Source organism: Lissotriton vulgaris, chromosome 1_1 (assembly GCF_964263255.1).
Source record: "Lissotriton vulgaris chromosome 1_1, aLisVul1.2, whole genome shotgun sequence".
NCBI lineage: Eukaryota > Metazoa > Chordata > Amphibia > Caudata > Salamandridae > Lissotriton > Lissotriton vulgaris.
The window spans coordinates 491,947,205-492,019,293 of NC_141685.1; the positions used below are offsets into that span (position 1 = coordinate 491,947,205).

The 72,089-nt window shown below is 44.1% G+C and overlaps 1 long non-coding RNA gene across 1 annotated transcript; it reads left to right on the forward strand.

The window, feature by feature from the left end:
* Positions 1–3,081: 3,081 nt before the first annotated feature.
* Positions 3,082–53,579, forward strand: LOC147747392 (uncharacterized). Its single transcript, XR_015299468.1, has 6 exons — positions 3,082–3,149; positions 3,234–3,275; positions 3,351–3,411; positions 25,226–25,341; positions 39,488–39,572; positions 53,071–53,579. It is a non-coding gene; the product is annotated as an uncharacterized LOC147747392 (long non-coding RNA).
* Positions 53,580–72,089: the final 18,510 nt, after the last annotated feature.

Here is a 72,089-nt window from a genome sequence, read left to right on the forward strand (position 1 = left end):
TGCCTGTTGTGCATTGCATGTCTGGCTCTGGATTAAAGGGACTGGGGAGGTGCAGTGTCTCCAAAGGGGCTGGGTGAGTTAGCGCTAGGCTGAATAGGCCGATCTGCATTTGGAGTAGTGGGAGGAGTAGCACCTGACTCTGAATAGGACTGTGCCTACCTTCCACAATGCTGTCTCCACCCCCATGTGGTGTATCTGGGACCAGAGCCTTCACTGACAATGGGAATTATTGTGCACTTGTCAAGTGTCCCACAGAACTGGTTTGGACTAGGTCCAAGGCCCTGTACCAGGGCACAACAAAGACTAGCAGTGGTAAAAAATATTAGGGCTGTGACCCTATGTAAAGGTGTGCTGTGTGCTCACTTGTTGGCAGGCTGTCGGATTGCCAGAAGGAACCGCTGCTGGAGACTGACCTGCTGCCCTGCTTGGCAGCTGAAGGGTCTGTTGCTCTGTCTAGGACACCCAGGGTGCTGGCCTGCCTGTGTCAGCTCTGCCTTTGCCCTTTCCTTGAGGAAAAGCGCTACTTGCTCCCTAATGGTATCTGGAAGTGGGAGACAGACAAAGTTCTGCACGTTTTGCTGGAGTCCCTGGACCCGGGCCGGAAGCGCTCTAAGTGGAGTGGTTAGGAGCTCTGGTGAGTACATTCCCTTTCTACTAAGGCAGAGAAGAAGCAGCATGGAGAATGCCCCAGGATTGTTGTGCCCTGGAGACGTTGCGCTCTGGCAGAGGCTCGTGGGGCATGATTGCCCAGCAGGCAGAGATCGAGCAGTCCCGCCGGTTCTCCAGAATTGACGGACAATTTGCTCCATAATTAACTGTGGGCTAGAAGTCAGGTGGAGACTCTGCCTGCCTCTGTGGGAGGGCTCATGCAGCAAAATCAGAGGCTGAGGGCTGCACATGCCCGTCACCGGAAGTCAGGCTTTGCCTGGTTAGTGGGAAAGGCATTCAGAGAGTGGACCGCACAGCTGAAGAGGCACTTGTGTCTTCCCTGCGGGAGTCTGAAAACATCGGTCTTGTAGAACACGAAGGATCCCAGATGCGTCATAACATTGAGGGCAGGAGCATTTTGGTTGCTCCACACTGGGGGAAGCAGCACTACCCCCTGTTCAAAAGAAAGAGATGAAAGAAGGTGAGGAGCTGAGTCAGCATCATGGCATGTGGCCAGGGTGGCAAGCTGCCTGAGTGACCCTTGGCCCCACAGCCCTACTTTTGGGAGAAAAGGCCTTTCTGTAGTTCTTGGAATCTCAGGGTGGTACTTTAGGATGTATGCCTAATGTGTTCATGCCAAGTGTAATGTTACCAATAGTGACTGGTTGTTTCCTATAACCATACATTGGGAGTTATGATGGTTCTGGCAGTGGCCCGATCGGCACCCTTGGCAAGAGCTCCTGGAGATGGAATAAGGGTCAGATATGCTTGATAAAGGTGAGGCTGAGACCAAGCCTGGCTAGTAAAGGAAAGAGGAATTCTATTCCAGTGAATCAATTGTCTTTGTGGCCTCTAAAGATGTGGGGGGCATTGGAGCAAATATGCTGTGTAGATTGTGCGATGTAGAATGCCCAGGGATTAAACCCGACGAGTCGGGCGTAACGATTAGTGGGAGACGTGGTTACAGTCTGTTCGGTAGAAGTTTGATGTATATTTTGTTGTCTACATTTATTAATGACAACTGGAGATATGAGTCACAGAAATTGGCACATGTTCCTGGTTTTAGAAGATTACTTTCGTGAAGCACAAGTACTCAGCTCTAAATTAAAGGCAAGAGGTTATCCCCGGAAACTTATCCGGACTCTCTCAAAAGAGCCTGGTACTGTCCCAGGGAAATTCTTCTTGAACCTAAATCTAAAACCACTGAAAACCGATTGGTTTGTGTTACAACTTTTTCTCCTGTATCAAATTCTATCACCAAAAGTGTCAAAAAAACACTAGCCTGTAGTTTTTTACAAACCACTGTTTGCTTTTAAGAAATCCTAGAATATCAGAGATCATCTGGTGCGGTCTACTCTACCCTCCTTAGACCCCATTGAAACATTGGATGACGTATGGGGACTTCCCCGCTTGACAGGCCATGCAAAATGTGGTAATTGCTCTATGTGTGATACCACGATCGAGGGCAAAGAATTTGTCTATGTGGATACCAAGCTTACACGTAGATATTTTATCGACTGCAATAGCTCAAATGTTATCTATGCTATCTTTTGTCCATGCAAAAAGATCTATATTGGTCAAACTAGGCAAAAAGCAAGAATCAGGATGTGTCAACATAGTAGCAGAATAAGCTGTAAGAGGCCTAATGCACCATTGGTGGATCATTTTACTGAACTGGCGCATACTGAAGTGGATTTTAAATGGACAATTATTTTTACAATCAAAATACCTCCTAGAGGGGAAAATGTACAGCAGCTTCTCAACAAAGAAGAACTCCATTGGATACTCAAGACTCGGAGTATTAATAATGGGCTCAACCGTGCTGAAGATTGGACTTCACTATTGTAACTGCTTGCTCCCTCACAGTTCTTCTTATGTTTAAAATTGGGACCCAGATGACGATTACGTAATTGTAACAATGGCTCTGTAATCCTAAAACAATTGCTAGAGTGGCAAGCCTGGTCTGTACAACCGTATTCTTACTGCTGTCCTTTTACTTGACTGTGGTTATTGTCGTAACTGCCAATGTTTTTATTGTTCGTCAGATGGTTTATAATTATGTTCTAACAATTGACTGGGTCTGTCTATTAATGACGTGCACTTTCTTGCTATCACCACTGTGTATGCCCTATATTGCTCGCTTTACTGAAATGGTTTTTGAATGTAACATTTCAATCTGGTCTGCCAACCTTAGCATAGAATAGACAAAATTGTCATGTCACGTCGTGTTTCCTATTGTGGATGTGCATGCTCTTTTCATTTCTAGAATTAATATTATCACCACTATAATATGGCCGATGCAAGTGCTCACTACCTTATTCCTTCACTTCACTAATCCTTACTGTTCCAAAATGGCCGCCCTAACTGTTCGGGTTCTGATTGGGCCGTAGTATACCACGTGGTTTTTACTCGGTTTACTTCCTGGTTAATGCCCCCGTTTCGATTGTGTGTATTGTCACCAGAACGAGGACCGCATTGACGACCCGTCTCCCTTATTACCGGTAAGACCCCTGTTTGTTACCAGCACAATACTGATTAGTTCCAACCTTATGGTTATCTGATACCGTCCCCTTCTTTTATTACAGAATCACACGTATTACGTGGTTTGCTGTCAGGCTATTCAACCGGTAAGCGCTCGTGCCCTATGTATTAAATGTTTTGTATTCTGAGGCTGGGTATTAATATTCCCTATATCTTTCCAGATTTAGGCCTGTTTGACACGGTATCTACTACTGCCACCGGGACCTTTCACCAGTCCCGCAGGTACGCCCCTTATGATCACTTACCTGCCGAATTGCACAATGATCTGTAACCGCTGGTTCTTGTCGAATTCGCCACTCTATTTTGCACTCGGCTGCATGGTTATTTGGTTTACTTAATTTCCTTTGGTTGGTATTATAACTCGCTCACAATCTATATTCGCTCCTGTGTTTTTGGAAGTCCTGTACTAATCACCTATGGGTTTAATTAAAATGTGCATAAGAGCTCCAAATGTGGTTCTTTTTGAAAAAAATGCCCTAATCATGTTTTGTATTCTTTTTCTCTTGTTTCTCCCCTTGCCTTTGTACTAATATAGGTTTTGGCAAATGGTTTCTACAATGTGGGCTGTACCAAAAATGTATTTATTAACTTTTTACAAAAAAGGCATGTATTGTTTGTCCTGAAGATGAACTCTGAATTTATATAGGGTTCGAAACGTCATCGACCTAGTCACACTATATGCATATTTATCATACTAATGTTCGCAAGCAATAGTGTGTTGTTTGTACTGTCGGATTGTGAATTATGATACACAGACTACCTCAATTGCCTGTATTTCCTTGTTTGTCCTTCTTGTGTGTTAGTTGGGCATCGACTGGTGTCCTGCTTGTATCACACCATATTACCTATGAATTCTCTTTATCAAAAATTAAATACTGTCCGGCTGGACAATGAATATAGTTGCTATTTAGTCTATATTTATTCTTTGTAAATAATTCAATTGTCTAGGGACCCTTGTCTGTGAAAAAACGTAGCTACCTAAGGTCCCTAGCCTATCGCGTCCTTGGGTTATACCTGGTTTTAACAACATTATGATGGCAGCATTCCGCATTGAAGGTGGCAGAGTTCTGGTGTCTAGTGATTCTTGATATACAGTCAGGAGATGTGGAGCAAGTATGGAAACATAGTCTTTGTATAAGGTGGAGGTTATCCCATCAAGCCCTGGAGCTTTATCTCCTGGTAGGCTTTCATGACCTGAATGATCTTTTCAGTGGTGAATGGTTCATATAGGTAGGTTTGGTGTGCTTGGTCTAGCCAAAATAATTGAAGCGAGTCAGAATATTCTGTCAGCTCCATCTCTGAGGGCTGTGTGGTAGAGGAGTACAGCTGAGCATGGAATGCAGTCATTGTGTCAAGCAAGGCAGACGGGGAATGATTCGGATTAGAATCTGGATCATGTTGTTCAGTGATGTGTGACGTTGTTTTTGGGGGTCGCAGCAGGTTAGCCAGTGTTTTACTAGAGCAATCGCCCACCCGTACTGCCTGGCTTGGCCATGGTAGTATAAGACCCGCATCTCCCGGATGGCCGGCTCCTGGAATGCAGAGAGTTCCTCCCTGATGTAAGCTAGGAGTACTGAGTCTTTGGATTGAAAGTATTGTTCCTCCAGATTCTGAAGATCCCTCTCCAGACTATCCAGAGAGCGCCTTATAGTCTTCAGCTTAGCAATACATTCACCTCTAATTACTACTTTGAAAGCCTCCCACATTGTTGTGGGTGATTGCAAAGAGTGGGTGTTGAATTCCATATGCTCTAGTATTCCCCTACAAATGTGTTGCCTAAATACTACATCTAAAAATTTCTCTGGCGGCAGCTACCATAGGAAGGAACTGGGGAAGTCAGTGGAATTTGTAATGTGATCATAACTGGGCTGTGATCTGAGCGTGTACAGGGTAAATGCCTCATTGATGTGGTTAAAGTTTGAATATCCCGAAATACTAATCAAAAGTCCAGTCTGGACCAGAGATTATGCTGTGTTGCTATGCGGGTGGCCTCTCTAGCAGTAGGATGCATCTGTCTCCAAGCGTCTAATAAATAATTGTCGGATGTGCTTGCTTTGAGCATTATCATTGCCTGGGGATGATGGCAACAGCAGTTACCCACCCTCTCCAATTGTTCTTCCATAATTGCATTAAAGGCTACACCCCAGAGCTTGTGATGTCTTCCATGGGATTCCCCTGCAAATTAGCACTGCAACCCCCCTGACATATTTAGAACAAGCTGGTAGTTTTCTCCCCGGCTCACTGACAGAATATCGACAGTCAGAATATCGAGGTACAAAAATATTGACACACAAATATCAATGTCCAGAATATCAAAGTCTTATCTACATAATGGTAAGTACCAAAAAATTTAGAAAAAACATTTTGTTGCTAAAAATATAATTTTTAATGTTTAAAAAAATAATGTAAAATAAAGTAAATAATACATATAATTAAAACATATATACATTTCAAAATATAAGAAAATGTTCAAAATAATAAGTAATACATATAATGTAAAAATTAATTGAACATATACATGTATAAAATATAATATACATACTTGCCTAATAATAGTTATTGTTAGAACCGGGGGTCTCTTGTTGGTAGAGGTAGGTACCTTTGTCCAAATAGGGACCCTTGCTTCTAGTCATGGCAAGGGGGATACGCACTTTAGATAACCCCTGCTCACCCCCTTGGTAGCTTGGCACAAGTAGACAGCCTTATCCCAAAGGCAATGTGTAAAGTATTTGTACCAACACTCACATTAACATAGTGAAAACACCACAAAGGGACACCACACCAGTTTAGAAAAATAAAATATCTGTATCCAAACTAAACAAGACCAAAAACACGAAAATCCAGCATACAGCTACTCAGTGGAAGGTCTTTAAAAAGGGTTGTTGCAAAAATAAACTTGTAGTTGGTAAATGCAACACGTTTCTATCAAAGTACCTTCGATGCATAACATAGAACAAACAAAAGTGTCGTAGAGAATGCAATGTGTCGACTCTTCCTGCGCTCCTGTTGCGATGCGACAATATGGCACCTACATGGATTGCGACAATCCGGTGTGATGCAAGAAAATGGCGTCTCTGATGCGATGCGACAAAGTGGATGCGATGCGTACATCACCGGCGGCCATGCTGTGAAATCGGTGGTTTCTTGAGCCCTACGACACACTTCTCCAGTGATGCAATGGCAATCACCGCCGACGAGCAAGTCAGAACTTCCAGCAAAGAAGTCAGGGTAGCTGGGGGTGAAGTCCTTTTGTACCTGGGACTTCAGAAACAGGAGGCCAGTTCTTCTCAGACCCTATGAGACTTTTCTTCAGATGGACACAGCACACTGCAAAGTCCTTCTTCAAGCAGGGGACACAGCACACAGCAAAGTCCCTTGATTTTCTCATCAGCAGAAACAGCAAACTGCAGGCCAGCCCTAGACACACAGCAATGGCAGTAATTCTCCTCAGTCTCTTAAGCTGTCCTCTTCGGCAACAGGTTCCTCTTGATCACAAAGTAGTATTGGAAACTTTTATATCCTTGTGTTTCCACAACAGGAGTACAGCTCTTCTCAAGCCCTTGAAGACTTTCTTTTCAGGACACAGCACACAGCAAAGTCCTTGTCAAGCAGGGTGACACAGCACATAGCAAAGTCCCTTGTCCTTACTTTGGCAGAAATAGCAACTGCAGGCCAATCCCAGACACACATCAAGGGCAGTACTTCTCCTTCAGCTCATCAGCTTTTCTCCTTGATTCCAAAGTAGTCTAAAGTTCAGGGGTTTCAGCTCTCATATTTATCCCCCAAAAGTCTATGTTCTCTATGTGTGAGAAGTCCTTGACCCAGTCTAAACCAGTTCTGGGTGCACTCTGCCAGTGCACAACGTCTTCCTTTGTCAGTGTGGACCAGGGTCATCAGATGCACCACAGGAGGTGGAGCCAGCATTGTGGAAGGCAGGCACAGGCCTATTCAGGCCCAGGTGCTACACTCCTCCTACCACTCCAAATGCAGATTGGCCTATTCAGCCTAGTGCTGAATCACCCAGACACCCATGGAGCCACCCCTGCCCCTGTCACTCTCAAACCTGACAGTCAAGCCACAAACAGGCAGAGGCACACAGAAAGGTTGAACAAGAAAATAGCCACTTTCTCAAAGTGCTATTTACAAACACAGGATTTAAAAAACATCCTTCCTAAAAGATGTTATTAAATTCTGAGTTCAAAGATACCAGACTCTTAGGGGCCTATTAGGATGTGGGACAGATCGCCACCAGCATGCAGGCGGTGGCGATCCGCCCGACATCCGTGACCGCCTGCCACCTATTTCCCTCTGCCATATTACAATGGTGGGGGGACCGCGGCGGACGGAAAAACCGTCCGCCACTTTTCCGCCACGGTCGCCTTGCGGCCTGGGCGGAAAAGGTTCATGTGGCTGGAAGTGTCTATCAGACACTGCCAGCCATATTATGATAGCCTCATTCAGATGCCTTTAAAGGCATGCGATCTTTACTTTGGGGGCCCCCTGCGGGCCCCATGGTGAAGGCGAGGTAGGGGCTGCTGTCAGATTTCACTAGCGAGTGCGCCTGCCTGACGTGTAAAACTACAACTCCCATGATCCTTGCTGAAGGGAGGTACTTAACGGGGAAGCGCACTGAGATGGATGCGCGTAATTCTGTATCCTGTGTTTGATTCTTCCGTCCAGGTTTGCCTTGCCTCGCTGTCTTCTTAGGATCCTGCTGGTGACGGTTTGCGAGGAATCCTGCTTCTTGACTGTGCCTTCGGATCGGTGAGTTCGGTTAAGTGCGGCTGTGCTTAACGAGAGAACGGAACGCTGTGTGTCAGCCGACCACACGGTACCGTTCCGAACCCGACCCTGTATTTGTTGCATATAGCTGAGGAGCACAGTGGTTGATTACTACGTGTTGCCGTGGCGAGTTCCGGTATTAATTGATATAGGCAGCGGAGCGTAGAGTGTGTGTTTCTGCCATGCGCTACCGTTTTTCTGAACTGATATCTATCTCGAGTGGTAACGTGGAACTACGTGAGTCGGGTTGGCCACTAGCTACCGGGTTACTTTCCATTTCTTATTCTGTTCCAGAGTGGTACAGCGGTGTTCATTAGTGTTGCTACGGGCTACCGTGTGTATATGGATATATTTGTTCTATGACAGGATTTACAAGACTCTATGAGGATTATGAGGATACAATATTCCTAGAGTTGTTTGATTCCTGTGTTTTCATGCAAACCGTTTATTTCTGTTTCTCCTCTGGATGGTATGAAGTGACAATACTCAATCAGAGAAAGCTTCGTTCTCTTGTCATTGGACTTTTGGACAAGGCTTATTCATTTCTGATATTTTAATAAGGAACTGCTTTTCTTACTTTGGATAGTTCTGAATGAAGGTGTGCTTCTGGTTACATTCAGATATTTCAGCATTCTAGTGAGATCATAATGAGAGTAGCATTTTGTGTTACAAGTGGTGTATAACAGTGTCTTATGTTTGTGTCTTTCAGAGCCTAAAATCCCAGCAGTTCCTTCCCCTACCCTGTTTATCCCTCGCCTTATGGTTCGAACTCCTTGTTGCCATAAGTCTGGGAGTTGGTAACATAAGGAGGTGGACCCCTTTGAGCAATGATCGGATCCTGTGGAGCGTAATCCTAACAGCTGCACATTGGGGGTACCTGTGGTACCCCCATGCATTTGCATACACAAAGCGGCAGGCACTGCACGGTGCCTGCCCCTTTGTGTATGCAAATGCATCAAAAGCATTTTTAGCATTGTGGTGGGTGGTGCTCAGAGCACCGCCCGCAACAATGCTAAACATGCAAGATGCGCCAGCCATTGTGACGGGCACATCATAATACCCCCCATGGGTCCCCGCCCTTATGGCGGGCGGTCCCTATCTCTGATGGGATGACGGGTGGACTAGGTCCGCACATCATCCTAATGGACCTCCTAGTTTCTATCTCGCTCCTATGGGAAGATATGCAGGTAAAGATGTTACACAGCATTCCCCATTCTAAATTGTTCAAATACATAAAAAACATTATAAATATATATATATATATATATATAATGTGTGTGTGTATATTTATATATATATATATATATATATATATATATATATATATATATATATATATATATATATATATATATATATATATATATATATATATATATATATATATATATATATATATATATATAAGCCAACTGCACTGGGTCTCACCTGTTTGTTTTGCTTGGAAGGTTATTATGGGCTGCCCCGTGCCCATGTTAGTGAGACCACCCTGAAGGGCCATGAGCTCCGGTTAGTGGGGAATGCATCTGATGCTTCTTTGGAATATTTAATGAGGAGACTGGTCCACTCGTGCCTCGCAACCCACTGGGGACTGCCACTGAGGAACAAGGTTGGTGCAGGGAAGGGGTTCAGACAGGGAAACATCCTGTCGTGATAGTGCAGCTACTAAAGGTCTCTTTTTGAGTCAAAGACATTAAGAAAAGAGCAGCGGTGATTTGCATGCTCGTGACTGTTGAAATAATTTCCCATTTCAAAATCATGCATGTGCACAAAGATTGAATTGTTGCATATTATTATTTTCACTCATACCATGCATGTTGGGATTAGTAGTTTACTACCACAGTCACGTGCTGCGCCGTTTAGAATGAGACTCTAGCGTACCTGGGCGCCATTTCCTGTCTGTGAGCAAGGCATGACGCCGAAACGTTAGACATAAGGAGCAGGCACTTTTGTGATTTCGAAATAAAGCCAACTGCAGCTGCACTGGGTGTCACCTGTTTGTTTTGCTTGGAAGGTGTTTATGGGCTGCCCCGTGCCCATGTACGTGAGACCACCCTGAAGGGCCATGAGCTCCGGTAACTCGGGAATGCATCTGTCTGATGCTTCTTTGGCACCGGGGAGCGCACCAGGCGCGACACGCGACTTGCGCGCTGAAAGCTGATTGGCTCACGGTTGTCTGTAAACATTCAAAACAGTCCGGAGCGGCCGCCATCTTGTGTCTCGGTAGGATCGAGACACAAGAGGTGACATAAAAAAAAGGGAGAAATGACTATAAGGGGGCAGGGTGGACCCCTCCTGACCCCCTAGGTTTGATGTGGGGGCTAAAATAGGGTCCCGAGGGGCATTTTAAAAAAATATTTTTTTTTCGATTTGCGCAGGGGGAGCGCCCGGTACGCGCACCGAAAAGTGCACCGGGGAGCGAAGCACAGGGAAAATCCAGGGCCTCATTTATGAAGGCCTTGCGACAGTTTTGCCCCGCCTGTGCGTCACTTTTTTGTGACGCACCAGCGGTGTAAAAAAATGCGCCTTGTTGCGCTATATTTAAAAAGTGACGCATCTAGGTAGATGGGTCACTTTTAAAACCCTGCGCCACATTATACCTGCGTCAGGTATAATGTATGCAGAGGGGGTGTTCCCCCGCAAAAAGCTTCGTAATAGTGACGCAGTGAAATCTATGAGATTTCACTGCGTCACTTTTAGGATGCTGTTGCATCAAAATCTTGCGCCTGCCTCACAGCAGGCGTAAGACTGACGCAAGACCTTTCACATTGGGCTTTCCCCATGTGAAAGGACGCATTACTGGAGTTGCGTCACTTTTGTGACGCAATGCGTCACTTTTGTGTTAACAGATACGTCAGAAATACTGACGTATCTGTAACTCCTTGCGACATGATTCGTCATACATTAAATATGACATATCTGGAATGTCGTAAGGAGTGCGCACAGAAAAGTGACGCATCGCTGTTTTCACGCAGCAATGCGTCACTTTTCAGAAATGAGGCCTCCAGTTTATTCACTGTGTCACCTCTATGACCCTTTCTTGCATCAATACGTCCCTTTTGCATACATTACACCTGACGTAGGAATAATGTGGCGCAGGGGCTTACAAAGTGATACAACTACCTAGATGTGTCACTTTGTAAATATGACTGAATAAGGTGCATTTTTTAAAGCACTGGTGCGTCACAAAAAGTAACGCATCGGTGGTGTTAAAGTGACGCATGGCCTCATAAATGAGTCCTTCAGTCTTCTACACATGCGTCATATTAAATTTATGACGTATTATGTTGGAAGTTCTTTTAGATACGTTAGTATTTCAGACGTATCTGTAAGCGCAAAAGTGAAGCATTGCTGGAGTGTGTCACAAAAATGAAGCAACTCCAGCAATGTATCCTTTCACATGGGGCCAAGCCCCATGTGAAAGGGCCTGCATGCCTGCTGTGAAACAGGCGTAAGATTTGGAAGCAACAGCGTCATAAAAGTGACGCAGTGATATCTCATAGATTTCACTGCGTCACCTCTACGACCCTTTCTTGCGTCAATACGTCCCTTTTGCATACATTACACCTGACGTAGGAATAATGTGGCGCAGGGGTTTACAAAGTGACGCATTTACCTAGATGCGCCACTTTGTAAATATGAATAAATAAGGTGCATTTTTTATTGGACTGATGCGTCACAAAAAGTGACGACTTGGTGGCGTTAAAGTGACGCATGGTTTCATAAATGAGGCCTTCTGCCTTCAACTCCAGCAATGCATCTTTTCTTACCCTTCCACACCCCTGTTCCTTTTCAACATTTTCTTTGAATATCAACAATCCCCATATTCACTCTTCTTCTCCTTACTTTCTTTCCTAACACTCACCTTTCCTAACACTCACCTTCTTTCAGTCCTCCTACTTCACTTCCTTTCTCCTCTCATACCTTTCTGTTCTTTCTTACTCATTTTCCTTTCCATTATCAATGCACTCTATTTCACTTACTCTTTTTCATTTTTTTAAGAATATAGCTCTTTGATGATAATTGGAGGTAGTTCTGAAAAGAACTTTTTGTTTTCTTCTTTTTTCTAAACAGGAACAAAAACAGGGAATGGAAACTTCTGAACAGGAGCAAAAAACCCCAAAAAATTAGGGGTGGGAAGGGCAGTGATGGTTCTCCAATGCTCGAACCATGAGCTGGACACTTTGCTCCCCATAGGTGACGAGTTGATTGCAGTATCTGCATCTCAGGACACCATGGTTAAAAGCAGGTTGAATGTTTGGCACCAGCTCCTGCGATTGCCCCCTCCCAGAAGAAGTTGCTCCTCCGGTGGATGTAGAGGCCCCATCACTGGGAACCTCTTGTGCCAGAGCCCTGACACTTTCCCGGGCAAAATTCTGGGGGTGCGTCCTCTCCACATGCCGGATCATCGTGAAGTTTCCAAATGAGTATTTTTTTAAGGGGTTACCCCGTGACATGACTTCTTTGCAGATCCTGCACTCCACTTTTGGAGCATTCACCTTTTTTTGGTTAGGTGGTATTTTAAAAAATTTCCAAATAAAATGTTCCTTCACCTTTCGTTGAGGAGGCTCTTCATTGATGAATTCAGGTTCTTCATCACTTATGGATTCTCTGGCAGCCATGGTAAACCAAGAAAGATCCAGGAGCAAAAAACAGGTCTTTCAGTCACAAAAGTGAAAGAAGAAGTGAAGGAAATGGGTGGGGATTTCATTCTTTGTAAAAAAAACTGTTAGCAACCAATGAAAAGTTTTATTTTAAGGTCACATGACTTGACGCGCTGACGCTGCGCGCACCGGAGCGCTTCCGGTTGCGCACACGCGGCGTGAAAGTAGGCGCTTCCGGGGCGCATACGCGGCGCGAACGTAGGCGCTTGCGGGGGTGCTTATGCTGCGCGCCGAAGTGACGTTTTGATAGTTTCACGGAAATGCTAAATTATTTTCTTTTCCTTATTTGAAAAAAACTGCTTTTATTTGTATGGTACGAAATGTTTTGCGTTATTATTAACTTTTCATTCATATTTTTTTCACGAACGAAAGTAGCGCTCTGGGTGCGCTTTCCGGAGAGCTTACCGGAGCGCGCACCCAGAGCGCCCCAGGAAAAAATGATAAAAAAAATAAATAAATAATAATACTTACACAAAACAGCAAATTGTAAAAAAAACATAGGTTAGAAACTCGATATAGAAAGGAATTAGCATTTAAAAAACCTATGAAATTCACTGCAAAAACCATAGGTTTCACACCAGTTATAGTTAGGAATTAGCATTTAAAAAACCTATTAAATTCACTGAAAAAACCATAGGTTTCACACCAGTTATAGTTAGCTGGAAATTTTACTGACATAAAACCATTGAAATTCCCACGTTATAGTTAGTTGGACTCACTATAACTTGCGCGCCTGCAATGCACTGCTGATGACGTCACATATTACATCACTCATGACATGGTCAGTGACATCACTCATAATTAACTAAAAAATAAAAAACCTATATCACAAATTAAAATGTAAACTTTTTTAACATTTTAAAAATACATTTTACACTACATTAACTAAAACAGTAGAGGAAATCTTGGATAGCGGAGGGGACAAAATGACTATTCCTACTCCAGAGAGTGCAATAGTAGGTGTAGTGTTGGATAGAGTAAAGGTAAAAATGACTATTCCCACTCCAGAGAGTGCAACAGTAAGGAAAGTGTTGGATAGCGAAGGGGTAAAAAGTACTATTTCCACACGAGTGAGTGCAACAGTAGGGAAAATGTTGGATTGTGGAAGGGTAAACATGACTATTCCCACTCCAGTGAGTGCAACAGTAGGAAAAGTGTTGGATAGCATAGGGGTAAAAATTACTATTCCCACTCCAGTGAGTGTAACAGTAGGGAAAGTGTTGTGTTATGGAGGGGTAACATTACTATTCCCACTCCGGGGAGTGCAACAGTAGGAAAAGTGTTGGATAGCGTAGGGGTACAAAATTACTATTCCCACTCCAGTGTGTTCAACAGTAGGGAAAGTGTTGGATAGCATAGGGGTAAAAATTACTATTCCCACTGCAGAGAGTGTAACAGTAGTGAAAGTGTTGGATAGCGTAGGAATAAAAAAACTTTTCCCACTCCAGTGAGTGCAACATAGGGAAAGTGTTGGATAGCAGAGGGTTAAAATTAACATACTTGTCAATTAAATAATTATTAAAATTAAATAACCAATTAATAATCCATTAATAATTAATTATTTATAAATTCTCATAAAATAAATCATAATTGCTTTATTATAATTAAATTACTTACCACCCTATTCGCCTATAAACCCACAACAGGCTCCGGAAAAACACAATTAATATAATTATCAAATAATTAATTAATAAAATGAATAACCAATTAATAATTAATTAAGAATAAATTAATTATAAATATGAATACATAAAAATTATTATTTACCTTTTTTATAATTACATTTTCTTCCCACCCAATTCCACTATAAACCCACAACACACTTTAAAAGAACACAATTAATATAATGATCTATTAATTAATTAATGTAAATTATCAACCAATTTTTGAATTAGTTAATAATAAACTAATGATAAACAATAATAAATACAAATGTATATATTTTTTAAAATAGTTAAATTACTTCCCACCCTATTCCCCTATAAACCCACAACACACTCCTAGTAAAATAACACAATTAATATAATTATGTAATAAATAATTAATATCAATTAATAACCAATTATTAATTCATTAATAATACATTATTTATTAAATATTATTAAATCTAAATTAATAAATATTGTTTTAGAAACAAATTACTTCCCTCCCTATTCCCCTATAAACCCACAAACCGGTCCTAAAGAAACACAATTAATATAATGATATTTTAATGAACTAATATTAATTGATAACCAATTAATAATCAATTCATAATACATTCATTACAAATAATAATAAATAAACATTAATAATTACTTTATTATAATTAAATGACCTCTCACCCTATTCCCTTATAAACCCACAACCCGCTACAGAACTAAAATTTGGAAAAATACATTTTCATGAAATAATTACTGCTAAAAATAAAACACATACATTAAAAAAATCTACACTTATACCACAAAATTACAGTACATATTTTTAATACATTCTAAAATACAGAACACTAATATAAATATTGATATTATTAACAACAATATTTTTACAAACAATATTACTATCTCCGATATTAAAAAAAGCAATATTTCTTACCTGACTGTCCATATTCGTACAACTCAATATTCTGTCTGTACACCATCCACCTTATGTTTGAGTAAATATGAGTGTACTAAGCATGTTTTTCTGAAGTCATTGAGTCATTAAATGTTCTAAGTTAGGCCTGTCACTGTAGCCATGTTATGTCAGGGGGACCTGATTGTGGAACCAAGTGACTCGAGGAGCGCGGAACCAAGATCTAATCATTGTACAGTGCAATAAGACAGTCTCATGGTAAGAACAGATAAACAGTGTGCTTTGTGACCAAATCCAGTGACTAACATCCCTAGCATGTACTTCAAACTCCACCCCATCACCCCCTAAACCCATCAAACAGTAGCAATTTCCCAACCCTCACACCAGTGAAACCAGCACCCCAATCAGGTTATGTGATTTAACCCACCGAACAGACCAAAAAAGAAAATATAAATCTTGAAGTCCGAAAGAATAAAGGGCAATTAGCCTTGAGGGACTAGGATTCAAAACCTAAGGATTGTCCACCCTGTGAGATGGTTAGTCATCGTCACTCAGTCTGGCCTCGGCTGAGGAGTGCGCTGAGGCCGTCAGGGATTGACAAAGGCAACTGAATTGTTTAGCAAACTTAAGCGAAGACTTGGCATCGGCAAAGAAGTGAGTTTTCCCTTCAAAGAGACTCGCAGTTTAGCTGGTTACAGATGTGCGTGGACAGCATGCTGTAGCATCAATCAATCAATCAATCAAAGACATTTATAGACCGCACTACTTACCCGTAGGGTCTCAAGGCGCTTAGGGGGGGGGGGTGGCGTTACTGCTCGAACAGCCAGGTCTTGAGCTTCTTCCTGAAGGAGAGGTGGTCTTGGGTCAGGCGCAGGTCGGTCGGGAGGGAGTTCCAGGTCTTGGCGGCCAGGTAGGAGAAGGACCTTCCTCCTGTTGTCGCTCTACGGATGCGTAGGACGGCGGCGAGGGCGTGGCTGGCTGATCGGAGGTGGCGTTTGGGAGCGTAGAAGTTGATTCGGTTGTTGAGGTAGCTCGGGCCTTGATCGTGTAGGGCTTTGTGTGCGTGGGTGAGGAGACGGAAGGTGATTCTTTTGTTGACAGGGAGCCAATGCAGGTCTCTCAGGTGTCCGGAGATGTGGCTGTTACGTGGGGATGTCGAGGATGAGTCTGGCTGAGGCGTTCTGGATCCGCTGAAGTCTCTTCTGGAGCTTGGCGGTGGTTCCGGCGTAGAGGGCGTTGCCGTAGTCCAGTCGGCTGGTGACGAGGGCCTGGGTGACGGTCTTCCTGGTCTCTGTGGGGATCCACCAGAAGATCTTCCGTAGCATGCGCAGGATGTTGAAGCACGCCGAGGAGACGGCGTTGACTTGTCTGGTCATGGAGAGGGAGGAGTCCAGGATGAAGTCCAGGTTGCGTGCGTGGTTAGTCGGTTTGGGTGCGGTGCCCAGGCCGGGGGGCCACCAGGAGTCGTCCCAGGCGGTGGGCGTGGAGCCCAGGATGAGGACCTCCATCTTGTCTGAGTTTAGTTTCAGGCGGCTGGTCGTCATCCACTCGGCTACCTCCTTCATCCCTTCGTGCAGGTTGGCTCTGGCGGCGGCGGGGTCATTGGTCAGGGAGAGGATCAGCTGGGTGTCGTCGGCGTAGGAGATTATGTTGAGGTTGTGTTGGCGTGCGATGGCCGCGAGGGGGCTCATGTAGACGTTGAAGAGGGTAGGGCTCAGCGAGGATCCTTGAGGGACGCCGCAGATGACTTCGGTGGCTTCTGACTTGTACGGTGGTAGGCGGACTCTCTGTGTTCTTCCATCGAGGATGGAGACGATCCATTCCAGTGCCTTCTCCTGGATTCCGACGTTGCTGAGGTGTTGCACTAGGGTGCGGTGGCAGACAGTGTCGAAGGCCGCGGAGAGGTCTAGGAGGATGAGGGCCGCTGTTTCTCCGTTGTCCATCAGGGCTCGGATGTCGTCGGTGGCGGCGATGAGGGCGGTCTCGGTGCTGTGGTTGGCTCGGAAGCCGGACTGCGAGGGGTCGAGGGATCCGTTCGTCTCGAGGAAGGCGGCCAGCTGTTTGTTGACGGTCTTCTCGATGACTTTGGCTGGAAACGGGAGTAGCGAGATTGGGCGGTAATTCTTGAGTTCGGTGGGGTCTGCTGTAGGTTTCTTGAGAAGAGCGCTGAGTTCGGCGTGCTTCCAGCTCTCGGGGAAGGTGGCGGTGTCAAAGGAGGTGTTGATAATGTCCCGCAGGTGGGGTGCGATGACAGCGTCGGCCTTGTTGAAGACGTGGTGAGGGCAGGGGTCGGTTGGAGATCCGGAGTAGACGGAGTTCATCATGCGGATGGTGTCTTCGGTGCTGATCGGAGTCCAGGCTTGGAGGCCGGTGGTGGGCGGCGTTGCTGTGGTCGTGGCGTGTGTCGGTTGGGTGCTGAAGCTGTTGTGTATGTCCGCGATCTTGTTGTGGAAGTAGGAGGCGAGGGAGTTGCAGAGGTCTTGCGAAGGGGTGATGTCGTTGTTTCCGGCGTTGGGGTTGGAGAGCTATTTCACGATGTTGAAGAGTTCCTTGCAGTTGTGTGCGTTGTTGTCCAGCCGGTCCTTGAATGCAGTTTTCTTAGCGGCGCGGATCAGTTGGTGGTGTTTCCGGGTGGCGAGTTTGAGGGTGGTTTTGTTGTCCGGTGTAGGTTCCTTTCTCCAGACTTTCTCGAGGGCTCGGCAGTTCTTCTTGGAGCTCTTGAGTTCGTCGGTGAACCATGGGGCTTTCTGGCTGCCGGGTCTGCTGGGCGGGGTCCTCAGAGGGGCGAGTTCGTCCGCGCAGTTGCTGATCCACTTCGTGAGGTTGTCGGCGGCCTGGCTGGGGTTCGCTGAGCTGGCAGGAGGGTGCTGGCTCAGGGAAGCGGCGAGCTGGTCGACTGTGATCTTGTTCCAGCTTCTACGGGCAACCTGTTGCTGGTGGTGGTGGATCGTCGTTCTTTTGAAGGTGAAGTGTACGCAGTGGTTAGGGTGTTGTCGGTGCTAGTCGCGATTCGGATGGTGTTCTTGTGGATGATGGCGATGCCTCCTCCCATCTGGTTGGCGGTGCGGTCCCTCCGGGTGATCTTGTAGCCCTCTGGGATGGCGATGGCGATGTCGGGCACTGAAGAGGCGTTCATCCAGGTCTCCGTGATGAAGGCAACGTCAGGGGCTGTGGCGTCTAGGAGGTTCCAGAGTTCGATGGCGTGTCTGTGGACGGAGCGGGTGTTGAGCAGGATGCACTTGAGGTGTTTGCTGCTGGTGTTCGGCTTGGCAGGTGCTGGTGCCGGGCAGGTCCAGATGCAGGTGAACTTGCAGGCGTGGCAGCTGAAGGGTCCGTGGGAGCGTCGTGGGGTGGCTCGGTAGCATCCTGGGATTCGGCCGGAGTTGAGTGCGATGAGGGTGGCGGCGGTGTAAGTCAGGCGGGTTGGCCGGGGTCCTCGTGGGCCAGGGGTCCTGGCACTGGGCGCGGTCCAGGCGCGGACGGGCGTAGACGGGCTTACCTTTGGCGCGCCTTCGGCGCACAATCGGCGCGCCCGCTGCGCGTGACCGCTGCGCGTTCGCACGGTCGCCATATATGGCGAAGTGCGCGGGGGGCGGAGCAGCTGGGAGGCGGGAGCGGGGAGGGTACAGAAGGCAAAAAGGGGCGGGGTTAGCGGCGGTGGCGGGAAGCGGGGAGCGGGGAGGGAGGACGAAGGGGCCTAACAAAACAAGCAATACAGAAGGCAAAAACAATTTACAGGGAGACAGGCAACACTAAAAACAGTTCTGAACAGCAATGACGACGGGGGCAGGTCAGGCGGTCACGGACCACGCCGCGAGAAGGCAGGGGGCGTGGTCACGCGGCGGTAGCTAGGCCAGCGAGGCAGCGAGGCAGATGGCGGGGAAGACGCACACAGCAGCTGGTGGCCGTGCGGCGCGGGGGCGTCCTAGAACTAGATCTAGCATCTGCTTGGTTGGGACAACGTCTTGCCAAGCTGCATGGACCAGCGGGGTGAAGTCAGGGTAGAATGATATGTTGTTTTCCTGATATTGCGGGGACCCAGGCTCTCGAGCCATTTTTAGGACCACATTGCAGTTCTGATGATTCAGCAGGCATGCCACGATAGGACGCAGCATATCACCTACCAGCAGTTTGGGCCCAAGAGAGCAGTGGGCTCGCTTCGCGATTAATATGGCTGAAAAATCTGTTCCAAAGAGGTTGCACAGTAATGATTCAATGAAGTCCTCTGTTTTGGATATGGCTGTGGTTTCAAATATGCCTGTGATGCAGAGGTTGTTGTCCCTCGAGTGGGCCTCTAGGCCCTCATTTTTGGCCTTGATGATGCTCAATACTTCAATCAATCAATCAAAGCATTTGTATAGCGCGCTACTCACCCGTAGGGTCTCAAGGCGCTTTTCCTATTTTTAGTTGCTGTTCTTTAGATTCTGCTTGGAGGTCATCCGCATCTGAGACTTTGTTTTAGAGCTGGTCAAGCCGGGTTTCATTCTTGTCCACGCGTTGCTTGACATGCTCCAGACAGGTTGCAAGAAGTTTTAGTTTTGAGTCTATCGTTTTTAGGCTGGTTTTTACATCCAAGAGTATCATGCGAATATCATCATCTTGCCGCGCAGGTTCCTCAGAATCTTTAGCAGCGGGTTCAGATGCCGAACGGTGATCAAACAGTCGAGTGAGCCTTTTTTCAAAGGTGATCTTCACTTGCTTTGTGTCATGTTTCCTTATTGTGGGTATGCCCAAGGAGGTTGCCCAAGCTGATGAGACAGCCGACAACCGGAAAGCCCCGCATAGTTAATATATGTGCTGCAACAGGGGGGCATAAGCAAGCCCAGCAGCTCTGGCTAGGAAGGATGTCTTGCCCCTGCTTGGGTGATTCTTTCCATGTCTGTCGCTCAAACCATGTCCTGAGGGTGTGCCATACGAAGGCCCTGGGTCCAAAAGTGTCCAGACTCCCCCCTCAGAGCAATGCCAGGCACAGGCCCAAATTAATGCTGTCAGTTGTCGCTGGGGGGTCAGTGCACCCCGGAATCAGTCTGTCATGGGGGGCAGATCCTGCTGACTGAAGACCTCTACCAACCATCTCCTCTGATTGCTCCCCTTACTGCAACACTGCGGCTTTTGTCACTGGTACTTATTCAAAGGGGTTCTACAGGAGTGCAATTGTCTTCATGCAGACCTCGTTTCCCCACACAGCATGCATGATACGCGAGCTGCAATTTTGTGTCTGCAAGTACAGGGACCCAAATCTTACACCGCCTGCCCTCAAGACTCCAAACAGGCAAGCCAGGCGCCAACCACAGTCAGTGCATATGGAGGGGGGTGACATGTTGATGATGCTGGTATATCCCAGTTTTCTCTTTCCTTGTGGCATTTCCAGCCTCAGGCCTTCAGCTCTCTCGCCGCCCCCAGCTGCACCAGTATGGGACTCACCAATGGAGCCTCCGGGTCCAGCAAGGCACAGGTTTGGGCAAATCTAGCACCAGGCTGGTCAGGTTCACGTAACGCACCTATCTCCAGGCTTGAGGAAGGTCAGGGGCTGCTATCGATACATACGGTGGGGGGGGGTGGAACCATGTCAATGACACTAGTGTATCCCCATCTCCTCTCTCCTCATGGCTGTTCCAGATTTTCTTACACTGTATATTGCACATTACAGAGTATTTATTAACTGCATATTAATCATATGTTTTGTACCTTGCGAAATGTCATAATAAATGTGATATTTATTTTATAATAATTTCGTCTCAGATCATTAGTGCCCTTTGTAATAAGTTTTTTTTTTTTTGCCTCAAGCACACTGCTCTTCCCTGCTGGGGGATTTGACATTGCTGTTTGTTGGCTTTATCATTGACATATAGCAATTTTTTCTGAAAATAAGTTCAGGCAGTGGTTTCTCCTTTTGGATTGTTCTGTTCCAGATTCAGGCCCTCGATTTCCCCAAAGTCCTCGGTCCGGCCTCCAGCAGCGCCATTCCGGTACTCACTGATAAACGTGGGATCTACCAGGCCCCAGTTGGGCAGCCCCGGTGACAGGGGGTCTCACCACCAGTCCAGATCTCCTGGGCTCAGCAAGAGAGTTAGGGACAATCTCAGCGCCAGGTGGTTCAGTTTCACATAGCGCAACAGTCTCTTTTACTGCAGGCTTTAGGTAGACCCAGAGCTACTCTTCTGCCCGGGGGGATCGGCAAACTTCAAACTGTAGGCATCCTATCATTTTACCAGTCTCTGTTAGCCGCTCTGTCATCTTCAACATTTGATAATTAGAAGTCTTTTAATTAGACAGCCTATTACGTTTATTTATGCAACCTCTGCCATACTGCTGTAAGTCATCCTTCCAGACCCTGAAAACACACAATTGATCTGACTAATATTACATCAGTGCTATTGGTAACAAATGTCAGCCTTGGCCTGGATTTAAATTATGCTGATGGCACACAAATGCATCTTCTATGGATGCCCCTCCAAAGTATTGGAGCAGAGTTTGCCAATCTCCCAAATCACCAGTATTTGTGACTTAATGGGTCATGAGTCCAACAATATTTCACAATGCGTGTAACCAGTGATGCCATTTGAATCCCGCCCTACTGCTATCTCAGCCCAGGAACAATCTTCAGACCAGGTGCAATCTTGCCATCGAGGCACATGCATATACCTGCCTTGGCCTCCATCAGGGTGCATGTCATCACATTGATGATGGAAGAGGGACATTCCAGGCCTTTGGGATATCTGCTGTTGCCCGTCTCGGGGGATAGCCTGCGCCAAAGCGTCAGACTTGCCAGGAACCCTGATGACGTCGGACCGCGAAGGATCACCACCTCTTAGACATGCACTTGGCTACCCGGTAGTGAACCACGGGCCAAGCACTCTAATTTTAGAATTTCTGAGGTCCATTTGAGTTGCTTTACCCCTCACCTCTTCATTTTCTGCTCAGATTGTGGTCTAATCCCCTGGCGGCTGTCACATGTAGGTGGCCAGTCCCAAAACTGAGCACTAGGCAGCCATCTTCACTGCCAGCATGGTGCCTCCCCTAGTATGGAGTTACGCACAATTTACCATGCTTGACTTCACATTTACATTCTCCGAAGATATATCTATCGCCAATATAATGTGTATGGAGTTAGGTGGAGTAACTCTATACTTACCTATATGTTACATTTGTTGCAACATATTTGAAACATGATATTTTGATAGTATACAAATGATTATAGTTATGATGAAGTTTCCATTTAGTGCCATGGCTCTTTGTGATACTTGTGTGACAGTTTCATATGTGAATGTTAATTGTTTGTTCTCAAGTTAATGGTAAGCTTTACTCTATTAATAACATTGGTAGGCTTATGTGTACTAGTTGTGATGCTGTTTGTGATACAGTTGTTATGTCATTTGTATATTGTTCTTCATGCTATTATTTCAGAGGATAGATTTTGTTACATGTGAACAGTGATTATTAGGAGTGTCCTCAAGAGCAACGGGGGAGCAATCCATTGGCGGGAAGTGTTAAAACTTAAAGGAGTATTAATCAGGGACTACTCAGGGACAGGAGGGGAACAACAGTAAAGCAATCCTTTGCAGTCACATGCAAATTGCTGATGCACATTATATGTTGTTCACACAGGAAGTAACAGAGGATAAATCCATTGTAGAAACTATAAACCACTAAGGAGTATTATTGGACTCCAAACATGCAATTCACTATTAAATGGCCAATGTCACCTATATGGATTAAGCTCAGGAACAACAGAAGAACAGCACATTGGAGACACTGTCATATCGCCGAAGGAATTTTGAGTGGTGCCGTTCCAGTATTGAGACTGAAAGATTTAAGAGAGAGACAGGGGCTCTAGCACAAAACCCCACCAGGCCAATGAGGCCCCAGCTGGCACAATTAGTAAAGATGTCACAAGAAGATGCCCTCAACTTTCTCCCTACCACTGAGTCAACCTGGCTGGAAAATCTTTTAGAAGAGAATTAATTAGATGAGGAAGTTGATGAGTGGAAGGGATAAGGACTAGCCAGAAGTGAGAACGGAGAGCGGGACTACACTGGAGGAATGACTGTGTAGTTGGTGCATAAGAACAGGAGTGAGAGAGAGGGAGGGGCATAGTCACGCTCTACAACAATATGGCGGCTTCGTGCTGAGCTCCGCTTGGATGTGGAGCTCTCTGCGTGTTTGCAGCCCTATTTACCAGTGGTGGAGTTCAAAAGACGCCTAACTGTTGATACTGTTGTGTTGGAGCGGCATTTTGAGCCATTCCGACATTGTGTCTGGTCCTGTGTGACCCAGCGGCAGCGGCTGTGATTATTTCCTCAACACAAGCACCTGCCATTTTGTGCTTGTCGCTTGCTGCCTCAGACCTCCTACTGAGGTAAAACAGGCGTTTTGTTATTAAATGCGTGGCAAACAATTTTTTCCTTTTTTTTCATTGCCATTGTAGCAAGGGCTGCTTTTTGAGCATGAGCATTACTATAGTTAGCCTTGGCTATTTCCTAAGATGCATTGGGATTTATTGAACTTACTTCCACTATCTACCACATGTGTGTGCCTCATACTTTACTTTTTCCTTACTGCATTGACTCTCTCTATGAAGAAGAAAGGAAACTTACTGTTCCATATGCTTGATGAGTAACTTTTTTCTTGAGATAATACTTCTCTTTGGCTAACTAATATTTCTTCTGCGTCCTTGTCCGCTATTGCAATGTACTTCATTTGTGTATTGGCAGGTTGAGACCTCCTTTATCTTGCATTAACGAGGGGTCTCACTGTGGTCTCTACTAAAGGTTCAACACTGTCCACATAAAAGCAGGTGGTCGTTATTTTGAGCCTGTTGCTAGCATCTTCTTCAAGTCTCCAGTTGAGAAGGAAAGTTTGTTTTCATAGCATATGGGCAGGTTGAGGTCTCCAATAAAACTTGTGTATCATCCTTCTCGAAGTTCCACGATGGATAGTGATAGTTCTCTTCCTGTCAGAGCTTCTTCCTCTGGTACAAATCACAAGAGAGTTAAAAATGACCCTCCCTCACCCATTTTGTCATCGCATAATCCTGTCCTTGATATTATTCTTGATGAGGTGAAGGGGTTGAACTCTTTTATGTCCACTACAAAGGAGAAGCTTCAACAAATTGAAGATACGTGGATTACTATGGAAGCAAAGGTATTTGACATGGAACAGTGCATTAGTGATTTACATGATGTTTCTACTAAAATCCCTATTCTGGAACAGTAAATTCAGCGTCTTAAGGTTCACACTGAGTATCTTGAAAACTGTAATAGACGTAATATTCTTCATCTTTATGGCTTATCAGAGGGGTCCAAACCTCTTCCTTTTTCTTAAGAGGTTCCTGCCTGAGCTCCTTGATCTTCCACTAGAACCGTCACTAAATATCCAGTGTGCTCATTGCCTGGGATGTCTTCAACCAAACTCTATCATACCTAGAGGAATTATAATGTTATTTCTGGAGTTTACAGACCTTATGCATCTGCTTCAAGGAGCAAAAGTCAAGTGGCGTCTTGTATGGTCTGGTCACACAATTTATCTCTCTCAAGATATCTCCAACGCTACTAATACCAGAAGGAAATAATTTCTGGCACTTTGCCCTCAGATGAGACAGTTAAATATTCACTATGGCATTCTGCACCCTTGCTTGAGTAAAATTACTCATAATGGTTCTTCTCGCTCATTTGATGACCCTGTTAAATTGAGGTCTTTCATGCACAGTTTTTCACCGAATTCTGAGGATAGTTCTATTCAATATCTCTAACTCCTTCCTTTTCTGTCTTTCTAATGGATTTTTTATGGCTGTTCATTTTCCTACTTCTTAATTTCTCTTCCTGTGCTGTCCTTCTGTTCTCTGTGCTGTTGCGCTCCATGCTCACTTTGTTTATATTTTTCCTAGATCTGGAACTCTTTCCTTGATCTACTTTTTTTTCTTCCAATTTTCTTCCCTTTACCTATTCTTTTCTGATGCATGTGCCTATTGCTGTTATTCGTTTTTACACATTCTGTTTTTTGCATTCATCTAATAAATTGTGTTTTTCTATTTCCAGCTGCTCTTCTGAAGTGTATCATCTCCGTCCATGTGTTACCTTCCCCTCCCTCTAATATGTGTAATGTTGTTACGTGGAATGTTCGTGGTATTGGACACCCCATCAAGAGACAAAAGGTACTCTCTCATTTGTCTCAACTGAATACTCATGTTTCTTTCATTCAAGAAACTCATTGTAATGATTTAGAATCGCTTAAATTAAAAATACAATGGGTGTGGCAAGTTGTTTATTCTCCAGCATCAGAAATGGTGGTGTTGCTATACTTTTTCATAAGTCATTACATGTACACATTGTATCTACACAATGTGATACTGATGGACGTTGGGTGATGGCTAAGGTTGTTATACAAAATAAAGAATTTGTCTTATTGAATATTTATGGCCCTGTTAACCCAGATCCTGACTTTTGGAATAAAATAAGAACTTACTTTCCTCCATTGATGGCCCAACTATTATTGTTGCTGGTGATTTTAACCAATGGTTAGACCCATTCTCCAATAGACAGTCCAAATGTATATTTAATTCCGATAAATCCCATAGATCATTTCAATCTGCCATTGCCTCTCGTCCACTGTTTGATGTTTGGAAGACTTGTAACCCTGATTCTCTTGAACTTACATTTGTTTCAATTGTCCATAATACCTGTTCTAGAATTGATTATGTTATAGTTAGTAAACCCTTACTCCCCGCTATTCAATCTTCAGAGATTGGATCTATTTTTATTTCTGATCATGCTCCTGTCCTTTCTGCTCTTGACCTCTCCCTAAGTTCTCCAAAATTTGGTCGCTGGAAACGTAATTATTTTATGTTGTCAGAAACTGTTTCCATCTCTGAAGCCACTGCCTTTATTAATTAGTTTTTTACTATCCATAATCCTTCGGACACTTCCATTCCTAATAATTGTGATGCCTTTAATGCCTCCTTTTGTGCCTTTACTAGTTCATATTCAGCAAGAAAGAAGAAAATCACAAAGGCCTAGTACACAACTCTACTACACCAACTCAAATCGCTTGAACATAATTACTTCACCTCTAGATCTCCCTCTGTTCTTCATGAATTAATTAAGGCCAAATATGCTCTTAACAAACTTGCAACTGTTGATGCTTGTTAAAATTAAGTCCAAGTATCCTGGGGGTCAAAATAATGCAGGCATGATGCTGGCTAATTTTGTAAAAATTTAATTTGAACATAAAAACATTGGTCCTATCCTAAATGAATCTACTAACAAATTGGTGTCCTTCGATGAAGATATTGCTACTGCTTTTATTGGTTACTACCAATCATTATATTCTGATTACATGAATCCCTCGAGTCAAAATGTACACACCTTTTTTACCGATCTTCCTAAACCCCCATTGCTGTCTGATGAATTGGAAGTATTTGAAAAAGAGATGACTCTTCAAGAAATAACGGATGCCATTAAATCTTTTTAAAAAATTGAAAACACATTGTCCTGATGGTCTCTCTGCTGAGTTTTTTTGTACTTTTTCTGCTATTTTTGCTTCCAAACTCCTGGCTCTTTTTAACTCCTTCATGTACGACTCAAAGGCATCTGGTTCTTTTATGAACGCTTTGACTGTTCTTTTTTCTAAACCCAAATAAAGAACACACCCTCTGTAAAAATGATCGCCCCATTTCATTAATTAATTACGATTGTAAGATATTTGCTAAAATCCTTGCCTCTCGACTTGAGAATATTGTCCCACTATTGGTCAAAACTGATCAAGCTGGTTTTGTTAAGGGCAGATTGGTGGCAGAAAATGCTCCTATGATTGCTAATGTTATCTCCTTTGGGAAGTAGTACAAGTCTCCCCTTTCAGCTTTGTCCTTAAATGCCGAGAAGGCATTGATCATATCAACTGGCAATTTATGTTTAATACTCTTCAGTGGCATGGATTTGGATCAAATTTTATCTCTTATGTTAAACTGCTATATTCTTTTCCTCGTGCCAGTATTTTTGGGAATAACCACTTTTCTAAATCTTTTCATTTGTATAGGGGTACCCGTCAGGGTTGATCTCTTTTACCCTTGGTATTTTTTTAATGTTTAGAACCCTTCCTTGAGCACATTTGCGCTAATACACTCATTTCTGGTTTTACATATAACTCCATAGAAACCAAATTGTCAGCATGCGCTCATGACATTATGGTTTATATATCCAATCCTAGTACCTCTCTCTCTCCCTTTTTATATGAGGGTTAGTTTATTCCAGTATTTCTGGATATAAGTTGAACTTCTCTAAAACAGAAGTTTTACCTTTGAACTCCCTCTGCTATCAATATATGTTTAATAATACTAACTATACCTGGTGACCCCAAAAAATAAAATATCTTGTTATTTGGTTTTCCTCTACCCTAGCTACCACAATTAGTTATACTTTTAATGCACTAATTACCAAATTACAATCACTACTTCTTTCTTGGTTGCCTCTCCATTTGTCATGGTGGGGTAGATTGGATACTATTAAAATGATGATCATCCCCATGTCCTTTATACAGTATCCATGTTACCTTTTCAAATTCTTGTTTCATATTTTTCACAAATTAACTCTATTTGTATTCAGTTTTTATGGAATAATAAACACCCCGCATTGCTCTTGTAAAACTTAAATGTCCCAAAACAGAAGGTGGTGTGCATTTTCCTGATTTTAAATTATATCACTCAGGCATTTCTAATTTCGTCAGTTTTTTGCCTTAACTTATGACTTTGCTGATAACCCTATCCCTCGTCGGATTGTTTTTAAACGTTCCCTATTAAAAGATTTTTATTTTCGAAACATAATGTATATGTCTAATTGTGCTTTCATATCAGATAATCCTATCCTAAAATATTCCCAACAATTATTATATAATATTTTGTCTGATGGTCTTGATCCATACCAATGTGTTTTGTCCTCTACTGTTTGGTATAATAAATTGATTAGATGTAGACGTACATTGTTTTATTACAAACATTGGAAGGAGAAGAGAATCATATTTATTCATCAGTTGATTCTGCATACTTCTGTTTTTCCCTTCTCCCAATTGCAGTTGCAGTTTAACTTGCCCACCTAATTTCTTTCTGAGTACCTCTTATTATCAACTGCTTTGCAGTCCTGTTTAACAGCTAATGATTTTCCATTAGCTTCTCCCTCACTTATTCCACCCACACCGATATCTGGTGTTTCTCAGGACCATAGGCCTAAAGCTGCTTCTATTTATAAGATTTTGTTATTGGCTTTTACTGAGCGTTCTAATTCTCATACCTAAATACTCTGGGAAACGGACTTATCTTTATCACTTTCTATTCCTTCATGGGATAAATTCTGGCTTAAGTTATTTAAAACTTCTATTGCCGCCCGCATCAACCAATCCATATAGTTTATTTATAGTAGAGATGTTATCACTCCTGCATGTATATCCAAGTTTTCCCGTACTTCCTCTTCCCTTTGTTGGTCCTGTTCTGCGACCACTGGGACTTTAATTCAACAATTATATGAATGCTCTAATATATTGAAGTTTTGGCAATCTATTTGGTCAAAATGTATGAAAATATTTCAATGTAATATTCCATTATCAATGCAAAATGTTTTTCTAGATTCCACCTCACCTACTTTGGATGTTTATTTTCCTATTTCTTTATTGTTTGATGTTTTTATTGCTCTAGCATTCAAAGTGATTTTGTATTGCCAGAAAGATAACTCTAAATTATCATCGTTAATTTGGTGGAATTATATTTGTGATGAACAGAGAATTGCTAATGTCTGTTCTCTTTCCGTATCTCAGAAAATTAAATTTGACCTATTGTGGTTATCTTTTACTTTTTAACTTTCTAAATATGCACCTGCAACTTAGGGGCCGATTCCGATGTCCGACAGACTCAGGTCCATCTGACATCGGTCAGGAGCCGTAACCGTTGTGGTTGGTTATGGCTCTGCAAGTACGATACGACCAAACCCTGTTTGGTCGCACTCGTATACTTCACAATGGGAGCATGCATTCCGAGTTGAATGCATTCCTCTATTGTGAAATGCAGGGGTGCAGTTCATCCCTGCACCCTGTGGCCGGCACCTAAGGTGCCTGCTACCGGGTGCAGGGATCAATGGAGGGGAACCATAGATGCCCCCAGGCCCTCACACCGATGGGAGCCCTGCTGTAGGCCCCCTGAGACAGTTTCCGACTGCCTTTTCGTGCCGGACACACCGGCACGAAAAGGCAGTGAAAAACTGCCATCGTACTCCCTCGATTGTAAACACAGGACCCGGTAGAGTACTGAAGGATTTCCGGATGGCAGACAGAAATCCGAGTCAGATTCCATTCCGACCGAGCCCATCGGAATGGCTCGGTCGAAAAGGAATCTGGCCGACATGTTCTGATTCGGTCGGAGGGGCTCTGAACATGGTTCAGAGCCCTTCCGACCGGAATCGGAATCGGCCCCTAGGTTTTTATCTTATTTTTATTCTTTCCATTTTCTATATTCTTTATATATTTTACAACTCTTTTCTCTCTCTCTTTCTCTTTTGCTTTCTTTTCCTCTTTTTTCCCCTCTTTTTCTTTTTTCTTTTAAATTATTTGCTCATGTTTTCTCCTTATACATTAATTTTTATATTTTATACACAATGTGTTCATATGCTTGATAATGTATTTCTTTTTTCTTATCTGAAAACTTAATAAAAATTATCAAACAAAAAAAAGGAGTGAGAGAGAGGAACAGAAAGGCAGAAAGGTAGAGACTAGGAGAGAAACCCAAATAAAAATAATAAATCAGAGAGAAAGGGATGGAAAAGGAAGAGATATAGAGACAAGGAGAAAAAATGGAATGGAAATGTGCTAATGGAAATATGAACTAAAGAGAGATAGATAGAGAAAATGGTAGACAAAATGAAAATCTCAAGAAGCTCATGAAAATGGTGACTCTTGTATTTGTTTGAGGGAGAGTGTGGCTTGTCATTTGAAGTAGTAGCTTTCTGTACCAAGGTTCTTCTAGGCCATATCAGTCCCAAACATTGGAATTTCTACAGGACAAAGCCCTTAAACTCGGGTGCTTTAGCATATGAGTCACTACAGGCGGTCACTCTTTATCTCAAACACCCTTACCCAAAGGACCTTCGGATGCTATGAAGAAATTTTCGGGTGTGTCTTGTCATTTGAAGAACCCCTCTAACAGTGTGAAACTGCAGAGCCTCCACAGGAATCACCCCTAATATACATAATTTTTAGCATTTTTTAAAAATTATGTATGTTTTAGTTTACTTTTAAATATGTATTATTCAAATCACATACTTTTTTCCATTTTGGCTGAGTTTTGAGAAACTGTTTTATTTAAAATATAAGTTTATATATTTAATATAAAAATAGAGTATAAACCAAACTTAATATTTCTAGCCATGTTAAAGGTGTCTATATTTAAACATGTACCTGAGTGCAATTTGTTTGAAATATGTCCATCTAATGTGTGTGAACCTATAACAGTGACACATTGTGCTCATATTTTGCAGATATTTCCATTAGCCAAGGCTGGAAAGATTGAGAAGGGTACACCAACTTAATGAACCTGTGTACAAATAAACCTGTATCTAGAAACTATGTAGGAAAAATACAGATAATTAGGAGCACAGGCTGAACAATAAAACTATTGAGACTTTGGCACAATAATTGTAATTTGAACTTTTGCCAAACATCTGAATACAGGCTGACATCACACCTATTATGAAGCAAATAGCTGTGTTACAAATACACACTACTGGTTCATTCCAGAACACAGGTAGTGAATTCAAGGGGATGGCTCAGCAAACTTTTTCACCTGTACTCAGCCAGGTCCTTAAACAATTCCAAGGCTAAACATTGAATAATATCAAGGATGAATTCTATAGACTGGGAGACACCGCACATGTTATTGGTGATGAAGATGGAACCTTTATTACATTGGTGCCACCTCATTACCAAGAGCAAATGTACCAAAATTGAGAACATTTGTACTCCATCAATGTGTGTGTGGATTGTATAGCAATTCACAACTCAATGGTGTGGGAAAGAATTCCAGGTTCCAACCATGTCTCGCTGGTACTGCAGAACAGTTACATACCATGTAATCGAGACCCTTCCAAACATCATTCCATTTGTGTTTACTATAGTGATGATATTTTTCAGAGAACTCGGCTTATTTGCTTTTGTGATTATATTTTTCTGGGGACCCAGATGATCAAAATCATGCTTGGCTTTTAACCCCTCAGAGATATCTAACAATAACAGGAAACTCTGCTTCATTGAGGCTCATATGTGAGCAAAATGTCCTGTAGATTGAGCTTTTGGGCTCCTAGAGGCCCAATGCAGATTCATGACAAAGCAGAGGGGAACTCCTATATTCTCCTTCAAGGACTGTAAGATTGTTGTGTTATGTTGTATGCTTCAGAAAACAGCCCGCAGAGAAACATTCCTTTTATCCCTGATGACGATTGCTAGTGGAAACCCTACTGATCTCATCTGGGAATTCATTGAAAACATATTTGCCTGATGGTAAGTGACTATAAAGAAACAATCATTGTTGTTTTCTTCCCCCTTATTTTTTTTTTCCTTCCTTTTCTCTTTTTTTTCTTAATTTTCTCCCTCTTTTCTTTTTTTTCTTTTTTTTCCTTTTCTTCCTTCCCTTTTTTTTCTCTTTTTTATTTAAACACTTGCCCGCCACCTAATATTCAATACTTAAGAACTCATGATTCTTTGTGCGACTGACTACAGACTGTCAACCATCTGACAAGTTATTAACCTGGGCTAAAGAACCTAGGCTAAAAAAGAAATTATTAGAGCTAATTGTAGGTTTGTGAATTTGTCGAATTTGACAAAAAAAGAACCAAGGATACGGCGAGGTAGCCTAAAGAGAAAACAGATAGAGAGAAAAAGAGAGTACTACTGCCCATACTCAGCAAAAAATCATCTGCAGCCTGTACTGATCTTATGTTATGCATAGTGTTCTTGTACATAACTCTTAAAGCCGCAGGGAAGACTAGTTGAGCGACGGCTCCTTGACTCCTGAAAGCATCCAACCTTTTGCCAAGCTCCCACTGTCTATCAAGCGTAACTCTCGAAAGATCAGATCTGATCTGAAAATTGAACCCCTTGGCGTTTACCACTTTCTGCTTCAATGCGATATTTAGAATCGTTTCTTTTAGGGAGTATGTGAGAAAATTAACCAGGATTTTCCTAGGCTTAGTTCTCTGAGAGTTTCTCCGAAATGGCTCTCTGTGAATGCGTTGAATATCAGCAGCTATTTCTTGTTCTGACAAATCGAGCCGTAGTGCTTCTTTCAAGAGAGAAACAATGAATTGCTTGATGTCTGAACCCTCTTTCTCCTCCGGTATATTCAAAACTCGAAGATTATTCCTGCAGGCATGATTTTCCAACGTCTCCAGCCTTTCGGTCAAACTCTGATTCTCTTGTCTAAGGTTCCTTAGTTCTGCTTTTGTTGCACTTAGATTAATATTAACTTCTGTAACGGAATCTTCAAGAGTCTCTGTCCTAGTTGTGAGAGCACCAAGTTTGCTATCTAATGACTGACAATAGGATCGAATATCGGCTTGATTTGATGCAGAAGTCTCAAACCCCTTTTTAATATCTGTGGCCAGGGTCGCAAACATTGACTGGAAAGAGGCCTGTAGTGTAGAAACCAAATCTCAATTCAGAGCCCGTGTGGTATCATTAGGTAAACTAGGATCTCCCCTACTATCAATAGAAGATATTGTGCCTGATTCCTCGAGAACTGACTGTAAGCTAAGGCTGGACGCTACATTCGGTGGCGCTAGCGGGAGTGGGGATGCCAGCGGAGCGAACAGTACCAACGAAGGCGCTGTTTTCTCTAAATTGATAACATTTAGGTGGTCTGTAGGATTCGATTGACCTAATTCTCCAGACTTATAGGAGCGTGATGGATCCAAATGGTAGTCCAAATCTTTCTTGTGTATATTATCAATATTACCATTCTTCACGGTGGTACTATCGTTTATGGATTTGGCAGTGGCAGTGGCAGAAGTACTGGTTTCATTCAAGACCACAACGGCTTCCAGAAAGGGATCTGGAGAAGGGGCATTCGTTCCAGCACCAGCCATCTCCCTAGAAATATGCTCAGAAACAAGAACATTCGTTCCTACCATTTCCTTTATAGTATGCTCCTCCACATGTTTAGCAGCCATCAGTAGCTCCGGAGAAGTAGCCCCTACCTCCTGGTTTAAACGAGGGGAGCAAAAATTGCTTGCCAAGAGCACCACTTGAGGGACCACTTTAAAGTAAGAGCGCAATGAAGGGGTAATTTTTTTTGAAGTGGTAGTGGAATTCTTTGATTTATTTTTTGTAGACTTGGGAGTATAGGAGCATTTTGCCTTTACCTGACCAGTTAGATAGGTCGACAACTTTATTTTCTCCGTACCCTCCGCAATAACAGCAGCAGTGATATTAGACTCTGAAGTGGAGTGGGTGACTATGCCTTCCGCATTCAAGCCCTCATTCCGAACACCAGCAAAAGCCACCCCACTCAGGACGTTATGATTTATCACACCAGAAGAGGGAAACTTATTTATATTTTTAGTTTCAGCTTTATGAAAAAACGCCTTATTAGTTTCTTTCTTGCTATCAACTGTGCGTTTCCTTCTCAACCTCCCTTTCTCTTTCCCTTTACCACTGCGCTCCTGGAAAACCTCCTCAGTACACAGTGATATGCCTACAGAATTCAAAGTAGCAGAGTCTTCCCCACTGACCCTTTCAGTGCTATCAATGCTAGTATCACTGGCTTGCTTCTTTCTCTGATGTCTGCGCTGACGTCGCTGCCAAGCTAGAGAACGTTTCTCCGCAAACTCTCCCTCCTCCTCCTCCTCGTGCAGCTCTGGCTGTGCTTTTATCTGTGCCTTTGCAGCCCCCACCGCACCATGCTGCCCCAAAAAAATACCTCGTATTCGGCGTCCTCTCCGGAGCTCCAGGGCGGCCAATGACCAAATCCAGCCACTCGCTAAGAGATGCGAGGGCTCGAATGCTGGCAGACTTACTGACACTGAACGCTGTGATTTCTGCTCTCGCTCTCTGGGTGTGCTCGTAGCATGAGAGGTTGCTGCCTCCCTAGAGGACGCCGCATACACTGCTGCTGCCGCTGCGGGCTCCGAGTTTGCCTCCTCCCCCAAACACACGAGAGGCGGAGGTGAAGGTATAGCGGTATGGCGGTATGACGGAGAAATGCTGATGCCGAGGTCTTGCCTGTCAAACTACTTCTGCAAGCTCGTAATTCAAACGCGGCTCTCCGTGGTGTAGTGAGACGACATAGGAAATCCAGCCTGCAGAGGTTTCTTCACTCGATCCGGTCCGAACCTAGAAACTGCAGGAGTCCGTGGGCGGAGTACTGCTGCGGCTCAGCCGGCCGCCGCCATGTTTCCCCCACCACAGACTATCAGTACTGACTGGCTGAAAACAACATAGATATACATATATAAAATAACAAAGAATATATATATATATATTCTTCTTGTTTAATCCTGTCAATCTAGGTGATATATACTCACTTGTGGGCTTAAGTTCAGGTTGTTACAGTATCTTTTTAGCCCCATTTAGGTCTTCTCTCTTTCCTGCCCTTATGTTTCTTCTTGTTTATTTCTTCACATAATTAGTAGATGGTTGATATCTGCAGGGGTCCACAGCGGAGTGCTATCTTTCTGGGCTTCCAGATAGATTGTGTGGGGGTTTCCCGTGGGTGGGGGGCATGGGCTGGGTGGGGGGTTAGGGGGGGGGGGGGGAAAGCAAAAAAAAAGTCCTCTTAAACGTCCTTTACAGCACTCTCTAGAAAAAAACGAAAGGGGTCGATTGATTTATAGTTTTCTCTTTGGAGTTTGGCAGTATTGGTTTTTGAGTTATATGATATTTCTTTCTTGTCGTAATGCATAATTTACGTATTTTGTCCTGGAACACTAATGGTCTTCGCACCTCACTGAGAAGAAATAATATTATGCAATATCTATGAGATTCGGCTGCACAGGTATTAGTGCTCCAGGAGACACATCTTGCAGAAACGGAAATGCAAAACCTGTTAAGCAAGAATAGATGGATAGATTTTGGAGTTATAACATCTCAAACCTCTCACATCAGGGGGGTGGCCATTCTTTTTAAAAAGTCTATCAAGGCTAGGCTAGTTACCAAACAGGTAGATCCGTATGGTCGATGGGCAATAGCTTCTGTTATTATTTCGGGCTCACCATTCACTATAGTAGGTTACTATGGTCCAAACCAAGACGATCCATCAGTATTGGTATTTCTCTTCGCAGAACTATATGCATTTTCAGAGCCGGTTATCCTAGCAGGAGACTTTAATATTGTTCTAGATCCATTATTAGATAAGTCACCTACTAACAGGGCTATAACTTTATCCAAGACTAGGACGTTTTTACTAAATAATATGAAAACTTTGAACTATATTGACATATGGAGGACTCCACATGGGTCTCAGAAGGGGGTCACTTTTAAAAATTATAAATTTCATCACCAGTCTCGGATAGACTTCATTCTGATTAGTCAAAATTTAGTTAAATACGTAAAATCAGTTTGTCATTTACCTTTCCATCTCTCAGACCACACTGCCATCTTGCTTGAGCTTGAGGTTCTATCCAGGCCCTCATTAAAATACTGGTCGTTCGATAGATCAATACTTTTCTCCTCTGACATCTCTGAGGCATTAAATCAGGAAGTTAATCTCTTTTGGGAGTTTAACCAGGGGTCTGCGCCACCTGGAATAACATGGGACGCATTCAAAGCAACCGTAAGGGGCTATATAACTAATATATCAGCATATAAAAATAAGATTTATAGGGAAGCAGTAACCTTGCTGGAATTGGAGATAGCAAAACTTCAAGAAGAGATTACCAGGTATTTAACATCAATAGGGTCCGCACCTGCTGGGATGCAAGAGAAATTAACAGTTCTAAAAGGAGATCTTTCCTCAGTCTTGAGTGCACGGGTCTTAGAGAGATAGGAGGCTAGTAGACTGGCCCACTTCGAATATGGGGAAGGTGCTGGTAAGCTCCTTGCCTGGAAGTCAAAGACTGATAGGGCCCGAAATAATATTAGTGCCATTAGTAAAGATGGCATATTACATTCTACAGATGAGGGAATTAGTGGCGCTTTTAGGAGTTTCTTCAGTGAGATATATCAAGAAGATAGTTTGGTACAACCCACTCAAGCAAGGGACTGGCTATCTAGGATCGCTTTACCGGCTTTAACCCCTGAACATTTGGGAATTTTAGATGGCCCTATTACATCGGAGGAAATTAGCCTTGCCATCTCGAAAAGTAAAAAAGGCAAAGCAGCAGGACCAGATGGGTTACCCTCGGAATTATATAAAGTAATATGTCCAACTATTCTTCCCTACCTAACAAATCTGTTCAACAACATCTTATTAGAAGGTGCCCTACCTCCTGCTTCTTGGGACAGGGCCTCCATAACCCTGATTTTAAAGCCTGGCAAACCTGCATCCAATTGTGGGTCATATAGACCGATCTCAATTCTTAGTACGGACTATAAAATCTTTGCAGCCGTACTTGCGAATAGATTGAGTGGTGTATCAAATAACATCTTGCATATGGATCAGAAAGGTTTTGTGAAAGGGAGACAACTGCCTGAACTGACGTATGACCTCATTGGTGCAATAGATATGGCCACTTCAGCATCACTTCCTCTAGCAGTTTTCACCCTGGATGCCACCAAAGCCTTTGATAGGGTAAATTGGGTGTATTTAGAAGAAGTGTTAAAAAAGTTCAATCTGGGAGACAATTTTAGACAAGCAATAAAACTATTATATAAAAATCCTTCTGCTTCATTACTGGTTAACGGGGAGCTCACGGAGCCATTTAATATTTCACGAGGAACCCGTCAAGGGTGTCCCCTCTCACCACTTTTATTTGATTTATATATCGAGCCTTTTGCTCAACTAATTCGAGACAATACTAATATAAAACCGTTTATTTTTGAAGGTTGGGAGCGGAAAGTCTCACTATACGCGGACGATGTTCTTATTTTTTCGTCTGAGTTAAGTTCTGCTTTCCCTACGGTCATATCTATTGCAGAAGAGTTTGGGGCAATATCCGGTTATGAAGTGAATGCATCCAAAACCGATATTATGATTTGGAATCAACCTGCTCCGGTTGTAGGAGTACAGCCAAGTGCTACTCTTAGGTATCTAGGCCTAAATATCTACACGGATATTAATAAGATTGCCCCGTTAAATTTTGCCCGAGTGGCTAAGGAAGCTCGAAGATTGTTGAGATCATGGTCAGCTCTTCCTATTTCCCTGATAGGTAGATCTAATTTGGTCAAAATGACCATTTTACCCAAGATTATGTTTTTGTTCAACACTACCCCTCTTTTCTTTGATCCATCTCTGATTGCCAAACTTCAAACGGAATTAAATAGATTCATTTGGAATAGCCGTACGCCCAGGTTATCCTGGAAGAAGATCAGACGGCGTCGAGAAAAAGGAGGCCTTGCAGCACCAGAGGTCCAGATATACAGCTGGGCTTTCCAATTTTCCCATATTAGGATGCTTTTAAAGACCCCTAACAATGTAGGGAGCGGCAATTTATTCGTAGCACTTCTCAAAGGGGAAAAAATTGGACCAACACATTTTTTGTTAAAATTTGGAGACCCAAAATACTTTAAAAAGGTTAAGTTAAAGGTGCTGAGGGACTTAGCTAGAACATGGACAAATCTAAGACGTTCACTTAATATGGATTATTACCAGAGTCGGGCCCCGCTATGGGACTCGCCAGGTGCTCCATCTTGGCTTTTGGACAGTTTAGCCCTCCCAGTTAGAGAGGCTGGGATCTCAGCTTGGGGGTACTTGTTTGTTGATGGAGTATTACTCCCATGGGAGACCTTGAGCTCAAAAATAGGAACTCGCTTTTCACGTTTTAAATATCTTCAAATCCAGAGCTGGTCTCAAGCTTACAGTCTAGGAAGGGGTAGGCATAAATTAGGGGCTGATCATAATCTAGTTTCCTACATGATGGACAAACCTCCATTTAAAAAAGAGATAACATTTTGGTATAACCTTATACTAGATGAGATTGATGGCGAATTTCTGCTTCCCCACTCCCTTTGGGAAACATATATACCTAATACTGATCTAGAGGGACTGTGGCTCAAATCTTTCAAGATTCTGAGGGAGACTGTAAAACCTTCCTGGCTTCGTCCGAACCACTTGATGACACTGCATAGAGCGTACTATTCTCCACTACGTTTATCAAAGTTGACCAATAATGCTCAGGTCGCGTGCCCTAGATGTTGTTTATTAGCAGCATCAGATGTACACATGTTCATTGAGTGTCCCTATATAACATCTTTTTGGAACGAAATCTGTGCCTCCCTTTCACTAGCAATTGATTTACAAGTTAGTCCTTGCCCCACGTTAGTTTTCTTTGGTATTATACCCGAGATTGAAGGTATAAGTAAAAAACTGGTCTTTTATAGCTGTTTATTAGCTAGAAGAGAAATTTGTAAACGCTGGAAGGACAAGACTCCTCCTCTCTATACAGACTGGCGAGCAGCAATGTTACAGATGTCCAAATTAGATCTGGCCAGAGAAGGCAACCAACACAAGAGGAGATTTTGGTTACTTTTGAACTGGTAACTATAGGCCAGAACATCGTGGGGTTTTTTTTTTCCCCAAGTCCTATGATTGTGCTGCTTGGATGGATCATTTGTTCTTTTGATCCCTTTTTGCTTTACATACCCAATATATGCGCCTCCGGCTATAAAATGGGTTGTACATAGCAGTTCACTAACCCTGTTGGTTCCATTGGATGAGGACAAGGTTGGGATGCGTGGCACTGTGGGATATGCTGTCAAGTACCATCCAAATCCCCCCCAGTTTATCTGGGCCAGTGCCTCAGTCATCTTCTATACTTCTTTGTCTCTACATGGTTTCCAAGGGCGAATATGAGGACAATAAAAAAAAAAAAAGAAACAATCATTTGTTTACATTCCATTTGGACTTGCCTTCTATTATTTTGTTTGCTACAAATTCTCATATCTATCATTTGAGATTGTTTTTTCTTCATTATTTCTAAAGGGGTTTTTGTTTGCTATTTATTTTGAAAGTAGACAAATATATTAGCAATATCTTGCATATATTAGTTACCATTTAATATGAGAATTTATGTTTTTCAGCTGATGATGTTTGCTTAACACCATTTGTATAAAAATAACAAATTGACAATTGAATATTAGTCCCAAACTGATTAATATTTCTGCTTAATCCTTTCTAGGTCATGGTATCCTGTCACCTGCTAGGGTACTAGCAAGCCATAGGTGGATACTTTGGAGTGTTGCACAGATACTGGTTTAAGCAAGGTCGGCGGTGCAGATTGTCAGTACACTCTCTCTCAGTAACAGAGTGATGCCAGTATAAATTAGTTTTCTCAGATGTATCTGACACATGTGGTGTGTGTTCCAAAATCTAGAACTCAGCATTGATTTTGTCAGTTGTAGCATCTCTGTGAAAATGTGTTGTAGTGAATGTATGTGCCTTACCATAATGTCTGTGTAAAGTATGAGGTCATCCCAATGAGAAGCTGAAGACTACTATTTTTGTTGCTAGCGTATCCGAAGGACCATTTGGGACTGAAAAGAAATCCTGACTTTATGACAATAATAATAATAATAATAATAATAATAATAATAATAATAATAATAATAATAATAGTCATTTATTGAGTTCGAACAGCTTCCTCCAAGGAGGTGTCCGGGCGCTAGTGCGATAAGTGACGCACCGGAGACAGGCAACAATCAAGGCATATCACAGGTTAAAGAGCCAGGTTTTAACTGCCTTCCTAAATTGTGTTTCAGAAGAGATCTGACGCAAGTAATTAGGGAGGGAGTTTGGACCCTCCAAACATAAAGGTTCTGCTGCCCAGCCGGGTTTTCTTCACTCTTGGAGTGCAGAGTAGTTTCTGAGAGCTGGATCTCAAAGCACGCGGCTGCATGTAGACACCCAGCCTCTGTTTCAGATACAAAGGGCACGATCCATGAAATGCCCGAAAGGCAAGGGTCAAGGACTTAAATTTGATTCTCTTGGCTAATGGAAGCCAGAGTAGTTCTCTAATATGCAGAGACATGCGTTGCCGAAAAGGAACACATTTCATTAATCTCGCTGCCGCATTTAGGACCATTTGGAGGTTCTTAACAAGGTAGGCCGGTAAGCCGATATAAAGGACGTTCGCGTAGTCCAGGCGGGCAGTGACTGTGGCATGGACTATGATCCGGCAACAGCTCTGAGGCAACAGGTGTATATATTTGCACAGGTTTCTCAAGCTACTGACGCAGGCAGCTGAGACCTGCTGAATTTGGGCAGAGAAGGTTAAATAAGCCTGCCATTTTACTCCCAGATTTTTAGCATAGCCCGCTGGTACAGGTGGCGATCCTATTTCCTCAGGCCACCACAGGTCTGCGGGCGTATGATGCGTTCCACCAAGGAACACCACTTGAGTTTTATCAGCATTCAAGGGCGAGGCTGGCCGAGCGGAGGCTGCGGGTGGGGGTGTAGAAGCTGAGTCGGTCGTTGAGGTATGTGGGTCCGGTGTTTTGTAGCCCTTTGTGTGCGTGGATGAGGAGTTTGAAGGTGATCCTCTTGCTGACGGGGAGCCAGTGTAGGCCTCTCAGATGGGGTGTGATGTGGTTGCATCGGGGGACATCGAGGATCAGTCGTGCCGAGGTGTTCTGGGTTCATTGTAGTCGTCACAGGAGCTTGGTTGTTGTTCCTAAGTAGAGGCCGTTCCCGTAGTCGAGTCTGCTGGTGACGAGGACATAGGTGACGGTTTTTCTCGTGTTGGGGGGGATCCATTTGAAGATTCTGCAGAGCATTCGGAGGGTGTTGAAGCAGGAGGCGGAGACGGCGATGACTTGCTTGGTCATGGAGAGGGCGGAGTTGAGGATGACCCCCCAGGTTGCGTGCGTGGTCGGTGGGTTCCGGGGCAGTGCCTAGCGATGTGGGCCACCAGGAGTCGTCCCAGGCTGATGGGGAGGGTCCGAGGATGAGGACCTCCGTCTTGTCTGAATTCAGCTTCAGTCTGCTGTCCTTCACCCAGTCAGTGATGGCCTTCATTCCTCTGTGGAGGTTGGCTTTGGCATTGAGGGGTGCTTCGGTGAGGATGGCAGACTGTGTCGAAGGCTGCTGATAGGTCTAGGAGGATGAGGGCGGCTGTTTCTCCTTTGTCCATCAGGATCCTGATGTCGTTGGTGGCGGTTATGAGGGCGGTCTTGGTGCTGTAGTTGCTGCGAAAACCGGGTTGGGAGGGGTCCAGTATGTTTTTGTCTTCAAGGTAGCGGGTTAGCTGTTTGTTGACGATCTCCTCTGTCACTTTTGCCGGGAAAGGGAGCAAAGAGATTGGCCGGAAGTTCTTGAGGTCCTTGGGGTCTGCCTTGGGTTTCTTCAGTAAGGTGTTGATCTCGGCATGCTTCCAGCTTTCCAGGAAGGTTGCTGTCTCGAAGGGAATGTTGAATGCTTTCCGGAGGTGGGTCGTGATGGTTGTGCTGGCTTTGTTGAACACCTGGTGAAGGCAGGGGTCCGAAGTGGATGGAGTTAATGGTTTTGATGGTGTCTCCGGCGCTGACGGAGGACCAGGCGGTCAGGCGGCTGGTGCGGGTGCGGGTCGCGGGGGTGATAGTCTTGGTGGTGGGTGCGGGGGTGTTGGAGTTGAAGCTGTCGAGGATGTCGGTGATCATGCGGTGAAAGAAGGTGGCCAGGGAGTCGCACAGGACCTGTGGTGGAGGAATGTCATTGGTGTTGGAGCTGGGGTTGGAGAGTTCTTCCATGATGCTGAAGAGCTCTTTGGTGTTGGGTGCGTTGTTGTCTAGGTGGTCCTTGAAGGCGGTCCTCTTGGTGGTCATGATGAGTTGGTGGTGTCTGCAGGTGGCGTTCTTGTGGGCTGTGAGACTGTCTGGCGTTCGGTCGTGGAGCCATTTCTTCTCCAGCTTCTGGCAGGTGCGCTTGGATGTCCGGAGGTCTTCGGTGAACCAGGCGGCTTTCTTGTTGGTGTGGTTGGTTGTGGAGATCTTGAGAGGGGCGAGGGCGTTGGCGCAGTCGTTGCTCCACTGTTTGAGGTTGGTCGCAGCGGTGTCGGCGTCAATGGGGTCTGCGGATGGTTTCAGGGTGAGGGTGGTTTGTCAGTTGGTCCTTGGAGACCTTGCCCCAACAGCGGCGTGGCAACTGTTGGGTGCGGTGGTGTGTGGTGGGTTTCTTGAAGGTGAAGTGGACGCATCTGTGGTCCGTCCAATGGGGTTCGGTGGTGTGGTTGAAGGAGATGTAGGGGCTTGCGGAGAAGATGGGGTCCAGCGTCTGTCCGGTGGCATGTGTGGGGGTCATCACGAGCTGTTTGAGTCCGAGGTTGGCAGATTGTCGATCAGGGTGGTGGAGTTGGCGTCGTTGTTGCTCTTGAGGTTGAAGTTAAGGTTCCCAAGGAGGATGTAGTCCGTGGAGGGGAGGGTGTGCGTGCTGATGAGGTCGGCGATGGTGTCGTTGAACTGTGGTCGTGGTCTGGGTGGTCTGTGGATGAGTGTTCCTCTGAGGGTCGTGTTGGGGTCGGTGTGGATCTGGAAGTGCATGTGTTCGGCAGTAGTGAGGGTGTCGTCGGTGTTGGTCGAGACTCTAAGGGTCTTTGTGGATGATGGCGATTCCCCTTCCAACTCCGTTGGCGCGGTCTCTGCGGGAGATCTTGTAGCCTTGTGGGATGGCTATGGTGATGTCTGGTGCTGAGGTGGCGCTCAGCCAGGTCTCCATCAGGAAGGCGACGTCGGGGGCGGTAGAGTCTAGGAGGTCCCAAAGTTCGATGACGTGCTTGCGAGCGGAGCGGGTGTTGAGGAGGATGCATCTGAGGTGGTTGGGTTCTCTGGTTGGTGGTTTGGCGGGCTGGATTCTGGTGAAGCTGCAGTTCCGGCAGGTGAAGGGCCCTTGGGTGTGCTTCGGGGTGGCCTGGTAGTAGGGGTGATCTCGTCCAGTGTCGAGTGCGTGGAGGGTGCTTGAGTCGAAGTGCACTCTGGCGTTGTGGCGGGCGCGGAGTCCAGGGGTTCTGGCGCTGGCTGCGGTCCATGCGCGGACGGACGCAGATGGGCTTGCCTTTGGCGCGTCCGCGCGACGCCCTCCATGAGAGGCGAAGTGAGAGGGAGGAGCAGCTGGGAGGCGGGAGCAGGTCGGCCAATGGGGACGGGACACAGAAGAAGGGGCGGGACCACAGTGTAGCAGCGGTGGGAAGCTGGGAGGGCACAGAGGGCAAGGGACGCAAAAGGGAAAGAAATGAATACAACTGAATAAAAATACACAGAAATACAGAAAACAGAAATGCAGGCAATACAGGTGCAAGTAAAGGAAGCTAAGACATCACCGGATCGCGAGCTCCTGGCAGCAGCAGCGGTGGGGCAGAGTCAGGGGTGCACTGGAGGAGCTGTGTGGTGTAGGAAGCGACCTGACCCGAGATCAGGGTCAGGGGTCGCACCGTCCGTGAATCCAATGCCACTCTAATTGAATCTGCTACCTCTAATAGCGCGGTCTCTGTGCTGAACTTACCTCAGAAATCGGATTGGGTATCATGCAGGATATTGTGGCTTTCGATGAAATCGGCCTATTGCCGCTGCACTATCTTTTCCAGCATTTTTGCTGGGGCTGGCAACAGAGAAATAGGTCTGTAATTGTTCAGATCCCCTGAATCCACATTGATTTTCTTTTCAAGGGGAAGTAGAGTAGCGTGTTTCCATAGATCAGGGAAGGTGACAGAGGAAAGGGAAGTGCTCCAAATTTTTGACAGCACATCGCTAGGGCAATTTGCCAACTCTTTCCACAGTTTGGGAGGGCATGGGTCTTCTAGCAAGCCAGACTTGCAGCCCTGGATCATAGTCAATTCTTCCTTCTGAGGGAAAGGGTATATTCAGAGAGGCATGGATGTTTCATAGCTACTGCTTTGGATTTAACCGTAGCAGTTGTAGCAGAAAAGGAATTGTAGACCTTGCTGCTTTCCATCATAAAAAAATTGAAATTCTCTCACACAGTGTCAGAGAGGATGCTGGGCTTTGATGACCAGCTTGCGAGGTTTGAGGAAGGAGTTGACCTTGAAAAAAACCTTGCCAGGTCTATTGGAGTTATCAATACACTTGGCAATGTGATCTCTCCTTGCCTCCTTCATGAGTTTATCCATAACCTTCAAGGATTTCTTGTAAGCCATTTTGCCAGAAGCATCATAATCCACCCTCTACTGTCGTTCCCAGCTCTTGCACTTGCTTTTCGTAGCCCTAAGTGACTCGGAAAACCATGGGGCTGAGGGAGATTTCCTCATGGATTTTGTCATTCTGGTTGGTGCTGTAGATTACACTGCAGCTGCAATCCAATTATGTAGGGCCAGAGTATCTACATTGGTAGGGTGTTAAAATATCGATTACAAAAATATAGCTGACATAAATATAGTTGTAAAAATATCGTTTACAAAAATATCGACACCCTATACTTAAACAGGTAAGTACATAAATATCTACTCAAAAATATCGTTGTAATTAATATAGATGTAAAAAATATCGACTTTTTAAATTAATTAAAATTACATAAAATAATAAATAAATATAAGTACTATTAACAAAATACATTACATTACTTTTATTTTTTAACTATTTAAAACAAATTAACTACAATTTTTCATTATAAACTTAATAAATGTGTACATATACATATATTTTACACATTACTTTATATAACAGCAATAATACATACATATAATTAAAATATACAATATATTATTAGTTAAAGCATTTGATAGCGTAGGTGTAAGAATTACTATTCCCACTCCAGAGGGTGCAACAGTAGGGAAAGCGTTGGATAGCGTAGGGGTAAAAATTACCATTCCCACTCCAGAGGGTGCAACAGTAGGGAAAGCGTTGGATAGCGTAGGGGTAAAAATTACTATTCCCACTCCAGAGGGTGCAACAGTAGGGAAAGCGTTGGATAGCGTAGGGGTAAAAATTACTATTCCCACTCCAGAGGGTGCAACAGTAGGGAAAGCGTTGGATAGCGTAGGGGTAAAAATTACTATTCCCACTCCAGAGCGTGCAACAGTAGGGAAAGCGTTGGATAGCGTAGGGGTAAAAATTACTATTCCCACTCCAGGGGGTGCAACAGTAGGGAAAGCGTTGGATAGCGTAGGGGTAAAAATTACTATTCCCACTCCAGAGGGTGCAACAGTAGGGAAAGGGTTGGATAGCGTAGAGGTCAATATTACTATTCCCACTCCAGGGGGTGCAACAGTAGGGAAAGCGTTGGATAGCGTAGGAGTAAAAATGACTATTCCCACTCCAGAAGGTGCAACAGTAGGGAAAGCGTTGGATAGCGTAGGGGTAAAAATTATTATTCCCACTCCAGAGGGTGCAACAGTAGGGAAAGCGTTGGATAGCGTAGGGGTAAAAATTACTATTCCCACTCCAGGGGGTGCAACAGTAGGTAAAGCTTTGGATAGCGTAGGAGTAAAAATTACTATTCCCACTCTAGAGGGTGCAACAGTAGGGAAAGCATTGGATAACGTAGGGGTAAAAATTACTAAATGTATTAAGTCATTTATAAAATAACAAATATTTATTTTTATTTATTTAATCATTAATTAAATAATTAATCAATTAAAATGTAATTAATTTACTACATTTTCACTAAAATATTCCAATACACACACCTAAAATTAATTAAAAAATTAACATAATTAATTACATAATTATTAATCAATTAACTAATTGAAATTAATTAACTAATATTTATTACACTATTTATATTCATTTAAAACATTAATTAATCTATTATTTTATTATATTTAAATTACTTCCCACCCTACTCCCCTATAAACCCACAACCCGCTACGGAACTATTAATACTCAATTCAACATAAAATACATTATTAACTAATAAAATACTACAAAATATACTACTTTGACTACAAATACTCATTAAAAACACTAAATTACTTATAATTATTTACAAAACGATATTTTTGTAAACTATGTTTTTGTAAACTATATTTATTACAACTATATTAATGTAATCGATATTACTTACCTGTCTGTCGATATTCTGGTCAGACTATATTTTTGTCATCGATATTTCTTCCTGTAGATATTTTTGCAGCGATATTTAGGTAAGTCGATATTTTTGCAACAATATTCCCGTTCTGTACCATCTACATTAGGGTCTAGAGATAGAGACGGATGGCTGGCTAACAAAATTGGGCTTACGCATTCAGCTGTCAGCTTCTTCCAGTTTCTCTTTAGAAAGTATCTGGCGCTCTCAGGCAAGTCGGGTTTTACCAGGTTGAACGAGAAAGAAATGAGAAATTGGTCTGACCAAACCACCTGCTTTATATCTTTACAATAGGTGTACTCATTATTTAACTTGCATTTTAAATGTTTTATTTTTTGTCATTATGCCTCATACAGCTTTTTATATTTTAGTCTGTACTTCTAAATGAAATATCTTCTCTGTATGCTTTTTATGTAGACAAATGTCTGCACATATTGTTTACAAGTCCACTTTTGCTGGGCTTTTAGATGTCTAATTCCTTTGTGTTAAAATGCAAATCTGACTAACAAAAACTGATGCTTTTGCACATAATGAGCTTTCATCTATTCTCTTTTCCTATTTGAGTTAAATGTTTATTCTGTGTGTAGACTAAATGAGTATCAAATATGTTAAAATGTAAGTGAAGTATCAATGGTTTAATAACAAAACAATATTACGTGTTCATAATTATATGAGAAATAGCTAATTTCAATCATTATATTTAATAATTTATTTATATATAATTAAAAAAAAATGTTAGCACCCCTCATCAGCAGATAATAACGACCCCTCGAAGGGGCCCCTGAAGCAGCCTGAGTGTTAACAAGAGTACAGAGGTGTAAAGACAGGTGGCTCCTTGGGCATCAGTGTCTCACTTTCCATGAAGCTGTCAATATTTCTGGGACTAAGTTGACAGCAGGTGGTGCTTGACCATGGTAAGCAACAACAGCAAAAAATTGATGGATAAAATGCTTGTATTAAACTCTGCCACAGGTAATCACTGAGGCCTGTTCCAGTGCATTGTTTTTCACCCACCATGCTACTGTAGACAAAGGCCTACCTTATGCAAATCAGTACCGACCCTGCACAACATAGAACCAGTCTGTTCTGAACTGCCAGGCATGCCCCCTCCAGAAGAGACCACAAGCAACTCCAGACCCTTTTCAACCCACCTAGGTCTTATCAAGGAGATATAGCTTGAGTCCTGTTGCACAATGACTCCAGTACCCACCTTTGGGCATATCCATTGTACATACGGTTTCAACTACAACAACAAGGTGATGGATGGAGTGCTTGAATTAATCTCAGCCACTGACGATCCCTCAGGCCGCAGTCCAGTACATTGTTTTCATTCACCATGCCACTGTAGGTGCCTTATGCAAATCAGTACCAGTCCCTGCTCCTCATGGAAATAGTCCATTCTATACCGACATGTGAGGTCTGCTCAGGAAGGGACCACAAGCAACCCCAGACCGGCTTCATGCTACCTAGGTCTCATCAATGAGATATAGCTTTAGTCCTGTAGCACAATGACCTCAGTACCCACATTTGGGAATATCCATTGCACTAAGGGCTTCAACAGCAACAGCAAGATTTAGGATGGGATGCCTGAATTAATCTCAGCCAGTGGCAATTTCTCAGGTCGCATTCCAGTCCATTGCTTTCACTCACAATGCCACTGTACACGCCTTCTGCAAATCTGTACCAGAACCTGCTCCTCATGAAAACAGTCCATTCTGTACTGACATGTGAGGCCTGCTCAAGAAGGGACCACAAGCAACCCCAGACTGGTGTTGACATACTTAGGTCTCATCACTGAGGTACAGATTGAGGTCAGTAGCACAGTGAGCCAGGTGTCCCATGCACACTGTGCCACTAAATTCATGCTATACCCGAATAATGAATCCCAATAGGGCAAAAACGTCTTAGGTTGCTTGTGTTCCAGTTTATGGAGCACATGCCAGGCCGTAGGGGCTTGTATGTGGTGCGTAAACAATCACATGTGTCATGAAGAATTTCATGGTAAATCAATGTTGTTAATTGCTGGAAAATCTGTAACTTATTTATTTATTTTTATTTATTTATTTGAGCTTATACCGCGCGCAGCTACCCACAATGGGTTTCCCGGCGCTAGGGATAGACTGTAGAAGAAGGAGGCAGCTTCACCTGGCAGAGCCACAGCAGACTATTAGGCGCGTTGAGTAAAAAGCAATGTCTTTAAGGCCTTGCGGAAGCGGAACAAGTTTGTCTCTAATTTTAGGTCCAGTGGGAGGGAGTTCCAATATTTGGGGCCCAGAGTAGAAAAGGAACGACCTCCCATTTTTGTCAGCTTCCACCTTGGCATAGTGAAATTACCCATGTCCGATGACCTAAGTGGACGCAGGGGTCTGTATGGAGTTATCAGCCTTTGAAGGTAGGCTGGGGCACTACCCTGTTTGACCTTGAACATATAGCATAATGCCTTAAATTTGATACGTTCAGGGATACTCAACCAATGTAGGTCACGCAAGGCGGCCTTAGCTGAAATGCGTCTGGGGATGTTTTTTAGCAGGCGAGCCGCCGCATTTTGCACTACCTGCAATACATGTAAGGTGGCTTTATCTGCGCCCAGGTAAAGGATGTTGCCATAGTCCAGGCGAGATGTTACAAGTGCCTGGACCACTGTTCTGCGGGAGGATAGTGGGAGCATCCACAAGATCTTATGGAGCCACCGCAGCGTTGAAAAACAGATGGCCGCGACCTTAGTGGCCTGTTGTTTCATAGTTAACCTGTCGTCAATAATGACGCCCAGGTTACGGACTGCGATGGAGGGAGTAGGCGCAGTGCCCAGTTCGGTGGGCCAATGGTGAGGACCCCAAAGATGTTTATTCCGACCCAAGATGACCACCTCGGTCTTCTCCCCGTTCAGTTTGAGACAGTTTCTCCGCATCCAGTCAGCCACAAGAGTGAGGCCTGACTTGAGAGCGGAGATGTTGTTCTCGTCTCTGCCTGATAGGGAGAAGACTATCTGGGTGTCATCTGCGTAGGAAAACAGGGTCAGACCGGCCTGTTCAACAATGGATGCCAAGGGTTTAACGTAAATATTAAATAAAAGGGGGCTAAGGATAGAGCCTTGAGGAACGCCTCGGGTAGATGGACAAATGGTGGAAGCTGCTTTAGGAGAGAACACTTGAAAACTTCGGTCATTGAGGAAAGACACCAGCCAGGCCAAGGCCTGGCCACCTACACCTAGAGACTTCAGAGAGTTAATGAGGATGGAATGTGACAAGGTGTCGAACGCTGCGCTCAAATCCAACAGGATGAGCGCCATGGTGTTACCTTGGTCGACACCGTGCCTCAGACTCTCCGTTACCCCCAGGAGTGCTGTCTCAGTTGAATGCCTAGGCCTAAAGCCCGACTGAGAAGGATGGAGGAAAGCGGTGTTTTCGACCAGTTTAGAAAGCTGGGAATTTATGTGTCTCTCCAATATCTTCGAGAAGATTGGCAGCAAGGATATCGGGCGGAAGTTGGCAGGGTTGGAAGCATCAGCACCCAATTTTTTTAATAGAGGTACCACCATGGCATGTTTCCAGGATTGGGGGACCTGGGCCTCGCTCAAGGAAGTATTTTTTAATTTAATGAAAATGGGGTGGGTAAGGGGATCCAATTGTTTTAATATTTTGGCCGGGAGCACATCCAGTGGGGAACCAGATCGCACACTGTTTAGACAGGACACAAAGGAAGTAGCGTCTAGAGGCTGCCAGGTGGTAATTGCTGCATCAGTGGTGGTATTCACCAATTCCTGGATCGTATTAGGGGCGGAAAGAGTGGTATCAGACGGTGGAGAGAAATGATCGTAAATAAGATCCACTTTGTTTATAAAGTAATCCGCTAAGGACTGACACTGGGTGGCATCAAGAGCTGGAGGAGGGGGAGAAGAATTTGCACCGGTCAGTTTCTTTACAACAGAAAATAACACCTTAGGACAGTTTTGTGCATCAGTCACTGTTTTAGTAGTGTAGATCGCTTTAGCAGTTTTGCAGCTGTTATGGTACTTTTTTAAGGCTTCTTTGTATATGATTTTACGAGAAGGAGAATAGCCTTTTCTCCATTTACGTTCCAAGGTCTTATATTGTGAGCGGAGACTCTTAAGTTGTTCCGAGTACCATGGGGCTGGAGGATGGTGTGAAACTGTACACTTAGATGTCAAAGGCAACACCCGATTTACAGCATTGGTTAGCCAGAGTTCAGTGGCACTATTAAGAGCAGTGACTGATGCGTCAGTAGACGGGAGTATTTTAATCAGTAATTTATTGAGCTCAGGAATACTAACCTTCCCCCAATTCCGAGATGGCCTCGGTTTTACTGTAGCAGATCTTATTGCAGTTTCAACCATATCTAAGGAAAAAGGGACAGCTAAGTGATCGGACCAGGTGATTTGAAGAGCTTCGCGGGAACAATCAAGGGGCAGATTGGAAAAAATAGGATCAAGTAAGTGTCCAGCACAATGTGTAGGACCTGAGTTATGTAATTGAAGGTTAAGTGCTTCCATGGTAGCAAGAAGCTGTTTCCTATGAGGGCATTCATTATCATCTAGATGTATATTTAGGTCTCCCAAGATAGGAAAATTTGACGCTTTGAGCATAACTGGGGCTAAGAGGTCCGGTAGTGAGGTTATCCAAGTACTGGCTGTCCCTGGGGGACGATATACCAAGAGACCAGACAGCGTAAATTGGGGAGTTATGGACAGTTGAAATAGAGCAGACTCACAGTCTTGTTGGATGGTGTCAACCAGTTTACAAGTATATATGCTCTTGAAGATAATTGCAATTCCACCCCCCCTGCCAGAATTTCTATCCTGGTGAAGAATAGCATAATTGGAGGGAATGGCATCTGCAATATCCGGACCTGAGTAGTCCCTGAGCCAAGTCTCGGTCAGGAATATCGCGTCAGGTTGGTGTTCAACAAGGAAGTCATATATATTGTATCTATGTTGTGGCAGGGATCTACAATTTATACTCCAAAAGCGTAGCAGGGGTCGGGGGGAGGCTATCCTGGGGCTTGCCTGTCTAATTCGTCTCCCATGATGACACAGGGATCTGCACATGGTAGGGGTTTTTAAAGAGAAGTTGCAGTGAGGACAGCGAAACTTGGAAGGGGGAAATGGGTAGATGGAACAGTTAATATTGGGGGAGCCACGTAGTGCGGTATACACCTGTTACAACGCATTTGTTACAACGCACTACCGTTACAACGCGACTTTTACAACGCATACCATTACAACGCATTGCGCTGGGGGGCGCTCTAGGATAGGGAATAAGTATAATTTACTATCCAACACCTTCCCAAGGGTCCACGGGGACTGGAGTTAGAATAGTAAATTATACTTACCACTATCCAGCACCTCAAAGCGCTATGCGTTGTAATGGTATGCGTTGTAATGGTCGCGTTGTAACGGTAGGTAGTTGTAATAGTATGCGGAGTAACATGGTACATCCACGTAGTGCATATAGCTCATTAATGGTGTATGCAATAACCATGATGGAAATAATGGCCTTGCTTACCAAGAGAAGAGTGTGCCAGAGCCCAGAGCCCAGCCTAGCACGGACGAGCGCAGACGGGCTGGACTCTGGCGTGACTCCGGCGGGCATCCGGCGCGTCCGCAACGCGTCCGCTTACGCGGAGAGGCCCTTCCCTTTTTAAAGCTGTCTGGAGCGCGTCACGGCGCAGCCTGACCCAAGATGGCCGCTGTCCTGCCCTCGCCTCCCCGGGACCGACTCTCAGCGTCAATACTCAGCTGAGAGTGGCCCAAATGGCAGAGGGAGGTGAGGAGACAATTCCAGATGCAGCGCTAAATTAAAAACGAGCTAGAGGTAAAAAACCCCACAAATATAACTGCTCCTAAGTTTAAAAAAAACATTTTTAAACCAACAGAGTCACTCCTTACTTGTTCCATTGAGTTTTCCCCTTCATTCATTGCTATGGCTGCCTCATTTTCAACAATACTGCCATTGCAACCTAAGCTGCTACTGTTTCCTCCTGTTGAATTTTATCAAACACATAAACATGTGGATCGGAAACATTTGTCATTGAATTCGGTCTTTAACTACATTGAGAGTATCTTCATAGCAGCCATATTAACATAAAGGTTAAAACTCACTACGCCAATGTTTAAAGAGTTGCTAAAGAGTTGTGGAAAAAGTATTTTTTATCTGCACTTTGGCAGCAGAGTTTGAAATGGTTGATGAGACTTACTTTGCTGTGTCTCAGTAAACAACTGTTACAGCAAGAGACAGCAAACCCGTCAGCGTCACTGCTTTCTTCAACATTGTTTCTGTACATGTCAACCTGACCTACTTCATACAGATACAGGTTCTCTAATTGAACACTACATTTTCGATATAAAGTATCCATCATGTTGGTTTCACATTATCAGTGCTGTCAGTGTAAGGAAGACACTGAATCTCTGAAAATGACTTCAAAACTTTTTTGGGTAGGAAAACTAGGCCAAAACTAGTTCTAAGGATGGCTTTGCGCTTTCCATGTATGCTTAAACAGCTCAACTTGCCACAGGGCTCATAAGAACAAATTTCCCTGTGTGAAATCCTCTACAAACTAAAGCTGACATTTCAGTCGTGTTATATTTTGATGTAAGTATGAGGTGACATATGGAGCAACAGTAATGAAATTGTCTACCACAAATTGAATGTATCTATTTGCATTTCACATAGGCAAAATACCAGGGTTCTAAATTCTTAATTAGTTTGAAAGTCATCCTTTCTTCTTGTTTTACAGATTCTTCAAGATTTTCCAGAGAAGGTATATCTTACTGCAGGCATGAATATGTTCACTCATACTTTATAAAGAACAGGCCTTGAATCAAAAGAAACACACTGTGCTGTATTTCTCCTTAGTTCTGTATCTACACAACAGTACTTTCAATATTTGTAGCACTGGCTGCCTTATGCTTCTGTTGTGAGACTCATTTGGAATCTCACATGTAACATACTGCTTAATCAATGACAATACTAACTTAACTGTATACTGTCTGAATTAGGGTGCACATTTTACCCACAGTAATATGTGAACATGTGGAATACCCCTAGCTTAGTACTCTTTCCTCAACAAGTAGTTAATGACCTTGCATAGAGGACGATTTTTTTTAATATAAAAGATGCGAAGTATGAATTGAAACCTATGATGAAAGTACCTACAACATTTGCTTGAACCATGGAGCAACAATTTTAAAGTTAGTTCCAGCTATGTTTGAATGAGCTTTACCTTAGAAAGGTGTGAACCCTGTCACCCTATGTAAAGGCTTGTCGCCCACCTGGAAGGGTGCATGGCATTTAAACGTGAGGCATGTAATATTTTAAATTGACAGTTCTCACAGTGATTAGCCTCCAAAGGCTATTTTCACTATAATGAGGCTAGCCAGTTTATAGACAAACACTGGAAAGCAATTTTATATATTTAGTCTGCTATCTCAGGCTAGGGAGCAGCTAGAAAATAGTTCATAAATTGCTTTTAATAACAATAAAGCCAAACTGAACGGTGAAGTTGGATGTTGAAGAAAATTATCTTTTCCACGCGTGAATGTCCTGGAATAGGGGACTGCTCTTTGCACTGCCAACACCTTTACATTTTGGATTTAGTGACTGTGGGGCACTGTGCAATTTTTGCAGTAGAGCAGGAAGACGCCATTTTAATTGTGGCTAGGATTCCTACAGGATCTTTTACCCTATTGGTTATGGAGAGGCCAGTAGTTACCCCACCCACAATCTTAAGCCAGAAATAAATGTGGCACCCCAAGACACCTTCTTCAGAACACTACTGGCCCTGTGGAAGAACAAAAGAAGGACTGCACGGCAAAGACTGGACCTGCTTCCACTTGTACCCAGAAAAAAAGGTGAACTCCAACTGTAAGTTACCTGACCTCCTTTTTAAGAAACCAGCTTGAATAGATCTGCAAGAGTCCTCAAAATCCCAGCCGACCTGTACCACCTGGACCTGGTCACCTGAACTGGAATCTGCTGGTGGCTTCTGCTAGAGTAAGTCTTGACCATCAAGTTCTGTTCCTAAGGTCCTGGACCTTCAGCTGTGTCTAACTGTGACTCCTCCTAGCATACCTGTAAACCTGCAATTTAGGATTCTTTTACAATTGAAGACCTTCAGAGGACGGAAACATATCTGGTGGGCAAATTCATCCAAAGTGTGTTGGCCCTGTGCTGAAGAAACAGATTTTGACTGTTCAGAGCATTTCCACAGCAGCAAATCTCACTCAGCAGTACTGCACTGAGAAGGTACGTGGCCTTTTCAGTCCTCCTCAGATACAGTTTGCAGGCTTGCCCCACTGGAGGATTTCAAGCTCCAAAAAAGAGACGAAGGGGCCAATTCCGATGCCATTAGAAAAGCCTCCAGACGGGTTCGGGAACGTGTGAGATTCGGAGCTTATGTTTCCAACGAAATTGTCCCCCGTTTTGAAAGACCAAGTACGATGCAGAGATCTCGTCCGCTCCAACCGAATCGTTTCTGAACCTGATCCTGTCCAACTGACTTGTTTGCAGCTGAATCGTGTCGCGCAATGGAGCCGGTTTCCAAATGAGAGAGTATAATGCATCATTCAGTCAGTCAAATACACTTTATTCGATTAGTTAAAATCATAGAAGGCATAAAATATTACAAACATTCACATTTAAATGATCCATTGCAAAAACCCATTAAATTGTTATAGGACAATAAAATAAATTTAAAATCTGTGTTAAAATCAATCATACTAATATGTCTGTATACCACTGAGAAGGCAAAATATCTATTACCTGTCCTGAAGGCTGCTGGCTTCATCCAAGTAAGGCCAGCGCTAATTTTCCTCCAATCACTAGCTGACATTCATACTATTTTTAGCGTTGCATGCTTCTTAACAGCTGCCTTCAGATTAAGGAACAAAAGAACTCCTCGGAAGGTTTTATTTTAATCTTATTTTAAATGTGGTTTTATCTGTAATTTTAATAATCTAGGAAAAATGAGATTAATAATTCATTGTTTTAATTAGTAATCAAATTAACTGATGTTTTTAAAAATTGTTTTGTATTGTACCTTGCCTTTTATGATTTTAACAAAATTCGAATAAAGTGTATTCTGACTGAATATGTCCTGTGGGACCACTTTTCTTTTTGTTTGATTCTCATTGCCGCCACTAGGAAACTAGCCACACTGTAGATGATGCGAGTAGTTCTCAACAACTGGAAATATAAGAGGGTGGGCCTTACTTGGGTAATCCCAGCCTCTTTCAGGATTAGGACCAAATATTTTTTCCTAATATCTCTAAAGAATCCACAAAACATAATAAAATGTATGGTATCTTGTTGTGAATGGTTGTCACAGTTGCAGGGCGGCCCACATTCAGGTTTTATCCATGATTGGGTACTACCCAAGTAATGGTGTATCAAATTAAATCTAAATTTAATTAATAGAACTCTATGAAAGGGTTTGGCTACTGTGATCAAATAAGGCTCTAGTGAGGGGGAAGTTTGTAACATAAAATGTGATCTAACTGTAGATTTCAAAAATTTCCGCTTCTCACAGGAAGTTCTTAATCTGTCCATAAAGTGCTTTTTGATCCAGCTAATGTCCTCCCTCTTGATACTGATTGGGCTTAAAACAAGCTCAGGGCGGCCCAGCTGTGTAAAGGCATCTCTCAAATAAGCGAGCCAGGGTACTTTTTTTTGCGTTGTCCAGTGACATCACATCTGTCAAGATTGCATGGTTCAAAGTTATATCTTGATTGAGCCATGTTTTTGCCCAGAATGTTAAGGGGGCAAATTTCAGCCTGTCTGATACATGGTCCAAGCCCACCTCTGCATGAGTCGAAAAGGTAGGGGTGGACTCGGGTATAGACAGGAGATGTCTCAAAAACCTGTTCTCCACTCTTTGTATATTTTCATGGGTCGCGTAGCCCCATAAGGGAGCGCCATAGGTGGCAATTGGCATACATTTCGTATTATAAACTTTTATCAATGCCTCCATGGGCCTCGCCCCCAACCGTTTTGAGAAACCCATTAAGGCTGAAGTGGCCCTTGCCACAGATATACTCTTAGCCTTAATTTGAGGTGCCCAGGTCCCCTTTTTGTCAAAGAGTACACCTAAATACGAGAAAGCGGTAACCCTTGAGACTACCTCGCCCTTGCACATGAATGTTTTTAATTTGCCTTTATTTCTATGGTGACCCACCACCATTAAGAAGTATTTTTTGGCATTGATCTTAAGGTCAAGTCGGTCCATTAAGGAACCAAATAGGTCTAACAATCTCTGTAGTCCTACTCCAGTACGCGCTATTAGGACTGTATCGTCCGCGTATAGGAGGGCCGGGATTTTCGCCTCTCCTACACGCGGCACGTCCACCCCTGGAGTTACTAAATAGAGAGAGTATAATGCATGTTTCAGACAGCCATATCAACTTGGTGTCAGCAAGACAAACGGCTGTGGAATCGGACTTCGGGGGGCCTTAGCAGGCCCCCCCTTCACCCTGGGCCTCTGAATCGGTCACAGGAGTGTCTATAGGTCCCCCCGATCCAAGTATGCTCAGTGTGACCGGCTCCATGGGGTGCCTGCCACAGGGTGTATGCTTTTCCCCACTCCTTTTTGCTATGGGAGCTTGTGTACGCATTCGGTATACAGGCTCCCATAGAGTTCAATGGGAGCCCGACCGAACCGAGTCCGTAACCATACGGATGCATCTTACTCGTTCGGTCGGACTCTCACAGGGTGATTCGGTTGGAAAGCCCTCCGGATCCGAGTCGTACAGAGAGCACGATCAGAATCGGCCCCTAAATCTGAATGAAGAAAACAGGGCGAAAGTGCCAAATGTTGACTGGTGAAAGGACTTCACTTTTTCCACTTGGAGCTAATCCTGCCAAAAGCAACGGATTCACTGGGACCTTGTCCAACAGCTATGCAATGTTTTGGAGACATTATCATATATAGCCTGCTGCCATGCCCTACTGAATGATTTTCAGTTCCAGGAATAATAGTGAGGGCTGATTATGAAGCTGGTCTGACTGTCGGTCCGACCGCCATGGCCACGGTCCAATTCTGACCTCTGAAGCCACAAAGTTAACCCAGCCATATTACAATGCATGCAAGTCAAACCTCTAACCGCGGCAATCAGACTATTTTCCGCATGGGCCACTGCAGTCAAAGTAGTGTTCCATGTGCCGCGGAAGTTGGAAACGTTTCTCATAGGGATTCTGATGCATCATGGTTATGCTACCATTGTGGTCATATTACGATGGAGCCACTGTACTGGCTGTCCCTTGTCGGTGGTTTCACGACAGTGCTAGACCGACGTGCTACTGCAACCATGAAGCACCACAACAGTGCACATTGGGTGCAGAAAAAAAACCCATAGTTGATTAGCCATTGCCAAAGCGGACACACCTACAAATCACAAGATAAAACATACTCCTTCCCAGACCATGATCCTTTGCCTATAGAGCAACATAGCATTTCATTTTTTTTTTAAATTATTTTTATTGCAGATTCACAGGAAGCCACTAACAATCAATCAGATATTCCAGTTATTCATCACAAGTGGCGCATCTCACAGTCGGCAGAAGGATACACGGCCATTTAGCCCACACCCCGGAGGTTGGGCAGCAAGTATTATTAGAGCGCTGCAGGTACAAAGTCATACACAAATGTGAGCATTCAATGGGCATTCCGAGTATCTGCTTTTTTCTTTTTTGCTGAACCCTCCCCACCCCCCCTAATGAACCGTAAACACAAGTTTCATACCTTCAACAATTCGTATACGAAATATAGCAGCAGTTACACTTCTATTCCCCACCTCGTCCCTCTAGTACCAGCAAAGTCTTTCACAGTTCTGAGCCATATGTTGCAGGTGTCTCACGGCACTCTATAGGTTCAGTATGTTTTGTCGTACCCTTTGTAGAGATGTCCCGTTTGTCCCCGTGTCCTGGCCTATGCCCACCCTAGGAAGCCCCCCCCCCACAGCCCCGCATCCAGCCCATGATAGCGTCGCCACTTTGACCAAACTCTGCGGAATTTTTTCGGACATCCTCTGGCCTTATAGGTTACCCTCTCGGCTGCCATATATAGATCTTACCCTCTCCTCCACTCCTCCAGATCCGGGGGTTCCGGCGCTCCCTAATGCTTTGCATTGTCCATTTTGGCAACAACCAGTGCAAGGACCAAAAATGTAAGAAGTGGGCGAGTCCGGTCAACCTCGTTAGTCATGCCCAACATTGCCAGCTTGGGATCCTGCGGGATCGAAGCCTCTAGGACATCCTCTAATTCCTTAAATACCTGTGTCCAGTATGCAAAAATAGAATACCTCAGCACACCCTTCTCATTATTTCTGTGAATAGTAGTCTCAGTGTTACTTGACACAATTTTGGCAATCTCAGTGCCCTATGTGATTCAGTCCAGGAAAAGATTATAGTCTCAGGAAGTAATGATATGATAGTCCAAACAGGTCTCCTTGGATTGAAGTTTGTTTATTTTCATATACCACTGGAAGAAAGCAGCCGACGCGCGTTTCGCCCACAGGGCTTTTTCAAGGCTGCGAACAAAGTATTGATATATGTCCATCAGGAAAACATTCACTTCCATTGATTTATAATAAAAGTGTACTTCTCCAATTCATGCAACATCACACGTGGTTTCTGTTAATTAACTAGGCCATCCCGTGATGTGTGCTGGGATGTGCACCATTTTGTATTAGCAATTCACCCTGGTGCACCTGAACTCCCAGATTGCACCTATCTGTGATAGTGGAAACAGAATATTTGCAAAAGTGATAGAAGATGAGGGGATCAATTATAAAGCCAAGAAGAATTCGTATAAAATAGGTGATGTGCTTAGAAAGTAGTGAAATAGGACGGTATCTTGACAGGCATCTATAAATGTTAAAAACATATGGGAAAGAAGACCTCTACCCTGTGCAAAGTATGCAGCCACGATGTATCTCACCTTGTAGTTTTTTTCCTTCTAGTGAATAAGGTTCACAAAATTATTTCCAAATATAAGTATTTTTGAATCCAGTCAGTCACACATTACGAAATGGGTCTGCTTTTTGTCATTCACTCTGAAAATGTAACAAGGCCATCAGTTATTGTCTATAATATTAAAAGAATGGGGTCCAATGAACCTCAAACTAGATTCAAGCCATAGAAAGTCTCCACACTCATTGAAACAAATAAATAACTGTATTCCATCACCTAATAATCCTGACTAAAACATACGTTGGTATTCACTTAGTACCACTATTGTTGGAAACCAAAATCAATAATAAAAGTGCTAAAATAGCAGAACGAAGTCTTACCTATATTATACTGAAAATATGTCCAATTAGAGGGAATATATTGATTTCCTTTCCGAATGAATGAGCCAAAAACCCAATTTATATGGCATCCAATCCCAAGGTATGGGTATTATTCCATGAATCTTGATAAATCCAAGAATAAATCTGTACCAATAATTAATGGTTAGGTGTTAGAAAAACCCAGGAACCAAACATATATATAGAGTGTTAAAGCGGCATCGCAAGAAAGCAAGTGGAAATAGCACGTAAGACTCTAGCTTCATAGAGTCTCGTTTTGTGTTATGAGGCCATACAGTGCAGATAAACAAAACACGCTATTGCCATCTAATGAAGGCCATTATTCTAGGTATATTAGAATAAAGTGCTTATGCAAGTAGTATATATGGATTCTTTGTTATGAGCGATCCATGTGTCTAGGGGGAGGCGTGGGTCCTTCTTAAGAAAGCTGAATTATCAGCACGGACATATTGCACCAAACGAAAGCGTGCACTTAAGCGCGTTGTAAAGTTAACCATGTTGGTCTCTAACTAGTTAACGAAGTGTCCCGGACCTTACTTGGAGTAAGGACTTGTATGGCATGCCGAGTTAACCCACCGACCTTTCCTCAACAGTTCAAACAAGGTCCTAACGGCGACACAAGCCTTCGACAAGCCATAAACCCATATGTTAAGTAAACAGCCAATCTCCTCTTACCTATTAGATAGCAGCGGGGGCAGTGTAACGCGCCCAGGTAAATCCAATACGTACACGCGATGCCGGTTCCTGGCCCCAGTTTCAATACGTATTATCGATGCGTCCCAACTATCATGGACACAAAAGAGGGACTCCATTGCTGAAGTTGGGCGAGCGATCCCATAAGAATGGGCGCCATTGTTTAACGTGCATCCTGAATTATAAAATCAGTGATAATAACTGAAGGGATTCGATAAATATCAAATTAAACAGAAATTAAGTGAAATTAGCGAATAGTGATTGTTAGCAGCGCCCTCACGTTTATTATCTGAGGAAAGAAAACACTGACTCAATTGGCTCACGAAACGGGGAATATCGATTAAGTCAATACTTACTTCTATTGGAGTACTGAATATAACAGGAAATAGGTTATAACTATTCATTCTCACCAATGTCTTTTAAAATTCATGGGATTTTGTTCCACCAGCACAGAAGACGAATACTGGGATTCCATGTTCACCATTACAATCTATGTCTTTGTGACAAACAGTCTTTTTTGTCAAATCACGAAACTCAAAAGAGAAAAACAGAAATATAATGCATGTCATATTCGAAGATCTTCCCGACCTAGTTGACATTGTTTCAAGTGTAACATTAACTAAAACATGTATGTCCTTTCCTTTATATGCATACATATCATATCTACTCTTAGGTAACCTATGGCTGTTGTTGCACATCCAGAATGTATACATTTCTATTCCACTATGTTCTCATTAAGCACTAATACATGTTCCTAGGTCTCAAACATTGTTTTGTCATGTATTTGAATCTCATAGTTTTCGTTATTTACAAGAATTCATGTAAATCCTTCACAATATTTACCCCACATTCCACTGCTCGTAGCTTGATGATCCATAAGCTCTCTTTCTTTCGTAGGCATGCCAATTTGTCCCCACCTCTTGGTCCTAGATTGATGCTCTCAATTCCATGAAAGGCCACCTTGTGTAAATCATTTGAGCTGTGTGTTTTATTGAAGTGTACTGCAAATGGATATACAGTGTTGTTATTTCTGATAGCACGAATGTGTTCTTGAATTCGTTCCTTAAGGGGTCTGATAGTACTCCCTATGTATATCTTGCCACATAGACAAATCAAACAGTACACCACGTATTGTGTGTTACAGTTTATGAAGCTGTTAATGGTGTACGTTTTCGCTGTATTGTATTTGAATTGACTTTTCCTATGTAATCCAAAACAGCAGATGTTACATTTTCCACAGCAAAAGAAGCCTTTCTGTGAACAGCGTGGCCAACCCTCATTACCAATGGGGGGTATGTAACTGGGGCATAGATATTGTCTCAATGTTCTACCTCTGGCATGGGTAATGACAGGATGGTTCCCTATCATCGGTTTAATGTCAGTGTCATGTGTGAGAAGGTGCCAGTGTTTTTTTAAGATTTTGTATACATCGGTGCTGGCACTTGAGAAAGGTGTAACAAAGTTAATGTTTTTGAAGGTCTTCTTGTCTTTCTTGCCTTTCCTATTGATCAGAAGGGAAGATCGCTTAATTTGTTTCACTTTGTTTCTAGCCTGTTTGATAATGGCTAGTGGGTAACCTCTTTGAATGAATCTATGTTCAACATTATCCAGCTCCTCTTTTAAAACAGATTCCACACTGCAATTCCGCTTGATTCGAAGCATCTCACCAAATGGGATTGCATTAATCTGAGATTTGGGGTGTGCACTCCTTCCATGCAGTATGGCATTGCATGCAGTTTCTTTTCTATATGGAGTGGTGACCAATTTATCAATATCCACACCTATTGTGATGTCAAGAAAGTTGATTTGTTTCGTACTACACTCCATTGTGAATGATAGGTTGAACTCATTTTTATTTAGGAATTCGTGAAAAGTGTCCAGATCTGGTTTCGATCCTGCCCAGAACAAAAGAACATCGTCAATGTAACGCCCAAAATAGAGAATGTGTTGTAAGAGATGACCTTGAGTCAGTGTTTTCTTTCCTCCGATAATAAACGTGAGGGCGCTGCTAACAATCACTATTCGCTAATTTCACTTAATTTCTGTTTAATTTGATATTTATCGAATCCCTTCAGTTATTATCACTGATTTTATAATTCAGGATGCACGTTAAACAATGGCGCCCATTCTTATGGGATCGCTCGCCCAACTTCAGCAATGGAGTCCCTCTTTTGTGTCCATGCTAGTTGGGACGCATCGATAATACGTATTTAAACTGGGGCCAGGAACCAGCATCGCGTGTACGTATTGGATTTACCTGGGCGCGTTACACTGCCCCCGCTGCTATCTAATAGGTAAGAGGAGATTGGCGGTTTACTTAACATATGGGTTTATGGCTTGTCGAAGGCTTGTGTCGCCCTTAGGACCTTGTTTGAACTGTTGAGGAAAGGTCGGTGGGTTAACTCGGCATGCCATACAAGTCCTTACTCCAAGTAAGGTCCGGGACACTTCGTTAACTAGTTAGAGACCAACATGGTTAACTTTACAACGCGCTTAAGTGCACGCTTTCGTTTGGTGCAATATGTCCGTGCTGATAATTCAGCTTTCTTAAGAAGGGCCCACGCCTCGCCCTAGACACATGGATCGCTCATAACAAAGAATCCATATATACTACTTGCATAAGCACTTTATTCTAATATACCTAGAATAATGGCCTTCATTAGATGGCAATAGCGTGTTTTGTTTATCTGCACTGTATGGCCTCATAACACAAAACGAGACTCTATGAAGCTAGAGTCTTACGTGCTATTTCCACTTGCTTTCTTGCGATGCCGCTTTAACACTCTATATATATGTTTGGTTCCTGGGTTTTTCTAACACCTAACCATTAATTATTGGTACAGATTTATTCTTGGATTTATCAAGATTCATGGAATAATACCCATACCTTGGGATTGGATGCCATATAAATTGGGTTTTTGGCTCATTCATTCGGAAAGGAAATCAATATATTCCCTCTAATTGGACATATTTTCAGTATAATATAGGTAAGACTTCGTTCTGCTATTTTAGCACTTTTATTATTGATTTTGGTTTCCAACAATAGTGGTACTAAGTGAATACCAACGTATGTTTTAGTCAGGATTATTAGGTGATGGAATACAGTTATTTATTTGTTTCAATGAGTGTGGAGACTTTCTATGGCTTGAATCTAGTTTGAGGTTCATTGGACCCCATTCTTTTAATATTATAGACAATAACTGATGGCCTTGTTACATTTTAAGAGTGAATGACAAAAAGCAGACCCATTTCGTAATGTGTGACTGACTGGATTCAAAAATACTTATATTTGGAAATAATTTTGTGGACCTTATTCACTAGAAGGAAAAAAACTACAAGGTGAGATACATCGTGGCTGCATACTTTGCACAGGGTAGAGGTCTTCTTTCCCATATGTTTTTAACATTTATAGATACCTGTCAAGATACCGTCCTATTTTACTACTTTCTAAGCACATCACCTATTTTATACAAATTCTTCTTGGCTTTATAATTGATCCCCTCATCTTCTATCACTTTTGCAAATATTCTGTTTCCACCATCACAGATAGGTGCAATCTGGGAGTTCAGGTGCACCAGGGTGAATTGCTAATACAAAATGGTGCACATCCCAGCACACATCACGGGATGGCCTAGTTAATTAACAGAAACCACGTGTGATGTTGCATGAATTGGAGAAGTACACTTTTATTATAAATCAATGGAAGTGAATGTTTTCCTGATGGACATATATCAATACTTTGTTCGCAGCCTTGAAAAAGCCCTGTGGGCGAAACGCGCGTCGGCTGCTTTCTTCCAGTGGCATATGAAAATAAACAAACTTCAATCCAAGGAGACCTGTTTGGACTATCATATCATTACTTCCTGAGACTATAATCTTTTCCTGGACTGAATCACATAGGGTACTGAGATTGCCAAAATTATGTCAAGTAACGCTGAGACTACTATTCACAGAAATAATGAGAAGGGTGTGCTGAGGTATTCTATTTTTGCATGTGTGACCCAAGTTCCTTTGGATCTTGGGAGGAAACGACACCTTGGTGGGTAGGTGTCACATACCTTCAGCACCCTCGCCGTAGTTGCAATTGCTTAATGACTTATTGTCACGATTACACTTGGCGTAACAATCTAAGATGTGCGGCTCAATCTAAGCAAACCCATTCAATTGTGCCATACCTGTGTCCAGTATGTTTGTATTATGTCGCATGTCCATATTGTATGGTAAAAATCTCCCTCCCCCTGGTGGCATCTGAGGCATCGTGGGTCCTCTACCTTCCCCATTTTGCTTAGACGTAGTCTGTCATAATAGGTTCTATGGAGTACATTTAATAGAATAAGTCGTAGTCTTGACTTGATGGCCACCTCCCGGGGATGCATCAACACTATTTCCCAGTCCAGGTCTTCCATCTCTCCCACCTCAGCCTCCCACGTGTCTCTGAGTCTTGTCAGATCTCCCAGCATATGATCAGTCAATGTTTTATACGTCAGGGAGACCGCCTTTCCCTTTTATCTGTTCTTGAAGGAGCCTCCCCTCCAGTGGTGCATACTCTGGGATATCTGTGAGTGTGTTGTTTTGGGCTTTCCAAGCGTGCCGTAGTTGGATATATTTGAACTGTTGTGTATTATGTAACCCGAACTCTGATTTAAGGACTTGAAAAGATTTTAGCTCCCCTTTGGCTATCACATCTCCTATAGTGGAGATGCCAATATCATCCCACCTTTGGAACCCATGCAGTTTGTTAAGTTCTGCCAACCATTGGCAGTGCCACAACGGTGTCTGCCGTGTGGGCTTCTTATCCCAGCCCATGCGTCTTGTGGCCTTTGTCCATGCAATAAGTGTTATAGACGTGGCCGGGAGAAGGGGTGCCCTTCTAAATCTCCCATAAAGATAGCACAATAGGTTTTTTGACGACATTTTTGTTCTCTCCAGGGCGTAAGTCGGGTGGTCCGCAGGGGCGTGGAACCAATCATTAATTGGTGTCAGATGTTCTGCCCAATAGTAGGCCTCTAGGTTAGGGAGAGAGATCCCTCCACTATACTGGTGTCTCTGAAGTGTGGACAGAGCCACCCTGGCATGTTTGCCTAGCCAAAGGAAGGATCTCAGATCCGCATGGATCCTGTTGAAGACCTCCGCAGGTAGTGGATAGTATTCGTTTTGTAGGGCGTAAAGGAATTTCGGCAGAGTGATCATTTTGTACATGGCCGTTCTGCCTAGGAGTGTCAATTGGAGCTGGCTCCAGCGGTCCATATCTGCCACCACATTAATTATAATCCGTTCCAAATTTCTGTGGAATGAGAGGGTCGCATCCATAGTTATATAGATCCCGAGGTATTGGAAGCCTTCTGTGGTTGTCAACAGTTCGTCTGGCAGCCTCCCCCACTGGTTGCGTTCCCCAGAGTCGTAAAGTACAGATTTGTGCCAGTTTATTTTGTGGCCCGCCTTCCCGCCGTATCGTTCTAGTTCTCGAAAGAGCTCCGGTACGGTGGTCTCTAGTTTAGTTATGTAGAGCAAGACATCGTCCGCGTATAGCTAGATCTTTTCTGGTGTCTGGTCTGCGTCATTGCTCATAAAGCCATGAATGTCCTTGTTTTGCCGGATTCTGGCTGCAAGCACCTCAATGGTGAGCGTAAAGAGGAGGGGGACAGGGGGCAGCCCTGACTAGTGCCTCTCCGAATCTGGAACTCACGTGAGAGTATTCCGTTCACCCTCACCTTGGCCCTCGGGGCAGTGTAGAGAAGCCGGACCCATTTGATAAACTTTGGCCCGAAACCAAACTTATGGAGCACTGCGAATAAGAAGGGCCAGTGGACCGCGTCGAACGCCTTCTCGGCATCCAGGGAAAGGAACCAATGTGGATCGCTTCACCCTCCCACTTCTTGTAGCTAGTTATGGGTTCTTCTAAGATTCAGTTTCATTGCTCTATCTGGTAGGAAGCCCGATTGATCCAAATGAACGAGGCCTGTAATAACCGCCCTCAAGCGGACTGCCAAGATGGTTGCTAACAGTTTGACTTCCGGACTTAGTAGGGAGATAGGCCGGTAGGAGGCACAATTCTCTTGTGGTTTGCCCTCCTTATATATTGGGATAATCGTGGCCATAGCGAGATCCGTAGGGAGCTCTCCCTCCTCAAAGGCACCAGTAAAGAGGCCTTTAAGAGTCCGGGTCAGAAGGTCTGCTGCGCGCTTAAAAAGCTCTGCTGGGAAACCATTCGGGCCTGGGGTTTTGCCCTTTCTCAGCTTGGCGATGGCGTCTGTGATGTCATCAGACATTATGTCTGCCTCCAGGGCCTCCAGGGTGTCAGGGGGCAGGACTGGTAGGACCGTAGTGTCTAGATATTGTAGAGCTTCCTCATGGGTTGCAAGGTCACGAGCTGCATAGAACGTTTCATAATGAGTAGCAAATGCTTCTGCTATCTCAGTGTCGGTGTTAACAGTGGTCCCGTCTGCGGTATCAATACTGTCTATCCACCTCGCTGCTCGCTCCTCTTTGCTGAGCCACGCCAAGAGTTTTCCAGACTTGTCTCCTACGTCATATAACCGGTGGAGGGTTGCGGGTGGCGAGGGATTGGGTCTTCGCCTCATTAGTTGCCAGTTCCCTATATTGTTTCTGGGCATCAAGTAGCCGTCTGAGAATCTCGCTGTTTTTATGGGTTAGATAGTCTCTCTCCCATCCTAGGATAGCCTGTTCTAGGGCAGCTACCTCTGCCTGGAGTCTCCGTCTTTCCTCTCCTAGTCTAGACTTTATCCTGTCTCACAGAACTGGCATTAGGGCTTCCCAAAGGGTGACACTCGAGTCTACCTTGCCCTAATTTTCTGCAATATATACCTTAATGTCTGTCCGAATGACTCTCAGTATGGCTGCGTTTTGGAGATCCCAGGCTGCCAAGCGACAGAAACCCGTGTCCTTGCCCTGGTCCTGCTCCACCCTCACATATAATGGCGAGCGATCCGATATGCCCCTGGCCCTATATTTTGCAATATCTTCTACCCTCATAGACATGAAAATATAATCGAGTCACGAGAACACCCTGTGTGCCCCAGAGTAGTATGAGTAGGTTTGCTGTGTCGGGTGGAGCCACCTCCATATATCTGTAAGTCCTATAGAGGACATCTGATTGAACAGCGCTGTCTGGTGCTCTTCTCTCGCTGTGTCTCCAGATCTATTGAGTCTTATGTTCATAACATTGTTAAAATCTCCTCCCACCACTTGTATAGTGTCTGCTTTATCTAGGAGTATGTTCGCTAGCGCTGTGAGCGTACATGTCTGTAGTTTGGGTGGTGTATAGACCGAGATTAGCGTATAGGTGCGTCTGTTCCAGGTGGCCTGTACTCCAGCGTATGTTCCCTGTGGGTCAACCCAGGTGCGGGTGGTGCAAAAAGGTGAGGACTTTTTAACAATGACTGCTACCCCTCTGGAGTCAGATGTGTATCCCGCATGTCCCAGTACCCTGTATCGGCCTCTAGCTATGAAGGCACACTGAGTACCCTTGAGGTGTGTTTCCTGCAAGAAGGTGATGCCCGAGTCCACCTTTTTAATGTAGGCGTTCACTAGGCCCCTCTTGATCTTAGAGCCGAGTCCATGGACATTCCATGTCAAGACGCTCAGTCTCCTAACTCCCTCCAGAGGGGTGACTATGGTAGTTGCCATTGGAAGATGTGGTGGCTGTATGTGACTAGACTCTGGCATGTGTAGGTGATGTGGAGGCTCAGTGCGTGTTGCTGCATTTTTACATCTGTTTTCTTCTCCCTCAACCGTTCCTACCCGGTCCCCTACCCGAACAAACTTGAGAACCCCCTCTCCCACCCCGCTCCCCACCTCCCTCCCCTTCCAGTCTTATCCTGGGACAGGACATAACTTTCGGTAAGAGTAGGCCTGTCGCCCACCCACCGAACCCTCCCTTTAAAACACCAAAAAACAGTAAAACGTGTAAAACAGGGAGGCATGTCAACTTGCATACTTCCCTATGTCGGGCTGCCACTTCCATTCTCCAAATTCACCATTGTTCAGAGGAGGTGTCAACTTGCTCGTATGCCAAATTTGTGTTGCGTGCTCAGTGGCCCGAACCACTATCGATTAAGAATTGGAGTCTTGAGTCTCTGATTCGGGCGCACTATGTTGTCCAGACTAGTCTTGTTCCAACACACGGATCTCATTCACCAACGGATGAACAGATTGTCCCCCTTCCTCCTCTTCTTCGCCTCCAGATGTGCGGCTATGGAGTCCTTCCTCGTCCTCACCCTCTGAGCGTGCAGTGGATCGTAAGGCTGCAAATCTCAACCCCGTCCCGGCCGCACCTTTTGGGGAGGCTGAACGTCCTTTCCGCGTATTTCCAGTGCCTCGACCTCTGTAGGGCGTCGCTGGGGCTTGCCTCTTAGACCTCCTGGATTTTAATCTCTGCGCCTTTGGTATTTCCCAGTGGGTTGTATTTCGCAGGGATCTGTCTAGCAGGTCCCGTCCGGTGGTATCTCTGCTGTTGAGGATCGGGCGCTCCTCTAGCCATTGCCAGGCATCCTCCGGGTGTGTGAAGAAGAGTGACTGTTCCTTTAATAGTACCTTAAGTTTCGCCGTAAAAAGGAGCATGTAAGTGATCTTTAAGTCTCTAAGTTTAGCCTTTACCGCATCGAAAGATCGTGTTTCTGGACCTCCTGGCGGGGGTAGCCCTGTCAGATAAATTTCGGAAGTCCTGCCTCAGGAGTGTCACTTCCGAGCACACCTCACCTATCTTGACCTCCAGGGCCACTCGGGACTCCTGGATATCAGTTTGCGAGGCCTGAATGGCCCCCTTAAGCAAGTCGGTGTCTGAGCACGGGCCTGGAGCGGCAGGAAGGCCCTCCGCCACCTGTCGTGGTGCAGCAAAATTGTTCATCGGTCCCTGCTTGGGCCCTTTAGGCGGTATGTTCTTCTTCCCCATGTTCTGCGGGAGTATTGCGTTGGGGCCGCTGTGCAAACGGATAGCACCCTACTTCCCGGGCGATGGTCGCGGTCCCAGGGATGGTCCGTGCCTCTGCAGGCCTGCCGGGTTTGGAGAGCCTCTCCTCGTGGGTCTCGGGTCTCTGACACTTCCGCTCTGCCTTTGGTGTCGATCGGATCACTGGCGGGTGGTGTCAGGGAGGTCTGCCTAACCCTCCTTCTCCACCGGTCTCTTTCAGGTGATGGGCCTCCGGTCCCCGGGTATCACGCGGTACTTCTGGTGACCATGTCCGGGAACCCGCGCCGTATAGGCACCCGCTAGGTGGCCGTTTATGCGGGGCAGTCCATCCTAGGAGCTTTGTGGCTGTAGCGGGGTGGCAGGCCTAGTCAGGGTCCCCTCTAGTCCCGGTATGCGGCCCCACCTGCCATCTTGGTGTAGATTTGGGTTTCACGCGGCTCCGCAGCAGCTCCCGAGGGGGCCCCCCACACACACTTAGTCTCTAGTCTTGCCGGTACCTCTTGTGTCGCCGCCCTCCACCACAATGGCCCCTCCTGCAAGGCATCGATAGTCTTGTGTCACATCACGGGCTTTGCCGCCGCCATCTTGGTGGGGGAGGGGGGAACTTCTTTGGAGCCTCTAGCGCCCAGATCGGAGGCGTCTGGGCCCAGTGTGCGATGTCCTGGTAACAGTACCCTTCCTCCCGGTTGTGGGGCTCTGCCGTCGGGTTAGGAGGTCGAGGTACAGCACCTCCGCCGACACCTGTGTATTCCTCTCGATTCTTCACCTCAGAAGGGCACGAGATGTCCCCGATTGGTCTTGAGTTGGTTGATGGCAATTTGGGTAGTTTTAATGTCGGATTTCTAGGCAGCTCTCCGGGAGCTCCGGAGCCGCACGTGTAAGCACGCCATGGTGTTGGCCACGCCAGCAACATAGCATTTCAGAACAACATTAGCGGTCACAGAAGTTTTCCCTTTTCACACAATTCCATCAGACACACTCTATACATGTTTGTTTCACTTTTTTCTACATATTTCCTTGCTGGAAAGGCATTTTTCATTTTTGACTCTCTCACTTACTTTATTGAATTTAGATTTTACAAGCCAAAATCCACGTTTGTCTGACACCGAGTTGTCAGTGATGGTGGATGAACTCATTGCAGTAGAGCCACACATTTTTGGAGCCCAAGTCCAAAAACATTCCCTCACTAGGAAGAATGAAATGGGGGACAGGATAGTCAACATAGGGAATGCTGTAGGTACCACCCTGCTCACAAAGGAGATCATCAGGAAGAGGTTGCACGACCTATTGGGGAGGGTGAAGAACTAGGTCTCCAGGCAGCACCCTGCATCCCAGAGCACGGGCCGTGGTCCCACCAGCCCACCATTAGAACTCACACCCTGGGAGGAGAAGGTGCATGCCATCTTGCGTTCTAAAGGCTTAAGGGGAATACCTGGAGAAGTTGAGACTGGTAGCTAACACCACTCTAACTGTTACAACATGTCAATGTTCTGTTTGCATACATCTCAGCTCTTGCTGTTGTGTTCTTCATCTACTTTCCCTATATGCAGTAGCCAGAGAATCAGAGATATGTGATTGGCACCTACAATCAGTAGCCCTGCATATAAGTTCACATGTATCAACCTCCATTAAATACCACATGTGGGAATGGTGCCTGAAAGTGCATTACCATCACATTGTCATCCCAGAACCCGTTATGTGTGCAAATGTCTAATAGCATGGCCCAGCGCAACTGCATTTTGCAAACAGCTATGTAACACAAACCAGTTTTACTAGTGTTGGCAAGTCGAAATTGAAAAGACAACAACAACCATGAGGGCCATTTGCTTGAGCACTTAACATGAGCCCCCAGAGTTGTTTGTCAGTTTTTCGCTTGTCAGTTATTTCACTAATGAGGTTCACCTCACATACAGTTAACCATTAGTCAAGTGTGGGGTAGGAGAGACTGAAATGACTACAACTCCCAGAAGGCCCAGTACTTCTACCTCTGAACAGGAGGCCACGGTGTTGTTTGTCCTTACCCTCTTGTCAGCCATGTCACCACTGAACCACACGTGGGATGGACTGAACACCTTGCACACAATGCTCTGCCCAGGCACATGTCTGCCTACTCAGCCTGAACTTCCCTGGTCTCCATTAAAGAAAAGAAAGAGGAAATGAGTGGCACCACAGCAAGTGTGTAACTGAAATATCAGTTACGGTTGAGGTAACCCAGCTGATATGAAATGGCTATGGACCCATTGGCACTGCAAAGCACACATGATTACCAGTGCTGAATCTACTACCAAGTAGTGTATATGTCGGTATTGTACCCACCTAGGACTTGGAATTTACTAATACACATGCAATTTCAACACTGTGTTGGATTCAAGTTATTGGGAGATGCCATGCCCATCCTTCATGTCTACATGAAACATATCAGTAAAGCAAATGATCAGGCCATTAACACTTCATATAATGGTTGTCTCCCAAAGTCTTGCAAATGAGTCAAGAAAGTATCTTGAAGGTTCAAATGGCAAGGCACCCACCACCACCAGGAAAAGACATCAAAAATGATGTCCTACTTTTGGTGGAAAATGTTCACTTTGTTGACTAATCCTGTACACATTCCTACCTTTAATGGGCGGAGTAAGGTGGACTTTGGGATTCAGACAAAGTGGCGCCTACAACATTGGTTTCATCCAGCAACACTGACAACTACAATCATGTTTTGTCAATATTTCACTGTATATTTAGTTTAAAATCTTCACCTTGTGCACTGCAATAAATTCACTTTTCACAAAATCCTTACCACCTGTAGTATCATTCAGATCGATGAAATGATGACGTTAT